The sequence below is a fragment of the Eulemur rufifrons genome, chromosome 8 (assembly GCF_041146395.1).
Source record: "Eulemur rufifrons isolate Redbay chromosome 8, OSU_ERuf_1, whole genome shotgun sequence".
Classification (NCBI taxonomy): domain Eukaryota; kingdom Metazoa; phylum Chordata; class Mammalia; order Primates; family Lemuridae; genus Eulemur; species Eulemur rufifrons.
Genome location: NC_090990.1, coordinates 15,501,790 through 15,573,154, shown reverse-complemented (window position 1 = coordinate 15,573,154; position 71,365 = coordinate 15,501,790). Strand labels below are relative to the sequence as shown.

The following is a 71,365-nucleotide window of genomic DNA, read 5'->3' as shown; positions in this document are numbered from 1 at the left end:
CTTCTCCAAGCCTAGTTCTTCATACATTTTAGGGATGTCTCGAAAAAAAGAAGAGAAACCTGACAAATAAACCCCTGAATCAGAGTTTACTCAGTACCTTTAAAGTGAATAATCCCCACATTCCCCTTCTCTTTTCCTCCAGCAGAAAACAGGGCTCAAGCCACAGAATGAAACCTCTTGAATTTAGGCCTACCACAGAACACCAAAAATATACTCAATTAACAAATATGTACAATACTTTAAACAGCTCCTACTATGTGCCAAGTGATTTACATATACTACCTTTAATTCTTGAAAACAACCCAGTAAAGTAGGTGTTGAACCTATTTTACACGAGACCCAAGGCCAGAGAGGTTGGCTGACTTGTCCGAGGACTCACCCAGGTAGTAAGTGGCAGTGTTGCTGCCTGTGCCCAACCTGGGCAACAAGCTGGTCTCAAGGGTTAGACACTAGGAACGTGAGAGTGAGACATGGTCCTGTGACTGAGCTTACAGAGTGTCTGCTACAAAGTATACACACCTCTCATTCTGAACAACGTTCTTCCTTTAATTATATAATTCAGGGGCTGCCTGGGTGTTTGTCCCTATAAACTCAATTGTTGACAAGTTAAGGCCAGCTCCATTTCTATGATTCCAGGCCCTCCTGGGGGGTTTGGGAGACTGTAGCCTAGAAGGATAAACAGTATTTTGCAGGTGGTAACTTAATTTTGGGAAAAGCTCATGCAAGGGTGTTTCAAAGGGCATAAATGTCATGTAGCCTTGGTTTAAAGGTGGTTCCACAACCACCACTTTTGACTTTGGGCAATTTGTTTCCTTCTGTATGCACCACGTTCTCCTCATTCTAACACTATCTAAGAGGGTTGTGACAACTGAATGAAATTTATGCAGGTCAGGAAAGAATCCCAATCAGCATCAACCAAAGTACACCCTCCCCTGGAGTCTGCCTGGATGAGATGTCCTGCCAGTAACAATCACTGTGCAACTGTTTCCTCACAACAGGGCTGGAAGGGGGGCCTCGTAACAGCTAGTGGGCTCTGCACAGAAAACATACCACCTGTCAGGGGCCACTCTGAGCATTTTATCTCCCACTCCTACCAGGGATTTAAGAGGCTTACATTCCAACTTTAATATTTTTTATTGATACAAAATAGGTACACACATTTTGGGGCACATGTGATATTAATACTTTGATACATTCATATAATTAGGATATTTATCACATTAAACATTTGTTTTTTTCTTTATGCTGGGAACATTTGTTCTCTTCTACCTATTTTGAAATATTCAACAGATTACTAACTGTAATCACCTTACTGATATATTGAACATTAGGTCTTCTTTATTCTAACTGTATTTTTGTACCCATTAATCAACCTCTCTTCACCCACCCCCTTAAATTCCAAATTTTGTGTTCTTAACCACTATGATATGCCATGTCATTCTTAAGCAGAACCAATGTTCCGCAAAAAATAGAAAAAAAAAAAAAATAGAAAACACCAGCCAGGTGCAGTGGCTCATGGCTATTAATCCTAGCACTTTGGGAGGCCGAGGTGGGAGGATCTGTTGAGCCCAGGAGTTTGAGGTTGCATATTGAGCTTTGTTGATGCCACTGCACTCTAGCCCGGGTGACAAAGCAAGACCCTATCTCAAAACAACAACAACAACAAAAAAAAAAAAAACAGGCCGGGCGAGGTGGCTCACGCCTGTAATCCTAGCACTCTGGGAGGCCGAGGTGGGCGGATCGTTTGAGCTCAGGAGTTCGAGACCAGCCTGAGCAAGAGCGAGACCCCATCTCTAAGAAAAATAGAAAGAAATTATATGGACAGCTAAAAAATATATATAGAAAAAATTAGCCGGGCATGGTGGTGCATGCCTGTAGTCCCAGCTACTTGGGAGGCTGAGACAGGAGGATCGCTTGAGCTCAGGAGTTTGAGGTTGCTGTGAGCTAGGCTGACGCCACGGCACTCACTCTAGCCTGGGCAACAGAGTGAGACTGTCTCAAAAAAAAAAAAAAAAAACCCAACAAAAAAACACCACAACTTGTTCCAGAGGCATAGCTGAATACCACAGTGTTCAAAGTGGTAAGTCTTGCCATCAAAGCAATATATTCAGCTGGGTACTGAGGAGGTCTAGAACTTCATTGGTGCTTACATCGTTGAACACCTTTGCCTTTCAAGCTCCTTTCAGCCTCCAGGAAAAAGTGACATTATTTATCACATAAAACATTACATCAGTAGTGATGAATATAATTGCATAACATTCTAAAATCAAGTTACATAAAGGTCCTCAATTGGTACAATCACAACTCATCATTTTTGTTCACTCATCTGTGGAAACACAAACCATCTGCACTTGTAACAGAGTCACATTCAGGCCTCTGGGTGCCCCCAGGAGCCTTAAGCTGGATTCCTCTCTGACAACCACACTGTGGTTTCCATAACAAGCTGCTCTGAAAGTGGTTCTGCACCCCCAGGCACTAGCCTGGTCCCCAGTGGCTGGCAGCTTAAACTATTTGTGGGTGGTTTCTGGGCCCTGACCTCGCCACTCACCTAGAAGGCCGGCCATTAACCCTTTAGACTCAGGTCCCTCTGGCAGCCAACTCATTCTGGTCTTCAGCCACCAGCTGGCTGGAGTACCTCAGCATTCACATTAAGTTTAACAGGTTAGGAACAGTGGGTGGTTAAGCTGCAGGAGAAAGAAGCTTAAGGCAAAAAGCATGAAATTCAGAAGATAAAGGGTTATACACAAAGTCCAACAGGCTCTTTTAGAGGGCCAGAAAGGCTGCAACTAGCCATGTTACTTACCCATGGTCATAATGCTAGCAGGGGAAACAGAACAAAAATTAGAACATGGATAACTTTTCTTCTGCTTTGTGTTCCTTCCACTATACCACATCATTAACAGCTGTAAGATACCTTGCAAGGGCCTTCCAGGTACTCCCTGGACAGTGGGCCAAAACAGGGTAAGGGCCTCTACTGGAACAGTAGACATTTAGCACCTGCTGCACAAAGCAATGGGTTCTGTACATTCCCCAAATGGAGTATTATATAGCCACAGTAATGACATGAGAACACAATTATTAAAAGGAAAAGAATAGGCCGGGCACGGTGGCTCACGCCTGTAATCCTAGCACTCTGGGAGGCCGAGGCGGGTGGATTGCTCAAGGTCAGGAGTTCGAGACCAGCCTGAGCGAGACCCCGTCTCTACTAAAAATAAAAAGACATTATATGGACAACTAAAAATCTATATAGAAAAAATTAGCCGGGCATAGTGGCGCATGCCTGTAGTCCCAGCTACTCGGGAGGCTGAGGCAGTAGGATTGCTTAAGCCGAGGAGTCTGAGGTTGCTGTGAGCTAAGCTGACGCCACGGCACTCACTCTAGCCTGGGCAACAAAGTGAGACTCTGTCTCAACAAAACAAAACAAAACAAAACAAAAAAAAAAAAAGGAAAAGAACAGAATTAAAACTACAGCAGGCTGGGCACGGTGGCTCACGCCTGTATTCCCAGCACTCTGGGAGGCCAAGGCAGGAGGATCGCTCGAGGTCAGGAGTTCGAGACCAGCCTGAGCAAGAGCAAGACCCCATCTCTACTAAAAATAGAAAGAAATGATCTGGACAGCTAAAAATATATACAGCAAAAATTAGCCAGGCATGGTGGCACATGCCTGTAGTCCCAGCTACTCGGGAGGCTGAGGCAGAAGGATTGCTTAAGCCCAGGAGTTTGAGGTTGCTGTGAGCTAGGCTGACGCACGGCACTCTAGCCCGGGCAACAGAGCGAGACTCAAATAAAACTACAGCTGATTTCTTCTCAACTATGTTAAAAAGAAAAATGCTTAGAAGATACATTAGCTGTGTCTGCTATTTAGTATTTCCAATGTGGAAAGAGAACTACTGTCCTTAGTGCTATGATCATCATGTATAATTTTTTACTAGTTATTTGGCATCAAAACAATCCTTGTGGACTGATTATTTTCCAATAGCTCAAAACAGTTAACATACATGTAGGTACACACATGCACTTAAGTTTTGATCACACCCTTAAAAAGATCCCTAGATTGCTTTTACCTGAATTTTGATCTTCCCCCTTTGGTCCTTTGGCCATCCTACATGGATGAAGACACCAGCACAGTGGTACAATAACCTAACTGGTTTCTCAACTTCTGGTCCAATCTCCCTTTCCACAGCAGCCAGTGCCTCCAAAGGTTAAGCTCCTTGTGCACTCACTGTGATCTGGCCCCATTAGCCTGATCTGATCTCCTACTTCACTCAGTTACATGGTGTCTCCGTTGTTTCTCAACCAAACAGACTGGGACCTCCCAGCATGCATAAATGGCTGGCCCCATTGTGTAATATCAGTGACCACCCTTTATCAATCCCCCTTAGCACTTAACCTATCTATTGATTTGTGTGGGAACATCCTTGACCTCCAGGCACTAAAGCCAGCAGCAGCCAGTAGTGTCACTGTGATAATAAAAAACCCACCCCTACAAATTTTGAAATACCCCAGGGATGGGGGTTGGACAGTATTGCCCCAGCTTGAGAACTCTGCCCTAGAGGGTAGCTGCAGGAATAGAATGTTCATTTAGCAAAGTAGCACAGTGTTTCTGGGATAGACAGATGCCTGCTAGGGATACTACCTTATTCCAAAGACAACTAAAATTGTGACACTGGAACAGAGGGTCACCTAACAATGACCCACTCCCAAATTTTCATGGGTAGCAGCTGAAGAAATGAGAAAATAACCACACAGAAGAACTTCATACAACTAAATTTATTAAAGCCATCTTGTTGGATATCACGTCCTCCCCCTTGTTTTGACATCAGGATGTGGGCGGTGCCTCTACACTTTAGAATGCACACAAACCACCTGCAGCTCTCCTTAAGTCAGATTCCAATTCAGTAGGTGGGGGGCTCCCAAGAGTTTTAACAAACTCTCAGGTGATCCTATCTATCCACTTGCTCAACCACAAACACCAAGGCTTAAGCCCCCAGTGGGACATTTGCTTGGAAGTCAGGTTTCTAGCCAGAATAGGAACAAGCTGTTCTGAACCAGTTAGAAGTGTCCCCACTTGCTTCAGTCCCACAGATGGTTCATGACTTACCCAAAATCTCAATGCTAGTTACAGCCAGGGCTCAAATCCAGTTAGTTCTCTCAACTCCCAACAGAGCTTTTTCTACTGGGCCAAGAGACCAGGCAGCTTTATTTTTTTAAAACGGAAGTCAACTCAACTGAGTACACAAATACAGGACCAAGTGAAAGTTCAGCAGGATTATATTACTAAAAATTAAAGAGCAACACAAACCAAAAAACAGATATACAGCAAAAGCCTTAACAATAGTGTAAGGTTGGTAGTAGCATCAGAGGGACTTTCTACATTTTGTATTTCTGAAATGCTGTGTTCAGATGAAAATAACATAAATGCTCCATCGGCTCTGTAAAATGCAATACCCGCTTCCTACTGCAGTTGGCACCCCGCTCTCGTTAGCTATCTGTTCACCAAGAATTTGTTCTCAAACGTGTTTATCCCAGTGGTAGTTGTTATTTAATTCAGAAGTTAAAAAACAAGTTTCCCCCTGTAAAACTGAAGCTGAATCAAACTCCTTCACTCTGTTTATGAGCTGGTACCCTGGCCCTAGATTAGATGATTGAGAAGTCAATACATGTTTATGTAATATTTTAAGTGAAATAAAAAGCACATAGCAACACACTCCATGATTCTTCCCTTTAACCAACTAGATCTGATCTCACTGATTAAGATGACTTTATTACTGGGACGACAAAAGTCATATTTTCATAAAAGATCAGGCACACTATATAACCTCCAGATTTTAAAACACCTATAGCAAACAAATTAGAGAACCTGATAACAGCAATGAAAAGGTGGCCCAAGGACAATTGAACTCAGTCACAATGAGTAAATTATTAAACTGAATTAACATGTGCTCAAAATTAAAAACCAAAATTGAAAATGAACAATGGCCAAGTTTTGTGTCTAATGGTCACAGAAATGATGGCTTCTAAATGTCAGCTTCAGTGAGACCTAGAAAATCACTACAGGCAATAAATTTCACTTTCACATCAAAGGGGAGCAAACCTGTAAAAGTTAACATTTCTCATATACCCAAACATAAACTAAATTAACCCCTTTGGCCAGGCATAGTGGTTCATGCCTGTAATCCTACCACTCTGGGAGGCCGAGGCAGAATTGCTGGAGCTCAGGAGTTCAAGACCAGCCTGAACAAGAGTGAGACCTTGTCTCTACTAAATATAGAAAAATTAGCCAGGTGTGGTAGCATGCGCCTGTCGTCCCAGCTACTTCAGAGGCTGAAGCAGGAGGACTGCAGGAGCCCAGAAGTTTGAGGCTGCAGTGAGCTATGATGATGCCACTGCACTCTACCCAGGGCAAGAGTGACACAGTATCAAAAAAAAAAAAGAAGAAACTGAACCCTCCTCCACACTCCCCCCTTCAAAAATAATTATTTTGTAACTCACTCAATGTAACATCGCCAATAAAGGGCAGGGCTGGGAATTGAATCCAGACAATTTGCCTCAAAGACTGCCCTCTTATCTATACACACTGCCTCTCAAAAACCCTATAGATTCTCTTCATTTTAAAAGAAATCTGAGTCTCAACAGTGAAGACAAAATTTAATCTCAAGCATCAAACTAAAGCCTGCCGTTTCCTTCACTACACATCGGTACTAATAAAATTTCTAATACAGAACAGAATCACTGAATAGAGGGGACCATCCTGGTACATAGGAGCACTGCATCCTGCCTTTAACCAAGGCTGTAAATTCAAACCCCAACCCCAACCATATCCTCCCCTCTAAAATCTAGCCCCTTACATGGGCTATGATGCCACATAACGCCAACAAGGGTATGTTAGGCAATGCTACAAAGCTCAAACTTGGATCTGCCAGGAAACACTGCATCCAATCAGAGGATGACAAGGTTGTTACCAGCTATTCCCATCGAAGCTTTAAGAGGCTCGAGGTCCAAGGACTTGAATATGGCCAGGCTCCTTTCACAGAACACACAACAGTAATGTACACTTCATTGAAAACTTTTTTATTGGCCTTTTGAATAGAAACGGGGATTATTTGCCAGGAAGGATGATCCCATCATACTGAAAGAGAAGAGATTTTATTTTTTCAGAACAGGAGGCAACAACAAAGATTGCAGCAATGGTTAACATTTGAGAATTCAAATCTGATACATGAACTTGAACTCTGAATCCCATATCCTTTCTGGACTAAACAGGAAGCTGGCTGGTTTTAACAACTGTAACCCTGTGCTCAACTCCACTATAACCTGAGAAAAGGGGACTCCTTTTAAAGCCCTAGTTCTGGATGTTCTTTTAAACCACCAACCCTGGAAGCCCCCACTTGCCGGGTTGCCCAGTTATTCTAAACAAGCTACCCATCAAACAGTACTGTATTGTGCACCCCCAAACCCCAACTCCATTCACAACACCGCACACCACCACCTCACTTGAGATAAATCAATCAGCTTTACCTTCTGCTGGAACCAGCGCATGGCCTCCTCTTTGCTGATTCTGTGTTTGGCCCCAATGCAGCCTGTCCTGCGCTTCTTGTCTGCAATGCTGAAACCTGGCCTACCCAGCACCTGTCCCAGGAATAACCAACAGTCACCTAGCCAGCTCAGAGTCAAGAGCAGATAGACAAACTCATACATTAGAAATTGATCTTCAAGAGTCACCTGGCAGCCCACAGAATCTGGAGAAAGACCCATGATCTCAGTCTCTGACAAAACTGTCATCAGCATTCTAGTCACATGGCCATACTATAGATTTGTTCCAGAGGCTGGAACGTTCAGCACCTTCCTCCCTCCTTCCCATTGGTGCTGAGGATCCTCCACTACTGCTCCCCAATCTCCAAAGCACGTTTGTTTTTAAAATTAACATTTAAAAATCTAAGAAATATTGGCTGGGCATGGTGGCTCACATCTGTAATCCTAGCACTCTGGGAGGCGAAGGCAGGAAGAGGCCAGGAGTTGGAGACCAGCCTGGGCAAGACCGAGACCCCGTCTCTACTAAAAAGAGAAAAATTAGCCAGGCCTCATGGCACTCGCCTGTAGTCCCAGCTACTCAGAAGGCTAAGGCAGGAGGACCCCTTGAGCCCTGGAGGATGAGGACACTGCACTCTACCCAGGGAAACAAAGTGAAACTCTGTCTTTAAAAAAAGAAAAAGAAGGCCGGGCGAGGTGGCTCACGCCTGTAATCCTAGCACTCTGGGAGGCCGAGGCGGGTGGATCGCTCGAGGTCAGGAGTTCGAGACCAGCCTGAGCAAGAGCGAGACCCCGTCTCTACTAAAAATAGAAAGAAATTATATGGACAACTAAAATATATATATATACACAAAAAAAAAAAAAATTAGCCGGGCATGGTGGTGCATGCCTGTAGTCCCAGCTACTCGGGAGGCTGAGGCAGTAGGATCGCTTAAGTCCAGGAGTTTGAGGTTGCTGTGAGCTAGACTGACGCCACGGCACTCACTCTAGCCCGGGCAACAGAGCGAGACTCTGTCTCAAAAAAAAAAAAAAAAGAAAAAGAAAAGGAAATTGAACCCTCCCCTCCTCACTCCCGCTTCATAGTAAAAATAAATAAAATAAAAACAAATCTACTGCAACATGTGCATTATACAAAATTTAAAACTGAGAAGCACACATGTGCACACATACACACAAAGATGTCCCCAAATGCCCTGTGAGTACCCAATTCTCATCACAGTTTGGATATTCAAATCTAATGAGGATGCCACCATCTTTCAGGGTCCATACTAGTCAAGACTTCTGGTTTTGGCCATTTAGCTTTATGGTTGGACCAAGACATTGCAGCAACACAAATGATCACTTCTACATTAAAAATCCCCATCTCGAGCAAACCACTGCATCACCCAAAACTGTTTCTATGTCCTCTGGCTAAATGCCACAGCCCTAGGGTCTAAGGGAAGGAGGGATGAAGGAAGAGCAGCCTTATTGCAGCCAACCCACGGGCCAAACGGAACACCAATACTACCTCGCCCAAAACTTTCAAATCACCAGCTGGATGAACAGTTTCCTTCATCCACCTTTAAGCCATGCTGGTGCTTTACAGATACGGGACGGTTAGCTTCACAATAACAAGGTCTTGTCCCTCTTGTTCAGTGCTATACCCTTGTGCTTGCCACATACACGGCACATCTTGGGGGAGAACACACAGGCACACAATACTCAAAGCTTCAACCCAGCATTTAAACATCAAGATAGCACATAGAAAACAAAGGAATAGAGATTTCCCTCTCCTCATAGAGCAGGAGTGTGAAAAGGTTAAATATCCATACCACATAGAAGTCCAGGCCGTAGATACCAATGCTTGGATCATATTTGATACCCAGATCGATGTGTTCCTGGATCCCAAATCCAAAGTTGCCAGTATCTGAGAAGTTATTTTTTCTTAATTCATATTCTCGCACCTGAGGAGAAAAATGCAGCAGTAATACTCCTTGTCACATTTAATTCCCCCCAAAATAACTTACTCAACTGGCAACATTCAGCACCCCAGAGCAAAAACAGTGTAGCTTGGCTGGGCTCTGATTTCCTCACTACACCAAATCACATCCCAACTATGGATTTTAAGGAACTATCCCAACTTCCAAAGGGCAAAAAAAAACCCAGAGAAAGCAAAGGCATTAAAATGACTTCCAGACATCTTTTAAACCACCAAAGAAAAGAATATAGTTTCACTATGAGTACAGAAAAGCCTTTTAAAAGCTTAAATACACATACCAGGGCACCAATATCACCCCATGAAGGGAAGAGCCTCACCTTTAGACCTTTCTCCAGGATTTCTTCTGCCTTGGCCCCTCTGACTGTGCAGTGGACGGCAATCTTCTCATTTCTCCTGATGCCAAAGGATCTGACAGTGTATCTAGCTGCAGACAGGGGAAGTACAAGGAGTCAGGAGTTGTCAAACTCCCACTGTACTCACCTCTTCCCCAGAATACCATCTCCAGACTGAAAGCGACATTAAGTATCCACCCACACTCACAAAGTGGTGATGTTCTAACCAGTGTCACCTATGCTGATTAATCAATTTCATCTACAGCTGCAGTCCCCAATCCCTGGTACCGGTCCATGGCCTGTTAGGGACTGGGTTGCAGAGCTCCACTGCCCACCTCCACACTTCCCATGGAAAAATTGTCTTCCATGAAACTTAGGAAGGGGGGACACACAGCAGGTGAGTGAAGCTTCATCTGTATTTACAGCCGCTCCCCATCACCGCCTAAGTTCTGCCTGTCCCCCCAGCCTCCCCAACCCCAGCTGTGGAAAAACTGTCTTCCATGAAACCAGTCCCTGGTGCCAAAAAGGTTGGGTACCGCTGATCTACAGCACAGAAAACACTTCCCAATTTCCAGTTATCCAACCATACTTCAGCAATTAAGAACTCTAAGTCACAGTGCTAAGTCTCAGGAAGGGCAAGTTCACAACCAGGGTAGGCCAAAGAGGCCACTAATAAAATTATCACTGTGTTCCAAACAAAACAAAACATTATTGATAACAGCTAACATTTGCTGAAACCTTATACATACTGCTATCCCTATATATTTTTTTTTGGAGACAGAGTCTCACTGTGTTGCCCTCAGTAGAGTGCCGTGGCGTCAGCCTAGCTCACAGCAACCTCAAACTCCTGGGCTCAAGCGATCCTCCTGCCTTAGTTTCCCAAGGAGCTGGGACTACAGGTGCACATCACAACGCCTGGCTAATTTTTCTATTTTTAGTGGGGGCGGAATCTCGCTCCTGCTCAGGCTGATCTCGAACTTCTGAGCTCAAGTGACCCTCCCGGCTCCGCCTCCCAGAGTGCTGGGATTACAGGCGTGAGCCACCGCACCAGGCCTGCTATTCCTATTTTACAGGTTAGGTTCTGAGGGATTAACTAACTTGGCAAGATCACAGTTGTTAACATCCTAGTTGAAAAATCTTTACTTTAAGCTAGTCTTAAAGACTGCTCACATACAATCTGGTATTCCAACCCCACGTTCCAATCTCAAAGGGTTGGCTCATGAGTTTAAAGGAATGCCAACTGTCACCTAAACAGGCTTGACGGCAGGTGAATTAAGAAACGACCGCGCAGAGTGGCCATCCCTGCCACTACTCACCTTTGGAAAACACAGGAGTCTGGCCTGTGAGCTGCTCCAACACCTTGGCTGCCCGGGTCAGTCTGTCTCCACTCTCCCCAACACAGATGTTGAGGCAGAGCTTGCGGATGCGAAGTTCCCGCATGGGGTTCTCCTTTTCACCTTGATCCTGCTGCAACAAGGAAGCGCAGCAGTCAAGACACTCAAGAAGCCGTCACAGCTGAGAACCCAGGGTTTTTATTACTTTCCATTTCCACAGCATATTTATTTCTGCTCATTTCAAATCGTAAAGGAAGCCCTAAGGGTGTAGTCAGTCCCACCGTGTTTCTCTGGGAGGGATCAAGGAAAAAGTCAGCTCGGGCTCTTCCTCCGCGCACGGGTGAAGAGAAACTCAGGACAAGTATTGAGTGTTAAAGTTACGCACACTGAGGATGAACCCCCAGGGGCTCAATGTGTAGGTAACGAAGAGCGCCCCCATTGTAAGACAGACTAAGGGGGGAAGGGAGAGGATAGAATTGAATTGCTGAGGGCACACGTGCTTATGCAACGTCCTGCACCCCGTTCGGAAGCTGTCTGCGGGCTGGCGCCTTCCTTAAGCAGAGTAACCGGCTGAGGTTCCCTAGCACTGGGCAAGCCTCAAGCTCTAGGGACCGGGAAAAGGCCCGGAGCCTGTGTCCCCGAACCTTCCGTTCGCTCCATTTCCCCTCGCCGCGGCCCGCGGGCCAAGCCTCTAAGCCGTCTGGGCAGCTGACCCGAGCCCGCTCCTAGGAGGACGGGAGGAGATGACAGGGTCCGGCCCTGTGCCCTCAACCCGCACGGCTCTGCCAGTTTTGGTCCGGCTGGCATTACGGGCTCCATCCTCTCGGGCCGCGGACGAGGCAGCCACAGCAGGCTCGGTAGGCCGTGGATGGCGACGGATAAAAGAAAGCGAACCTAAACGATAGTTACTCACCGCCATGATGGGAAACAGGAAGAGGGAATGGAACTTCCGACCCAGGGCCTTATGGGTCAAGAGGCGGGCTCTTTTCCCAGGCTCACCAGCGAGGTGAGAGCGAGAAAGAGAGGCGCGTCTGGCCCGGCGCAGTGCAGCGTTGGCTTCCCCCTTGTGGATCGTGCTAGCAACTGCAGGCGACGCGGCTGACGACCCGGACTTAGGTTTCCAAAAATAGTTTTTGACAGCTCGCTGAACTGGCACGTCCGAGTTTCCCGATCCCATTGACATTCTCCTTTCCTACACAGTATCAGGACCTAGTGGTTCTCGCGTGATGAGACTGCCAAAACGACATTAAATCAATTATGCAAGTTATCATGCAAATTTATTCTGTAACAATGTAAACAAATAGAATTTATACAAGTCCAACAGAGTGGTGGCTTGAGTGCTGAGCTGTGAAGACAGGTGGATGTTGGTCTTGTGTTGGCCAGCTAATAGCTAAATGCCCTTGGGCAAGTTACTACAGGTTGAGTATCCCTAATCTGAAATGCTTGGGACCACAGGTGTTTTGGATTTCGGATTTTGGAATATTTGCATATACATAATGAGGTGTCTTGGGGATGGGACGCAAGTCTAAACACAAAATTCATTTATGTTTCATATACTCCTTGTACACATTGTATACAAGGTAATTGTATACAATATTTTTAATAATTTTGTGCATGAAACAAAGCCTGTGTACATTGAACCAGAGCAAACATGTCACTCTCTCAGCCACCCATGTGGACAATCTGTGGTTGTTTGGCATCACCATCATTCCTGAGTCTAAATTTATATGCTACTGATAAACAATCATTTTCTTACACTTACTCACACTTAAGTACTTAGTAGTAAAACATATGATGTACCATTAATACAGTGAAAAAATGTGTTCAGGGTAACTAAGCAACACAGTAGCATCACCAGAATCCCTGCCTCAGCTGTTAAACAACAGCAACAGCCAACAACAGGGGGCTTTCAGTCTCCACCTACGACACTATGTTTTGATTAAAAGGTTACTGGACACTGTATTTAATCTTTTTAGGTAAGAAGAAACATCAGGAGCAGTTGCGTGACCAGGAGGTGGGCCCTTTAGGGATGAAGATGCATTCTGCCAGTGGCTTTTAAAAATGTTTCTTCCAGAGTCATCTGCTTCTTTAGCAATGGTTTTTGTCTTAGAAGTCTCTCTGGATTTACAAACCCACATAATTTCTTGTCGTGTGATGAATGCACGCTGCTCCAGTCCTTTAATAAGCCCATCACGCATTTTGACCATGTTGTCTATAGGCACTTTCTGCAACATTAGCAACATCTTCATTGTCGCTGTTATTACCATCACCTTGATTCAGAACCATTTTGGCTATTTCACCATCGGTCAATGAATGAACAACTGAAGCCTTACCATCTATGTTAAAAACTTCTTCAATAACCACGTTTTGCAGCTTACTGATGGACGCTGAAGGAATTTTTTTTTTTTTTTGCATATGTAAGTCCAGACAATTTTTTTCTTGCCTAACATACAAAATCCTTCAAGGTGACCACCTAGTTCATCATCATCACTGAACATAGTCGCAGGCCAGAGTTTGTACCAGCCATGCATGATTGTGTCTTTAGTCACTGCATTCCCAGCGTTGGCAACAGCATATATGGCATCCTTCATGCTAAACTTCTGAAAATCTTCCACACCCACACCTCTGTTCACTGCTGTTAGCATGCTGTTCAAAAAAGTGCTTTTATATTTACTCTTCATTGCTCTAAGGATACTCTGGTCACATGGCTGAATTAATGAAGTCACATTTGGAGGAAAGTACATGGCATAAACAGGTTTTTCGGTTTTTTTTTTTTTTTTTTTTTTTTGAGATAGGATCTCCTCTGTCATGCAGTGATGTCATCATAGCTCACTGCAGCCTCAAACTCCTGGGCTCAAGCAAGCCTCCTGAGTGGCTAGAACTAAAAGCACGTGCCATCATGCGCAGCTAACTTTTTATTTTATAAACATTATTTTTGATGGGAATTTCAGCTGGAGGATGATCAGAACAGTTGTCAAGGAATAACAATCTTGCAGTTGTCCCCAGTTTCCCTGAAGTTAGCAGGAGCCAAAAGTACAAAATAGCTGTGAAACCAATCAGTTAAGATATCCCTGGTGATCCTCGCCTTTTTGTTAGCATAATAATGGACTGGAAAGAAATTCACTCCGAGGTGGCTCACGCCTATAATCCTAGCACTCTGGGAGGCCGAGGCAGGAGGGTTGCTTGAGCTCAGGAGTTTGAGACCAGCCTGAGCAAGAGTGAGACCCCATCTCTACTAAAAATAGAAAGAAATTAGCCAAACAACTAAAAATAGAAAAAATTAGCTGGACATGATGGTATGTGCCTGTAGTCCCAGCTACCTGGGAGGCTGAGGCAGGAGGATCGCTTGAGCCCAGGAGTTTGAGGTTGCTGTGAGCTAGGCTGACGCCATGGCACTCTAGCCCAGGCAAAAGAGTGAGACTCTGTCTCAAAAAAAAAAAAAGAAAGAAAGAAAAGAAATTCACTCCTTGAAAACAGTGAAGACACAAACTTTTGCCTATCACAACAAGCTTACACTTATGCGTGCCTGCTGCATTAGCACATCTCAGCACAGTTATTCTGTCCTTGGCATTTTTAATTCCTGTAGGGGCTGTGGCATCAGCTGTCATCAGTGTCTTTCTGGGGCAGTAATGCCAAAACAGTGATGTTTCATCAGCATTAACTTGTCCTGGCATCAGATTTTGATCAGCAATGACCTTGGCAAACTCATTAGTGAATTTCTCTGCTGCTTTAAGATCAGAAGATGCTTTATCACAAGTCTTTAAAAATTTAATGCCATGTCTTTTCTTAAATTTCTGCAATCAGGCAATCAGCTTGTTGAATATTCACAGTCCCTTTCGATTTTCAGTTCATAGTGATAGCTCTTGTTTCATGATTGACACCATTAAGAGGCACGTGATCATTGTTATGCCAATGGATCCACTCATTCGATATGCAATTGAGATCTTCATTTTTAGCTTTATGCATTTTCTGTTTTTCATTAACTCCTGTTCAGCACTTAAAGCACAGAACTTCAGCACTATCATTCGGGTTCTTCTGGTCACTGTACTCTTCTGTAAGACATTTCACATGCTGCTGCCCACTTTCTCCAATGGCTTGATTTTCCGTGTGATAAACATAAATGCTTCCTCTTTTTCTTATCACTGTTACCCACAGGGTTATCTGCCGGCCTTTTTTTTTTTTTTTTTTTTTTTTTTTTTGAGACAGAGTCTTGCTCTGTCAGCCCTGCTAGAGTGCAGTGGTGTGATCATAGCTCACAGCAACCTCAAACTCCTGAGCTCAAGGGATCCTCCTGCCTCCACCTCCTCAGTAGCTGGGACTACAGGTGCGCACCACCACACCTGGCTAATTTTTCTATTTTTAGTAGAGACGGGGTCTCGCTCTTACTCAGGCTGGTCTTGATCTCCTGACCTCAAGCAGTCCTCCCAGAGTGCTAGGGTTACAGGCGTGAGCGCCTGGCCTTGCAGGCCTTTTTGACATTTTCTACAATATCTTTGCACCATAGCAGAGAATAAGCAAAAAACCACAGCGAGTAATGGACATAGGTCTTGGCCCCACGTGGGGCACCCCAGGGAACTTGCCATTGGTGCATCTGGCCTGCACACATGCCATTTTCTTACCCTTTGTGTGTGGGCTTTTGTGGCCGAGTCTCAGTATGATTGGAAAAGTTATACCACAGCTGAATGGGAATTGCAGGGTCTTTTTTCCCTTGGGGATGTTGAATAAACTGTAGTGTGACTGCGTTTGGATTGTGACCTGTCACATGAGGTCAAGTGTGGAATTTTCTACTTGTGACTTCATGTGGATGCTCAAAAAGTTTGATTTTGGAGGATTTCAGATTTTGGATTTTCAGATTAGGGATGCTCGACCTATAATTAGAGCTCTTTCGGCCTCAGTTTTCCTGATCTGTAAAATGGGTAACAGTATTTCATAAGATTGTGAAAATTAAATGAGGTAATTGTGTTAAGCGCATGGTAAGCCTGAAATAAATGTTACTCTTGTTATTAATATAAATACACTATATCCAAGCAACACCCCCCACCCATAGAGTTAGAGATGGTATATAATCAAGAGAGGGCCATCCTGCAGGAACAAAGATGGCTTGCAGATTAGTCTGAGAAAAAAGGACTTCAGTGACCCCAGACAATCATAGGGCCTCCTGGGTCACACTGAGTCCTCAGCAGCAGGACCCAAGAATGGGGAACCAGGACCTACATGCCAGGCAGTAGCTGGCCTTGAGTCAGCCAGTTTCTTTAACAGAAACAAATGGAAAAAGGAGACCACACTGGGCTTTGGTAGAGAAGTAGCCAAACCTCTTCTGCTGCCGCCATAATTCTCTCCTCTAACCCCCAGGAGGGAGGTAGAAGCCCCAGCACTCCTCGTTTCATCAAGAGAAGCAAGAGGGCCCTTCTAGGAAGCTGTGCTGATGGAGGTGGAAGGAAAAGGTCCCTCCTTTGAACGTCCTCATCCAGCAGCCATTGGGCAGCACAGAGCTGCTTCAAAACTCGGATAAAGGCCAGGCGCGGTGGCTCATGCCTGTAATCCTAGCACTCTGGGAGGCCGAGGTGGGCGGATCGTTTGAGCTCAGGAGTTCAAGACCAGCTTGAGCAAGAGCGAGACCCCATCTCTACTAAAAATAGAAAGAAATTATATAGACAGCTAAATATATATATAGAAAAAATTAGCCGGGCCTGGTGGCGCATGCCTGTAGTCCCAGCTACTCAGGAGGCTGAGGCAGGAGGATCGCTTGAGCCCAGGAGTTTGAGGTTGCTGTGAGCTAGGCTGACGCCACGGCACTCACGCTAGCCTGGGCAACAAAGTGAGACTCTGTCTCAAAAAAAAAAAAAAAAAAAAAAAAAAACTCGGATAAAGAAACAACTGAATGCAACACATAGTGCTGGATTTTCTTTTGCTATAAAGCATGTTATTGGGACAATTGGCAAAATCTGACTACGGTCCATAGGTTTCAGAAATGTATGGTTTTTTGTTTGTTTGTTTGTTTGTTGTTTTTTTGAGACAGAGTCTGGCTCTGTTACCCGGGCTAGAGTGCCGTGGCGTCACCCTAGCTCACAGCAACCTCAAACACCTGGGTTCAAGCGATCCTCCTGCCTCAGCCTCTGGAGTAGCTGGGACTACAGGCATGCACCACCATGCCTGGCTCACTTTTTCTATATATATTTTTAGTTGTCCATATAATTTCTTTCTATTTTTGGTAGAGACGGAGATCTTGCTCTTGTTCAGGCTGGTCTTAAACTCCTGACCTTGAGGGATCCTCCCCCCTCGGCCTCCCAGAGTGCTAGGATTACAGGTGTGAGCCACCGTGCCTGGCCCAGATATGTATGTTAACACTCTGATTCTGCTTACTGGATCTTGGTTAAATAAGAGAATGTTCTTGTGTTTAAGGAATACACATACAGGCCGGGCGCGGTGGCTCACACCTGTAATCTCAGCATTCTAGGAGACTGAGGCGGGAGGATCACTTGAGGTCAGGAGTTCAAGACCAGTTGGAGCAAGAGCAAGACCCCATCTCTACTAAAAATAGAAAAATTACCCAGGCATGGTGACATGTGCCTATAGTCCCAGCTACTCAGGAGACTGAAAAGGGAGGATGGCTTAAGCCCAGGAGTTTGAGGTTGCAGTGAGCTATGATGATGCCACAGCACTCTAGCCCAGATGACAGAGCAAGACTCTGTCTCAGAAAAAAAAAAAAAAAGAAAGAAAGAAAGGAAATACACATTCAGTCAGTGTTTGGGGTCAAAGGACATCACATTTGCAGCTAACTCTCAAAGGATCCAGAACAAAACATATTTAGAGGGGAAAGGATAAAACAAAAGTGGTAAATTTAACATTTGGGGACTCTGGGTGAACAGCATGTGGGACTTCTTGTAACTTCTCTGTAACTCTGAAATTGTCAAATAATGTTAAAATAACTTGGGGGAAACACTTACCTGGAAGATGTAAAACTGAGCTCATTCTCCAAAGCTCAGGCTCATTCCCCACCCTCAGCTTTTCTTCAGACAGACTTCCCCATAATAGCTCTTCCTTGGCTCCCATACCCACACTGTGTTAATGAGAGTAGCTAATTAACAGCTAATTTTCTGTGTCCACCAGGTACCAACTCACTCAACCTTCAACATCCCTGCAGAGGCATCTGCAATATACTATTGCTACCCCATTTTACAGATGGGCAGACAGGCATAAAAGTTTAGTAACTTTTTTTTTTTGAGATAAATTCTTGCTCTGTTGCCTGGGCTAGAGTGCGTGATATCAGCCTAGCTCACAGCAACCTCAAACTCCTGGGCTCAAGCAATCCTCCCGTCTCAGCCTCCCAAGTAGCTAGGATTATAGGTGCTCACCACCATGCCTGGCTAATTTTTTCTATTTTTAGTTGCCTGGCTAATGTTTTGCTATTTTTAGTAGAGACAGGGTCTTGCTCTTGCTCAGGCTGATCTTGAACTCCTGAGCTCAAGTGATCCTCCCACCTCAGCCTCCCAGAATGCTAGGATTATAGGCATGAGCCACCATGCCCAGCCAGAAGTCTAGTAAATTTTTTTTTTTTTGAGACAGAGTCTCACTCTGTTGCCCAAGCTAGAGTGCTGTGGCATCAGCCTAGCTCACAGCAACCTCAAACTCCTGGGCTCAAGTGATCCTCCTGCCTCAGCCTCCTGAGTAGCTGGGACTACAGGTATGTGCCACCATGCCTGGCTAATTTTATATATATATATTTTTAGTTGTCCATATAATTTCTTTCTATTTTTGGTAGAGATGGGGTCTCGCTCTTGCTCAGGCTGGTCTCGAACTCCTGACCTAGAGCAATCCTCCTGCCTCGGCCTCCCAGAGTGCTAGGATTACAAGCGTGAGCCACCACGCCCAGCCTCATTTGAATGTTTATAGGGAATGCCAAGTTCTGTGCAAGTGAGTCTCATGCATTCCAATTTAATTTTCAGAGCAGCCCTATGTGGCACACATTATGATTATGGCCAGAAAGAAAACAAAACACACAAAAAGCCAGGCAGACTGAGGAGCAAGGAGACTGAGTAACTTACCCAGGATTTCACAGCTAGGATGGGGCAGAGCGGGCATGAGCAATGACCAAACCTACACACAGATGTTATTATGCATACCCCTCTCCTGCTTATAGAAAGGGATTATTGACAACAGCAGCTCCCTAGCTTGTTAGGTGGCCCCAAGTCAGTTGTTTTCCACATCATCACCTCATTTAATCATCCCAAGATTGCTGCAGGGGATGCCAGCATCCACTGGGATGTCAAGCACGTGCCAGCTGCTGCCTTGAGAAAGGGCTTTACGTGCTGACTCTGTGGGCCAAGGAAGCACCTGAGAGCTTCAAACATGCGGATTCCCAGGTTCTACCCAGACCTGCTGAACCAGAACTACTGGGGAGAGTCCTAGGAATCTGCATATTTTGAAACACTTTCCAGGAGATTGTAAATCACGTGGTTTGAGAAGTGCTTTAAGGTATGAAGACTGTACTGTGGAAACTAACAGATTCAGTGAAGCACATTGTCTTGTCCAAGGGCACACGGCCGACAAGTGGCAGAATCAGAATTCTTCCCAGGCAGTCTGGCTCCACCTCCACTGTGTAGAGAGACGTGAAACACATGCTCCATGAGCACTCTGTGTGACTCAGGGGCCCTGGAAGCGTGGGGAACATGCCCCTTTATGGGCCGAGGGCGGGTCATTCTTGCTGTCCCCCACTACATTACCCAGTCTGATGTCCTTCACTAACATGGTCTTCATGTTGAAGCCCACGTTGTCACCAGGCAGGGCCTTGGGCAGGGCCTTGTGGTGCATCTTCTGGACTTGACCTCTGTGGTGATGTTGCGTGGGGCAAAGGTCACCACCACACCCCGTTTGAGGAAGCCTGTTTCCACCCAGCCCATGGGCACGGCGCCAGTGCCTAGAGGGACAGAGCACCCAGGGCTGTCAGCAGCCAGACCCCGGTGGGCCCTCAACCCCAAGCACGCCCACACGGCCTGGACTCACCCCCAATCTTGTACACGTCTTGCAGGGGCTTGTCTGTAAGGCAGGCAGGGGGAATGATTGAGTCCAGTGCTTCTAGCGGCATCACACCTGCCACACTCCCTTCCTTCCTGGTCACCTTCCAGCCTTTGAACCAGGGGATCTGCAGAAGCCACCAGACATGCAGCTCACTCAGCCCAGAGAGGGCCTGGCTCTGTTCCAGGTGCCAGCCTGCACTTAACACAGGGCTCAGGGGATTTACACATGCTAAGCCTTGGCTTCCTCATCTACGAAACAGCGATATCACCATCTACCTTACAGGCCATTGTAAAGACAAGTTCCACACGTGAGCCATCCCATGACACCTACTGTGCACCCACCAGATAGTGACGATTACTGTAAATCTCACAGGCATTGCAAGATTGGTTCCCAGTGTTGAGCCAATACATTTCAGGAAGCAAAGGGTCCTTGAACCTGAATAACCCTTAGGTCCCATCCTATCTGCTCATTACACAGATGGAAAAACTGAGGTCCAGAGAAGGGAAGGACTTGTTAACACACAGCAATTATGTTGGCATACTTAACATAACATAACAAAAACATGACTCATTAGGTGTCATGGCATTCCAATCCTAGCACTTTGGGAGAATGAGCACCAAGTTTTTGAAGATCACGCCCCCCCACCCCCAATCATTGTGCATTCAAGATCTGAGTTTGAATAACCTCATCAAAACTTAGATCATCTAAAAAGCTTCAAGTCTCATCTGCTTTATAGCTCTCCATTGAACCCTCTCACGAAAGTGAAAGCTTAAAAGGACTAACATCCATTAATACATTCCATTTTATGTCCCTTCCTCTGTTCTCTTCAATTTCCTCAACCACTGGAGTCTTTCCTGTTGCTTATGTTCCTTTAGACTGGAGCCAAAGACACAGTGCTTTCCAAAGACTAAACGTTCTGTGGCCATCAGTTTTCATTGGTAGAGAAGCATAGACTTGGCATGATAAATTTAGAATGAGGTCTTCTTTTATATCCTATAAAAAGTTAAACTAACAATAAGAAAATGAGGATGAAGTAGTAAAAATATTTGAAGTTAGATTTATACTATCGTACCGCATGTGGTTTGGAGAAAAGAGCCCTCAACCTGAAGATTTGAAGATTCTTATTCTATATGCCTCTTACTAGGTGATAACTGGGAAAGTCACCTAACCTCTCTGAACCTTAACTTCAGTATCTACAAAGTGACTCTGATAATATTTTTCCCCACCTACCTCACAGGGTTGTTGTGAAGATCAAATGAATCATGTACATAAAAAAGACTTTGATATAAAATGTATCATACAGACATAGGATCCTGTTGCATAGTTGCAAGTCATTCCTTCGGCTCTGGGGCCTGGGAGCGTGGGTGACTTAAGCATACTGAAAGCTGTACCGTGTCAAAGCTGGATACATGCTAACAAGGCTATGTTAACTTTTTTTTTTTCTCTAAGTACGTAGAATACTACCATGAGCTAATTCTAAGGAGCAAGACTATAAATTTCTCTAAAATTATCACTTAGATTGATAATGCTCTAGAGAGCAGTTATGGTTATAACATACTAGTGGTCTGCAAAAATAACATACTAGCGGTTTGCAAAATTGGTCTACTAAGTTGTGACCAGCATTTTTTAAAAATAAAAGAACATGGAGCAGAATATTGCACAATGTATCTGATATGGTTGAGAGTAAATCTGGTTTTAGTTATATATATCTATAAATGTCTATACTTGGTTCTTAAATAAAATGCATTTTTTTCCTGTGGGGGGAAAAAAAGAATGTGCTTCAGGGTCTCAAGACTGTTCTCGGCCGGGCACGGTGGCTCACGCCTGTAATCCTAGCACTCTGGGAGGCCGAGGCGGGTGGATGGTTTGAGCTCAGGAGTTCGAGACCAGCCTGAGCAAGGGCAAGACCCCGTCTATACTAAAAAATAGAAAGAAATTAGATGGACAACTAAAAATATATAAAAAATTAGCCGGGCATGGTGGCACATGCCTGTAGTCCCAGCTACTCGGGAGGCTGAGGCAGGAGGATCGCTTGAGCCCAGGAGTTTGAGGTTGCTGTGAGCTAGGCTGATGCCACAGCACTCTAGCCCGGGCAACAAAGTGAGACTCTGTCTCAAAAAAAAAAAAAAAAAAAGACTGTTCTCAAGGAAGCCAACTTGTAAGCAAGGGCAGCATTGTCTCGGTGTAAGACCTTCTGAGGGTCGACTTTCAGTATACCAGTGCAACATGTGCGTACCTTTTAAGCAGATATAACATCTACTTCTCTAAAAATCCTGGCCACAGCTCAGAGATATCATCTTTGCCCTCAAAGACTTATCGGTTAACTGGAAACACAGGACAGAAAAGGTACAGGAAGAAGCAAGGTGGTTGATGTTAAGGGCCAAGCGGGCAAGCAGACCATCCCAGCAGCAGAGCGGGTCAGCACGTGGGCTTAGGTCAGACACACCGTCAGAATCCCAATATAAAGTTTCTGCCTCCCAGCCACAGGTCCTTGAGTCAATCTCTAGGCTTTAAATTTTCAGTGTCCCATCAGCATCAAGGAAGGTGCCAGCACTATAGATGAAAGTCTCTCTGTCTCTGTCCTTGGCAGGACTCTAAACCTGGGAGGACGCAGTAACTGCATCAGGGAAGGCTTTGGCAGGATGGGGCAGAGGGCGCCAGACATGGGAAACCTTCCATGGAAGAGAACAAGAGCCACGCAGAGCACATCTTGCCTCGTGAACTCAAAAACTGCTGGCCCAAGGAAGAAAGTTACTGTGTCTGTCAATGCTCCACTCTTGTTGGAGCGGAGGGGTAGCAGGTAGGTGGCTTTGAAAAATTGAGTGAGCATTTTTATATAAATAATTCTAGCTTGTGAGAGAAAGAATATCCCCTTTTTCAGAAGGGCTAATTGAGGGTCTGAAGTAGGTTGCCCAGGGCCCGATGACTGGCGAATGGCCAGGGCAGAGGTTGATAATGAGACCAGCTCCGCACACCGAAACACCAGCCTCTTCCCAACGAGCCCGCCGTGTGGGTGAGGTGGGGGTAAACTCTGCCATCTGTCTGATAAACGTGCCAGCTCACTCGGCCCTGCGCCCACCCACAGTGCCTCCACCACAAGCCCATGAGGCCAGCAAACCCTGAGTCCAATATCTAGTCCACTGGCTGCAGGCTAACACGCTTTGTTCTTTTAGCATTTAGGACATAGTACGTGCCTAATAAGTGCTCAGAAGGACATGGAAACGAAACCCTCTTATCTCCTGGCTGAAATGGGCGACAACATTCGGTCATAGGGAAACAGACACTAAAGCTTCAGGTTTCTGTTCTGACATCATCTTAGAAGACCCTCCCTGAACTACCGGAGATAAAGTAACTCTCCCACACTGTGTCCCTTCACCCTTTTTTAGAATTTCCTTCTCAGCACTTGTCCCCATCTTCGGTGTTTTCCTTCCCCACGGACCGTGAGCGCCAGGAGCAGACTCGCTTCTCAGTGGCCGCGGCACCCTCAGCACCAAGGACAGGGCCCACTGCCCCCGGCTCCCGCAGCGCGGAACGAACACACTGCCCGGCCCGGCTCATCTTTCTGCAGGGCGTTTGGGTGGTGTGTGTCAGAAGAGTCCAAAATAATGCCCACCCTTTGTTTCACTAGGAATTTATTCTAATTAAAGTATTGAGGATATAGGCAAAGATTTATTTACCCAGATGTTTATGGCAGTTTTTTAATAAAATTAGAAACAATATACTTAGAAGCTGGTGACCTCAGGCCATCCCTTAACTGCACTGGGTCCCCGTTTTCTGATTTTGTATGGGAATAAAATGCCTTCTTCGTGGGGCTGTGTATGTGTGAAGCTCTCAGTCCGGTGTCTGGCGTAGAGTCATTTCTCATTAATCACTATTTTCAGTGAATAATGGATATGTCTAAACTAACTACCGTACCTCCATGAGATGTGATATGAAACTCTCATTAACTATTCAACATGTTTAAATAGCAACGAAAGTTTAAAAATGTGTTATAGACCATTATGTATAGTTTGAGTCCAGCTATGAATATCTAGAAAGAGCTACATGAAAACCAGGTTATCTATAAGTGATGGGATTGCAGTTTCTGCTTCATATCTGCATGAAATGTTCATTTGTAAAGATGTTATAGGCATCACTTTTCTAATCAGAAAAAGATAGCTATCTACTTAGAAGGAAAGGCTAAGAATTCTTAAGTCAGTTATAGAAAAGCTAAGCTTTAGGCAAATGTAATAAATAATAGCAGTTAGCATATGAGCACACTGTGTGCATGAATGGATGCCCATGTGAAGTCTTTAATTCTCAAACCCGCATAAAGTGAGTCCTAAGGCCCAGAGTGTTAATACCTCACTCACCCCTTTACTGTGGGCAAAGGATAGAGTTGAGACTGGAACCCAGGTCTGAGAACTATATTTTTTAATCTTTTTTTTTTTTTTCCTTTTTTCTTCTGGAGCCTTGAGTAATGTCTGAGAACTAGACTCATCTGTTAGGGAGACACTTGTCTAAGAATATCAAACCCTCCAGATTGTGGGATCCCTGATCACAATGACTATATCTTATACACATTTATCTTGTCCCCACCCTGCTTGAGGTGGGATAGCTTAGATGCTAGAAGCACGGGCTAGAATTGTGAACCCTCCAGCACTGCCCCACAGAACTTTCTACAATGATGCAAATATTCTCTTTCTGCACTAACTGTCCAATTCAATAGCCACATACAGTTGCTGGACACCTGAAATGTAGCTAATACAACTAAGGAATTGGATGTATTTCATTTGATTTCACTTTAATAATTTAAATAGCCACACACAACTAGTGACTATGACATTGGTCAGCGCAGTTCTATGCTTACTAGTTGTATAGTGTTAAGTAACCTCTGTTTGCTCATCTGTTAAATGGGTATCAAAGCATGCATTGCGAGGGGATGGAGATCATTCACAGTGACTGACCCATGAGTATGCTGTAAATCCTGGGCATTATATTCTAGAAGAAGCTCAAATATTTGAGTGGGAAAGTCTCATTTAGTTGGCCCTACCGGTCAGCCCTCACCTTGCTGCTGGGTTCCTGCATGTTGTCCCCATGCCAGCCAGAGATGGGCACGCATGGCACAGTCTCAGAGTTGTAACCAATCTTTTCACTCCCTGCTGGTCTTCTCAAGGTGCGCACCACTGCAAAGTGGTGCCGTGATGTCTGTCTTGTTGACTGCCATGAGAAGCTGCTTCACGCCCAGCATACAGGTCCTCAGTGCGTGTCCTGGGTCTGCCCATTCTTGGGGAAGCCAGCCTCAAACTCGCCTACACCACTTGCGATAATCAGCGCAGCACAGTCTGCCTGGCCCAAGGGAGGAAGGCCCAGCCCAGACCTGGCCTGGGACCCGCTGCCCAGCCCCACAGCAGGGCGAGGCAACCCTGGTGGTACCCGCAAGGTGCCCATGATCATGTTCTTGATGAAGTCACAGTAACCTGGGGTGTCTGATGGTGACAGAGTATTTCTTGGTCTTGAACTTCCACAGAGAGATGTCGATGGGGATATCAAATTCCCGCTCTGCCTGTAGCTTGTCCAGCACTTGGGCGAATTCGAAGGGGCCTTTGCTCATCTAGATGGGAAGTGGGAGGGAGAGGTAGGGTCACCCCTACTTCCAGAGCTGCCCATCAACCAACAACAGAGTTCCCAATTAAGTAACATGGCAGTATAAAAAGAAGTCTCTGAATTTTTAAAGTAGAATGTATCACTTGTATAAGTTTTTCTTTAAGAGCAAGTTCTGGAGTCAAAGTGACCCAGAGCCATTCATAAAGTGTCTGGTTCCTGGGCCTGGCACACGGTCAGCCAGTCCTCAATTAGTATTAATAGTAGCAGCGAACACTCAATAATGCTGACCACGTACGTGGTGCTGTTTACTCGGGTCATCTCATTTAATCCTCACACTGCCTCAGTGAGGTTTCATCCCCACTTTACAGATGAAGTAACAGAAATGAACTAGCTCCAGATCACACAGTTAATAAGCAGCAGAGCCAGGACTTGAACCCAGGGTGTCAGACTCTTTCATCAAGCTCTTGACCACTACCCTCTGGTAAAGGGTAGCGGTGACTCGTAATTACCCTGGAACCCTGGTAAAAACGAGACCACTAAAAGAGTCAATAGGCTACCATATCGGTCCAGGGTACGTTCTACGCCACACCAGCCGAGAGATCCTGGGGTTTGTTCATTTCAGCTGTGATTAGCACGCTGTGCTGGGCATAGTGGAGGACAAGAAAGGACAGAGACCAGGTGGCTTCTTCAGAAAAGACTAATTAGGTCATTCAGAGATAGGACTAGAGCCTAGGTGTCCTGCCTTTTGCTACTGTAGGAACTTTTATAAAGTCCACTCTAGCTTAGAACATGTGTTAGATAAGCAGTTCTCAAAGGGCAGTCCAAGGCTCCCTGGGGACCCTAGCGTCAAGGTCAAAACTATTTTCATAACAATACTAAGACATTTCCCTCTCATTCTCTCATGAGTATACAGTGGTGTTTTCTAAGGGCGACACGACATGTGAAATTGCAACAGATTGAAGGAAGAAGCAGATGAGAGTCCAGCCGCCTTCTATGAAGTCAGACATTAGAGAGATCTGCAAAAATCTAAAACAATGTCACCCTTCTCATTAAGATTTTCTGTTTTGGAAATAGTTGTTTCTTCACACATTAAATATATGATATTTATGTTAATATGTCAGGCGGATATTATTATTTTAAGATGAAATATTTTTAAAACTTCATTTTAATTTTAAATATGGTAAATTTTTAAATTTTAACTTGTTGCTGACTTGAAGCTCATGAATATAGTAATACAGATAGCTCTAACTCATAAACAAAAGCTTCTTGGGGTCCCTTTAAGAGTGTGAAGGGTGGGCCAGGTGCGGTGGCTCACGCCTGTAATCCTAGCACTTTAGAAGGCTGGGGCAGGAGGATCACTTGACCTAGGAGTTGGAGACTAGCCTGAGCAACATAGTGAGACCCCATCTTTACAAAAAATAGAAAAATTAGCCAGGAGGGGCGGTGCATACCTGTAGTCCCGGCTACTCGGGAGGCTGAGGCAGGAAGATCACTTAAGCCCAGGAGTTTGAGGTTGCTGTTAGCTATGATCATGCCACTGCACTCCAGCTGGGGTGACAGAGAAGACCTTGTTTCAAAAAAAAAAAAAAAAAAAAAAAAGTGCATGAAGGGTTCCCAAGACCAGAAATTTTGAGAATCACTATATCAGATCATTCATTGTTCCATAACATTCTTAGTTTTGAGTCTATCCAACTGGCTATGGACCAGTCAGTCTTTTCTCAGGGTTCTAACACTTTCCTTAACAGCCCCTAACTCGTAAGCAGCCCCATAGCAATTCAGACTGCACCGCAGGAAGCCAGGACTAGGAAAACCGGGATCCACGTAGCCAGTGACACTGATCACAACCTGTCGCATCTCTCGTCAACCCTCCCCACTTTTCCCTCCGCGGCAGCCCAGCTTGGTCTCCATGGTTTCCCACCCTCTTCCCTGGCTCTCTCTTCTCCACCCATCCCAGGGCTTTGCCCTCACACCCTTCCCCATGCCGTGCACGCCACTCACTCCCGAGGCCTAGTCTCCAACCCCAGCTCCTGTCCTGACCTTCAGACTTCAAGGTTCACCTGTCCCCTGGACATCAGCACAGAAGGCTCAGCTTTCCCACATCTAGAGCAGACTTGTTCAGTCCCCAGGCCAGCTCTGCTTCTGGTATCAAATATCCAATTTCCAAAGACAGAGCCTCAAGAGGTCACCTTCAAGTCTTCTTCCTCCTTTCCCTCTTCCCTAGAGCTGGCCCCTAACTTCTGCAGATTCCCACCTTCATGTCCCTGGGCTCTCTCTGTTATTCTCTGTCTCCATTGCTGCTGCCTGGGCATGCGCCACCAACCTTGCTCACCTGGTGAGCCGCAGCCACCTCTAACTGGCCTCCCAGCCCCAGCGCTGGGCCCTCGGGGCTCTTCTCCCTACGCTGCAGCCAGAGTGCTCTTTCTAAAAAACATGTCTGATCCCATCACGCCTGTGCTTGAAATCCTTCAGTGGCCGCAGGGAAAGTGGCCAGGCTTAGCAGGCCACTCGCCACCCACTGTCCATCCCAGGAGCTCTGCACCTGCTGTTCCACCCCCCTCAGAGGAGGTCCCTTTCGCTGGGAAAGCTTCAGGGCCTCCCAAGCCTCCCCACTGTCCCTGCCCTGGGCTCCTACAGCACCCACACTGTTGCTGAGCTTGTTGTGACATGAGGCTGTGTGACCACGAGTTCCTGGGGGACAAGGCCTGTTACATTCACAACTGTATCCCCAGGGGCTACCCCAAGAACTGTGGCAGATGCAAATAAATGCTTTTAACTGGAGGTGTTGGCAGCTTTACCTCCTGAGACACAGTGTGGCATCTGTGTCACTCTAGAATTTAAATCTTGGTGCCACCTTCTTTATGCACCTTGGGCAAGCTTCTGTACCTTCTGAGCCTCATTTGCCCTACCTGGGAAGTGGTGGCCACACCACCTGTCATGATTGAGGTGGAAAGAACCTGCCAGCCCAGCTGGTGCTCAGCAGGGGTGTGCTGGCCCCTACCCGACCACAAGGGCTCCCTCATGGTTGGAAGTATCCCTGGGGGTTTGGGGGACTCAGGCAGAGCAGCCTTACCTCTGCTGCCTCCTTCTCAAACCTACCCATGATAATCCTAGCACTCTGGGAGGCCGAGGCGGGAGGATCACTTGGGCCCAGGAGTTTGAGGTTGCTGTGAGCTACAATGATGCCACTGCACTCTACCCAGGGCGACAGAGTGTGACTTTGTCTCAAAAACAACAACAACAACAACAAACCTACCCACGGCCCTCTCGTCAATGCCCCCAGATTTGAAGATGAGAAGATGAGGTGCCCGGTGATTGTGGACTTGCCCAAGTCCACATGGTCAATTACCAGGATGTGGATGTGGGTCTTCTCTTTGCCCATGGTGGGGGCTGCTTGGAGAGAGGAGGACGGGCATGCTCAGGGTGGGCATCGATGACCCCCTACCCCCAGCTCATCCTCTCTGGGACGGGGCCGGCTCAGCCAATGGAGGGTGAGACAGGAGAGGAAAAGAGTTCACTAGGAAGGCAGGGGAGGGGGCCGCCCTCCTGCCTCATGCTGGTGGGGTGCTCTAGTCTCTGCCCCAGCTCCAAGGAGGACGTGCCCACCTCCGGAGCCAGGAGTCTCGCCAAGCACCTAGATGCAGACAGCGGGTTTCCTGGTCCCACTTTTACAGCTGACATCCAGGCTGCCCCTCCCATCCCAGGGTCCTCATTGGCTCCTGCTGGCCCCCAGGACCCGTGTGGGAAAAATACAACAGCTGGAAGGACTCAGGGAGTGGCTGTCATGTTTCAGGTGGGGAGCCGGCAGCCAACCAGGAGGCGTTTCTGCACTTTGAGGTGCTGATTGATGACCCCCTCCCCTCCACCCCAGCCTGGGCACTAGGAGGTGGCCCAAGCGTCAAAGGCAGGCCAGGGATGGGGGTGAAAGCAGACACTTGGGATTAGGAGGATGGCCCCACACTTACTGCCCCTGTGCATTTGCAGCTGCTCAGGAGTGTGTGTACACAGGGTGGGGGAGAAGCAGGGAGGGGCGGGAGGTCTAGCTGCTCAGGCATCCACCTCCTGAGTTGTCCTGGTCCATCACCAGCAAGATGGATTCATCTGTCTCCAGCGGCCAGCGCAGAGCCAGACCCGTGGGAAACCGTGTGGAGTTTGCTGCATGAATGCATGGTGGCCAACAGAAGGACAGCTCACCACCTGCTAGGCCTGAGCACAGAGCACTGTATTCTTCCGTTCCTCTGTGCTACTACTAACTCCATCTGAAAAAGGAGAAAATGAGGCTCAGGAGTGGGACCACCTGTTAGAAAGCAGCAGAACTAGGATGCAAACTCCAGCTGATCCCAGAATTTGAGTCAGAGCCTCACTCTGCCTCTTCAGGGAATTAAAGTCTGAAGAAATGAAGGAAGGAATGGACAGGACTACAGCCCAAGCCCAGTGTGTTCATCGCTGTGGTCCCTGCATCCAGCACTGGGTTGTGGAGTGAATATTTAGGGTAGGACATGGGGAAGGGTAGGAGCAAGATAAGCTTGAGGATCTGTCTCCCCTCCCTGGGGGAAGGGTTGCCACTGGGATTAAGGGTCAGAGCCACTGCACTGGAGCCTGAAGTTGTTCTCTGTAGTTCTGGAAAAATCCACACATCAGTTCCTGAGCACCAGGTTATGTGCCTGGAAACCAGCCCAAGGCAGGGGAAAGTGGCAGAAAGTACAGGCTTCTGAGACAAGCAGGACTGGATTAGAATCCTGCTCTGACACTTTCCTTCCATGAGTCCCTTAACGCTTCTGAGCCTGCCTCTCAGTGTTGCCAAGGTTCGAGGAGATAACCGCTCCCCTCCCCCATTACAAAGCCTGATGACGCTGATAAATGGGTCTGAGAGCAGGGGCGCAATCGTAGCTCACTGCAGCCTCAAACTCCTGGGCTCAAGCGATCCTCCCAGCTCAGCCTCCCGAGTAGCTGTGACTGCAGGCACATGCCACCACTCCCAGCTAATATTTTGTAGGATGGGGTCTCTATATTGCCCAGGCTGGCCTTGAACTCCTGGCCTCAAGAAGTGCTCCTACCTCAGCTTCCCAAAGTGCTAGGATTACAGGTGGGAGCCTCTGCGCCCGGCCTGATATTATGACTTTAAAAAACTTGAGACAAAGTGGAAACACACGGGGGCGCTCTCACCACAAACCGCCGAGAAAAATGTTCCTAGGAACTTGGAGGGGCAGGAGGACGCCTGGGGAACTGTTATTAGAACACTTTTCTTACCATGCTGACCAATTCTGCTCTTTCCCCTTAGAATATAGGTAGTGGTAGAGAAATGATCAGTGAGTGGGTGGTTGAATAATGGAGCTAATTTCACCTTTGTGTAAGCTTTGTTTTTCACTAATTATTTTTCATCCTGGTGTATTCACAGAGTGTCTTGGCTGTAACACCCAAAAGTTCATAACAGGTAAAGTGAGGCCCTTTTGACACCCATCCCTGGCCTTTCAGCTGATGCTTCTGAGAGCAGCTGTGGAGTGTTGGGGTGGAAACTGGCTTGGGCATCCAAAGCCCAGGCAGCAAGTCCCAGCTTCCCCACCTCCTGGCTGTGTGGCCTTGGGCAGCTTACTTCACCTCTCTGAGCCTCGTGATCTCTCCATTAAGAGAAAGATGATAGCTGCCCTCACAGTATTGTTGTGAAGGTCAGATGAGCTGTTAAAGGGCTTTGTAAACTGTAAAGTGCTGTGACAATGTCTATAGTTATTATGGAACTGGCCCATGGAAATATGTAAATAAATAAGTGCCTAATACATAGTTTTTTTGTTTTGTTTTGTTTTGTCTTGAGGCAGAGTCTTGCTTTGTTGCCTGGGCTAGAGTGAGTGCCATGGCGTCAGCCTAGCTCACAGCAACCTCAAACTCCTGGGCTCAAGCAATCCTACTGCCTCAGCCTCCCGAGTAGCTGGGACTACAGGCATGTGCCACCATGCCCGGCTAATTTTTTCTATATATTTTTAGCTGTCCATATAATTTCTTTCTATTTTTAGTAGAGACAGGGTCTCGCTCTTGCTCAGGCTGGTCTCAAACTCCTGACCTCAAACGATCCACCCGCCTCGGCCTCCCAGAGTGCTAGGATTACAGGCATGAGCCACCGCGCCCGGCCCTAATATGTAGTTTTTGAAGATGCCGATTATTTGCTGACCCACCTTCTTATTGGGTGAGAAATTTCATTTTACCTCTCAAGAGGTTCTTCCTGGTATCTAGGATTTTTAAAACACGGGGCTGAGCTTTTTGCCAAGGTGAAGTGGGTAGTGACCTCATTGTCTGGAAAGTCCTGCGCACCAGCCTGTCATCGTGCCAGAAATCCCACCATTAGCAATTTGCTACTTTGGATTCCGCGAATAGAACATCACCAACGCCTCCGCTTTTCTTCCCTCCCTCCTTCCAGAGGGCTTTTCCCACTAGCTTGCTGATTCCTTAAATTCCACCTTGGGACACTTTGATTTGGAAAAGTCTTCAGGCCCTAGCTAAAACTGCTTCCAGCCCTAAGAAAAGCCAATACGGACACTTCAATAGATTAGGGGTCTTACGGGGCAAGGACCGCGGCCCAGTTACCTCTGCATTGCTCAGGGCCTAGCAAAAGGTCTGGCGCACAGTAGGTCTTTGGTGAATGTTCATGGAACTGTCGAATTTTGTCCAGAACCAGCCTAAAGCATCTTTCCATCTTCCTTGCAGCTGGGAATGAGCTAGGAGTGTATAAAACAGTAAACTGAGCTCATTCTTTCCATTAAGGTTGACTCAGTATTGGATTTTCATAGGTCTGTCTTTTTTCCCCCAACAATAAAATTTAAGTTTGAAAACAATTAATTATTAAAGCAAAACATGCTCAATATAGAGGTAACATAAAGAAGAAAACCAAATTATTCATGATCCTACGGCCACTGCAGATTATTGCAGTTAAGGTAGTATATTCTCTTCAGATTTTTTTTTTCTTTCTTTAAAGAAAATCTTATTTTCTCTTATGATTGTAAAAGTAATATATGTGGGATTGTGACATGGCACAGCCACTCTGGAAATTGTTTGGCAGTTTCTTATAAGACTAAACATACATTTATTATACAATCCAGCAATTGTACTCTTCGGTATTTATCCAAAGCAATTAAAATTTAAGTTCACACAAAAACCCATACACAAAAGTTCATACCAGCTTTATTTGCAACAACAAAATACTGGAAACAACCCTTCAATGGGTAGATGGTTGGACAAATTCTGGTCCATCCATACCATGGAATATTCCTCGGCAATAGCAAGAAATGAACTATTGATGCATGCAACACCCTGGGCATTATACTTAGTAAAAGAAGTCAATGTTAAAAGATTACAGACTGTGTGATTCTGTTTATATTACATTCTCAAAATGACAAAACTATAGAGATGGAGAACAGATTAGTGGTTGGGTGGGGGCAGGGGGAGGGTGGCTGAGGATACAGAGGTAGCATGCGCCATGCTTTTGTGGTGATGGGATGGTTCTGTATCTTGATTGTGGTGGGGATTACATACATCTATACATGGGATAAAACTAGAACCACACACACACACAAACGAATGCAGTTTTTAGGTGAAAACTGCATAAGGTCCATAGACTAGTTAACAGTAATGCACCAAAAACAATGTCAATTTTCTGGTTTTGATATAATACTATGGCTGTATGTCACCATTGGGGGAAGCTGGGTGACAGGTCCATGAATGTCTATGTGCAATTTTTACACCTTCCTTTGAATGTATTATTTCAAAATACAAAGCTTAAACATTCGTTGGGGAGAAAAAGTGACTATGAGAAACCGCTCCGTCATCTCCCAACGTATTTATTGCAAGATTCCCCTTTCCAGGGTGGGATGCCAAGGCTCCAGCATCCCACCTCCTGTGGCTGGAGGAAGGGGTTGGTGTACACGTGGACTGCTCAGGTGCCTACGGAGGGGGCAGGGAGCAGGAACACCTTACGAGTGGATGGAAGGAGAGAGGAAAGACACAGCAATGGTAGGCAGATGAGTCAGGTATGACAGCAAGGACCAGCTCACATGCCAACCTGAACAGGAGTGACATGGTGCTCTGACTCCTAAAACAAAAAAGACCTTTCCTTTTATTGAGTAATGTCATCTTCCAAGCCTTTCTGTGATTATTCTTAGAGAATATTTTTAAAAACTGCTTAGTCCAAGGACCCTTTTCTTTAGCTGATCCTTGCTATGTATGCACTGAATGTTAGCGTCCCCCTCAAAATTCACGTGTTGAAATCCTTACCCCTTGGGTGATGGTGTCAGGAGGTGTGGTCTTTGAGAGGTGATTAGGGCGTGGGGCAGAGCCCTCATCAATAGGACTAGTGCTCTTATAAATACGAACCCGGAGAGCTGCCTTGCCCCTTCCACTATGGTGAGAACACAATGAGAAGGAGCAATCTATGAACCAGGAACGGACCCCCACCCGAGATTGAATCTGCTGGCTCCTTGATCTTAGACTTCCCAGCCTCCAGCACTGTGAGAAATAAATTCCTGTTGTTTATAAGCCACCCAGTTCATGTCATTTTGTTATAGCAGCCCAAACAGACTAAGATAGTCCTAAAAAACAAACTTTAAAATAGTCCATTAAAAAATCCAGGCCAGGTGCAGTGGCTCATGCCTGTAATCCCAGCACTTTGTGAGAACAAGGTGGGAGGATCACTTGAGGACAGGAGTTCCAGACAAGCACCAGCCTGAACAACATAGCAGAACCCCTGTCTTTACAAAAACTAGAAAAATTAGCTGGGCATGGTAGTGTTCACTACCACTACTCAATAGTTCCAGCTACTCAGGAGGCTGAGGCAGGAGGATTGCTTGAGCCCAGGAGTTTGAGGTTGCAGTGAACTAGGCTGACGCCACGGCACTCTAGCCTGGGCAACAGAGTGAGATTCTGTCTTAAAAAAATAAAAAAAATCATAATACTTCTGCTTCTGGATAAGATGGGGTAACAGAGACCAGATATACTCTCCCTACCGAAACAACTAAAAAACTGGACAAAATAGATGAAACAATGGTTTTCCGATATTGGACCTCAAGTAGTACAAGACAGTGATTCCTGAGAGAGGGGAAACAAACAAGGTGAGCCCTGTGATTGCCCCCACCTTGCTGCGTGGGGAGAGTTTCCAAGCTGCAGCATGCAGGAGGGGGCCCAGGCAGAGCCTGACCGGCTCCTGGAGGTGAGGAGCTGGAGCTGAGTCCAGAGAGGCCAAGGTGGCAGAGTCGCAGGGCAGAGTGCTAGAGGGCGGAGAGCCACAGAGACCTGTGCCCAGGGCTCCCTCTTCAGCTGGGCACCGATCAGCACATGTGTGTAAGGAAACTGCCTAAGCCTGGGGAAAGAACCATAGGAAAGGAACAGAGAGAATAACACTGGAATTCACATGGCACCAGGAATACTTTGTGTTCCCACCAAGGAAAACCATAATTTATGGAAAATCTCATAATTCCAGGAGGATTAGGTCAAGTACTCAGAAGTGTATTGTCTCAGTAGTGGGACAAAATGAGCCCTAGAATAAAGGCTGCTCTGGTCCCAACTAGCAAAGCCTCAAAGTAAACCTCAAAAGGATCAAACTATGTCCAAGTAACTTAAATATCCCAGAACGAATTTCAAGAATATTCACAGGAATACAAAAATATCCAGCACCCAAAAAGGTAAAATTCACAGTGCCTGGCATCCAATAAAAAATTACTAGGCATGCAAAGAGGAAAGTAAATAAGACCCAAAATGAAGAGAAAAATCAATCAATCGAAACAGATTGAGAAACGACACAGATGACAGAATAGAAAAAAGAATTAAAAGTTACTATAACTATACAGTTTTCCACGTGTTCGAGCAGATAGAAGAAAGATTAAGCATGATAAGTAGAGATATGGGAAATTTTTAAAAGACTTAAATTCTAGAGATTAAAACGACACTATCTAAAAACGAGAAATGCCCCAGAGAGGACTAACAACAGATTAGACACTGCCAACGAAAAGACTGGTGAACTGGAAGACACAACAGTAGTATCCAAAATGAAACAGAGATGTTTTTAAAGGTAGTCACAGAGCATCAATGAGCTGTGGAACAATTTCAAGCAGTCTGATACATTTGTAAATGAAGTTCTTGAAAGGGGCATTGGAGGGGGGCACAAAAAAATATTTAAAGAAATAAGGGCCAAAACTTTTTCAAGTTTGATGAAAACTATACACCCACAAATCCAAAAAAAACTTAACAGACCCCAAGCACTAAAATCCATTAATTTAACTTTGAAATCACACTTGGAAAAAAAGAAAAAAGAGTCTACCCCAGAGCTAGAGCCTGTGTGGTCAACTTTCCTCTATAAAAAGTTGTCTGTGCGTGTCTGGAACAACCCAGAGGAAAAGAGGTGATGGAGCTGCATGGTCCAATGGAAAGAGCTCTAGGGAGCTGGATTTTTAGTTCCCACTCTACGCCTCAGTTAGCACTTGTGGAATATTAAGAGGGTTGGAGTAGTCAGAGATTTTCAAACTTTTTTTTAGCCACAGATCCATTCTTCAAATAAGACTATATACAAAGTCTAATATATAAAAAGGCCACCAGGCACAGTGGCTCACACCTGTAATCCTAGCACTTTGGGAAGCTGAGGCAGGAGGATCACTGAGGTGAGGAATTTTAGACCAGCCTGGGCAACATAGTGAGACCCCATCTCTACAAAAAATTTTTAAAAATTAGGCCGGGCTTTGTGGGAGGCTGAGGCAGGAGGATTGCTTGAACTCAGGAGTTCAAGACTAGCCTGAGCAAGAGTGAGGCCCTGTCTCTACCAAAAAGACAAGAAAAAAACCCCAGCTGGGCGTTGCAGTGCACACCTGTAGTCCTAGCTACCCGGGAGGCTGAGGCAGAAGGTTCGCTTAGAGCCCAGGAGTCTGAGGTTTCTGTGACCTAGGCTGATGCCACCACACTCTAGCCTGGGCAACAGAGCAAGACTCTGTCTCAAAAAAAAAATCCTAGCTACAATATATTGACTACTACCATGTGCCAAGCATCGTGCTAAGCCATTTACACGTATTATTCCATTCGCCCCTCAGAAACAGCCTATGAGGTAGGTAGAAATATTAGTCTCACTTAACAGATAAAGAAACTGAGGCACACAGAATTTATTTGTCCAGGCACATACAGATCATAAGGGGTGGAGCCAGGATTTAGACCCAGACAGTCTGAGAACACTCTAAATGATCTGTTTCACAAGATTGTTGGGAGATTAAATAGTGTGATTTACATCTTTTAGTTATTTTCACCAATTTCATAGGCAAAAGAAGAGAGCTTAAAGTCATTTTGTTTTACATTTCCACAATTATCATCAAAACTGAATGCTTTTACGAAGTAGTAATTTTCTGTATCTGTCCTCTTGCACGAACCACCTGTTCTTGTGGTTCTTTACCTGGGGGGAATTCAATGTCTGCTCCTTTTTTAAGACAACCGAAGGTTTCAAGCTCTTAGGCCTGTCCTGTCCAATATGATAGCTACTAAACACATCTGGCTACTTAATTAAAATAAAATAAAATGAAGTAAAAAATTCAGTCCATCAGCTACAATAGCTACATTTCAAGTGCCCAAGAGCCATATGTGGCTATACCCACCACATTGGACAGCACAGATATAGGACATCTCCATCATCACAGAAAGTTCTAGACAGTGCTGCTCTTGAAGAAGCCAAGTCTGACTGTTCGTCAGAAAACTTGAGAACAGGGTGCTCAGAGCCCCGAGTTCTGGTCCAGCCCTGTCACTGATTGGCTAGCGGCCTTGGACAAACCATGTACCTCTGGCCCGAATTCCTCTCTGTGAAATGTCAGCAAAGGCTGGACCAGGTTATATGTGAGTCTCCTTCAAGCTCCGGCCTTCTGGGGTCAGTTCTGTGAGCTCTGAGTGACTTCAGTTTCTAGTTACCTCCACCCCAATCCCTTAGGAGAACTCCAGCTTCTCAGCCGCCCCAGGCTTTCCCTGCCTGTGAGAAGGAGACGCCATGAACTCATTTGCCCTCGGGCAGTGACGTACAGTGTGTTTCTCAAGGGACCACATCTGATTGGACCTGGCCCAGTCTGAGCCGATCAGAATCTCTCTAACTGGAACCTGGTTTTGGGATTTAGGGTCAGTTAGTGAATCTCTGCAGGTGGCTACACCCACGAGGCCGCATGTGGACTGAATGCAGGAGACAGTCGGTGTGGAGGAGGGAAGGAGGGAAGAGAGAGAGAGAGAACAGACCTAAAGGGAGAAGCAGAGAGAAGAACCCCCATTTTGGGCTCCTGCAATCCATGAGACAACCTGGAGTCTTTGTAACCAGTTCTCCCCATTCCCACTGCCTTTTTTTCTACACGCTCCAGTTTATTTCTGTTTCTTTCTTTCTTTTTTTTTTTTTTTTTTTTTATTTTTTGAGACAGAGTCTCACTTTGTTGCCCGGGCTAGAGTGAGTGCCGTGGCGTCAGCCTAGCTCACAGCAACCTCAAACTCCTGGGCTTCAGCGATCCTACCGCCTCAGCCTCCCGAGTAGCTGGGACTGCAGGCATGCGCCACCATGCCCGGCTAATTTTTTCTATATATTTTTAGTTGTCCAGATAATTTCTTTCTATTTTTTAGTAGAGACGGGGAGGGGGGAGGGGGGCGGGGGGTCTCAATTTTGCTCAGGCTGGTCTCGAACTCCTGACCTCGAGCGATCCACCCGCCTCGGCCTCCTAGAGTGCTAGGATTACAGGTGTGAGCCACCGCGCCCCCAATTTCTGTTTCTTGACATGAAAAATTCCTAAGCTGCATGGGCTGAAGTGAAGGAGTTTGGTTGGCTATTTTTCTGAGAAGTTGAGTAAGTTTTCAGTTGGGGGAAAAAATGAAAGCTAAATGAGGACACGCCAATGTGTGCACGTAAAAGCAACAAAAAGGAAAACAACCCTCAGTTACTAATCTGGCAAATGTTCCTTGAGCATCTACACCATGTCAGGTGCTGTGTCTGGTGCCTTCTACACGTTGCCTTGTTCAGTCTTCACAACAAGCTTTGAGACAGAGGTGTTTCCCCATTTCAGAGACGAGGGAGTCGAGGCACCAAGGGGTTAGAGGACCTGAGCAAGGACACGCAGCTGGTGAGCGGCAGGGACAACTTGAGTCAGGGCTTGGCACGGTGATAAGAAGCGGGTCTTACGGCATCAGCACAGCTCTTAAGGGAGGAGATTTCTTGGGTGGGGACCCACTTGACCCGGGGAGGGTACCAAGCCAGAAAGATGTCATGAGGGCGTGACCTGGTTACTCTGGCTACAACAGAACACAGTAATCTTTCCACAGTTTGCAGCAGGAAGAGTAGATTGAAGAAAAAAAATCCTCCAAAATAAAATGCACTTGGAATATCTCAATATCTCTTGTTTGCCATCTTCTCCAGATCTCTCCTATAAAAGGCCTTTCTGGAATGAGTAAAAGTCATTCCTCTCCTAGCACCATGGAGTAGGGGGAAGAGGAAATACTCAAATTGCTTCTGGAACCAAGAGCTTACTTTGTAGTTACTCATCTTAATATACAAAGATCTCTTTCAAATCAACAAGAGGCCCTGACAATACACAAACAGGCAAAGAGCCAATAAACCAAGAGAAAATACTTAGCATTTCTAGGAATCAAGGAAATGCAAATTAAAAGAGTGTGCCATTTTTTTTAAATATTCCAGGTGTTCAAGCAATAGAAAAATTACAAAAACCATTGTTGATGAAGATGTGGGAAAATGGACACTCTCATACTTTGTTGGTGGAAGTTTCCAATGACATAAACTCTCTGCAAGGCATTTGGAAACATGAATCTAAAGCCTAAAGTGTGCATCATTTTGACACAGTAATTCAATTCTAGGCACTTAGCAAAAGGAAATGTGTAGTTACAGGGGTATTCTTTCTAGAATTATTTACAACAATGGAGGGGTTTCTGAGGTGCACTGCTCTGAACAACTCCAGGAGGTGCCATCACATAGGTGACCACATATGGCCTGCTGGCTCCCTGCCACTGCCCCATGCCAGCCCTGCCTGGGTCCCTTCCCCTCACCACCCCACTCACAAACCTGCCCACCCCAACCCAGCACCCAAACCCACACTTCAGCCATTCATTCTTTCCTTCAACACGTGTTTGTTAAGTGCCAGAACAAAGTGCGCAGCTTTGTGTTAAGTTCTGGGGACACAGCATGGGTCAAGACTGTCATCTCAGCCTTTGCCATCTGGCAGATAGGTCGGAAAGATGGATATTAGGCAGACACACTGACAGCTGGCTTGATACAACGCCAATTAACCCCCTCGGGGATTAACCGTCACTCTCCAATTCTCAGTAAGACCCAGAGCTCAGGAGACACTGACTGTTCAAGGCCAGTGGGTCCCTTTGCAATCTGCCCCTGCACCTCTGGTTTCGTCTGGTGTCCTGGTACCTGCCTACTACCAGCTCCAGTTGGGTCGGAACACAGGGCTTCTACAGAGCACACACAAAGATTTAACCATGGGGGCCAGGCATGGTGGCTCACGCCTGTAAACTCAGCACTTTGGGAGGCCGAGGCAGGAGGATTGCTTGAGGCCAGGAGTTCAAGACCAGCCTAGGGAACATAGTGCAACCGCATCTCTACAGAAAAATAGAAAAAAAACAAATTAGCCAGGAGTGGTGCACACACCTGTAGTCCCAGCTACTTGGAAAGCTGAGGCTGGAGGATCGCTTGAGCCCAGAAGTTCAAGGCTGCAGTGAGCTACGATTGTATCACTCCACTACAGCCTGGTTGACAGAGTGAGACCCTGTATCAAAAATAATAATAATAATAATTTAACCACTTACACATAGGATGAGTACTTGAAAGGAAGAAGGATTGCAAGTACGTAACATGGAAATTTGACCCCATTTTAGCAATCCAGGAGGGCTTCCCTGGGGAGGTAACTTTTACGCTGCATTGGGAAGGATGACTAGGAGTCGATCCAGACTCCTGTGGGAGACAAGAAGCCTTCCAGGCACCTCACCAACCCCAGCTTTCTCAGCCGCAGTCAGACAGCTCATGCCACAGGCCGTCACCTCCAGATGTGGTGACCGAGACGCTCACTCTCCCCCCTGCCACACAAACACACTCATACCCACAGTGACAGACACAGGACTGCCCAGCAGCTGGACCCCTTTGCTCCCTCCACCCCCAGCCCGGTGTCTGCCCCGACAGCCCTTTGTTCCTCTGCCTCCCGTCAAGCCCTTCCTCTGGGAGTCACACTTCTGGGCTCGGATCCCAGCTTCGTACTCACTCCCTGTGTGACCTTGGACACATTACTCAAGCTCCTGGCTACTGCTCCTCAACTGTAAGTGTGGGTCCTAATCCTCCCGGTTCTCAGGGTCATGGAGAAGGTTAAAGGTGACAATCCCTGTAGAGCACCTTTTCAGCACCTGTTTAGGGTTGTTGCTGTTTTTGTCGGTCACCTTGGCCTTGGTCTGGCCCACTCCCATGCCTCTCCTCCTAGCCCACTGCCCCCAGGTCTGCCTGGGCCTCCTTTCTTTCTTTCCCCTCCCTTCCTCCCTCCTGAGCCCCAGAACACGTGAGGGGTTGGGGAAAGGGAAGGAACAGCCATCTCCCCAAACAAAAGTGTCCCTCTCTGGGATTCCCCAGTTGAGGGTCGGGTAGGGCCTCCTGCTCAGCCTTGAGAACCCAGCCCAACCCCCACAGATCCTGCAGTCTCCCCAGCTGCAAACCAGCGAGAGAGGGGACTGGCCTGGACGTCCTCAGGGTCCCCTTCAGCGCCCACACTCTGGGGTCCAGGTCCACAGCGGGGGCAGGAGGGATGTGGAGAGCGCCTCACAGAGGTGAATTTGAACCCTGGGTCCTCCTCTGCTTCTTAGGGTCATCTTTGAGAAGTCGCTTCTCCTCTCCAAGCCTTGGTCTCCTCATCGGTAGGATGAGGCTGGGCAATTCCTGCCTGCTGCTCGCTCAGGGCTGTTGGGAGGAAGCTGTTGAGAAGAGGGCAGAGGAAGGGAATTGTGCCAAGCCGGGGACCGAGCACCTCCCGGTCGCAGGCCGACTTCCACGTTTCGGCCAGCAGATGGCGCCATCGCAGCGCCAGTGCTTCGGCTCCAGGCCCAGCCCCACTGCCAGCCTCTCAGCTTGGACTCAGACATTTGTCACATGTGGCAAAACTCAGTCTAGAGTGTTACTTAAGAGCCAACAGACCCAGGCTGGACCCCAGGTTCTATCCCCTTAATGGCAGTATGACTGGATAACCTCAGTTTCCCGCCTGTAAAACGAGGTGGCATCAGTCCTCCTGGGGTCGCCAGAGGATTGATTTGCTCCGGGGTGCAGAGGCCCCTGCAGCACCTGGCACAGCGGCGCCAACGCTCAGAGAGGTGACTAGCACAACGGCCCGAGAGCGAGGCCCCGCTCCAGCCACACCAAGTTACCCACGTCCACTCACGCCCTCTGCCCTCTGCCCCCTGCCCTCTGCCTGGAGTGTTCTCTCCCTCCTTTTTTCATGCCTTCCTAGGAAATTTGAGACTTGGGTTTTTTTCCTAATTGTATTTTTTAAACCTTACCAAGATATAATTTATAGATCATAAAATTCACTCACTTTAAGTGTACAATTCAATGATTTTCAGCAAGTTTACCAAGTTGTTGTGCTTAAGATTTTATTTTCAAAATCCTGCACCTCCAATTCTACCTCTCTCTTGAGTCCCTGACCATGCGTGGAGCCACCCTGAGCAGCCCCCAAACTCAATACTCCCCCCAACCAGACTCCTCAGTGTCCTCCCTTCCCTTCTCCTCTCCCAGGGTCCCCAGGTCCCCTCTTGGCTTCTCCAGGCCAGTGATCCTATCCTTTTTCTCTATGTTCTTAGCACTTTGCTGAGGACCTGGCACACAGGAGATGTTCGAGAGAGGTTTGCTGAATGAATGAATAAAAACCCAGTGTCATCCAGTTAGCCAAGTTCGATTGCTCACCCCTCCCATCCCACCTGCCACCCGCCCATTGGATCTACCTTGGGACCATCTCCTGGAGCCCACCCTGCCCAGAGCCCTGCTGCTCCGAAGCTGATGCAGTGGCCTCTCCCTGCGCTCCCCGCCCCCGGCCCCGCTGCTGCAGTTTTGTCCTCCCTGGTCCGTCCAGAGTGACTTCTCAAGAAAGCACATGGGATCCCATCACCCTCTCGGCTGCAATAAGGGTCCACGTCCCCGGATCTGACGAGCAGTCCTTAGGATTTGGTCCCAGCCCACTTCTCAGCCACAGCCTTGTCCCTCTCCCCTCCCCTCTCCCACTCTCCCAGGCTTTCGTCACCACAGACCCCAAGAGCAGGATGACACCATGGTTAAAAGGCAAGTCTGGAGTCAGCCTGGCTGGAGTTCACATCCCAGTGACAGCGCCTCTGGGCGCCTCAGTTTCCTCATCTGTAAAACGGCAGTGATAATAGCACCAACCTTGTAGGGTTGTTGTGAAGATGCTGGCAGGACTCAACAAATGTTAGTTTCATTTCTCTGACAGCTCCCAGCTGAACTTTTGCTCCCCAGGGTTCTTCCGGCAGACTGTCTTTCCCTGTCCCTCCACCAGGGGCGCTGCAGCCCACTGCGAGAAGACGAGGAGAACCCCCCCCCCCCCCCCCCGCCACCCACGACCCCACCCCACCCCCGCCGCGGGCTCCGGGGGTCCTTCTCCAGGCCGCTCAAGTCAGCTTTGCTCAGACTTCCTCCTCCGCAGAGCTTACCCACCAGAACCCTCCTGCCATCTCTCCCAGGGCCAGTCCAACACCGAGACTTACCCCATTTACCTCCCAAAAAGCTCTCACATCTCGCCGCCTCCACCCCACTGCTGCCTCCCTGACGCCGGATGCTATTGTGCCCACTCTGTTCCACTCTGCCCCTCCAGCATTCTCTGCACAATGAACAGCTGTTCTCACTGCCCCTCCCCTGCACCCCTCGCTGGCTCCCAAACATGGTCCACTAGGGCCTGCGGGCTCACCCCTCCTCAGGTTCCCAGTGTACTCATCCCTCCTGCCTGCTGGCCTCACCAGCACCCTGCCCCTCCCCCCTGGGGGCCTTCGCACTTGCAGCCTCTGCCGCCTGGACCCTCCTTCCCCATCCTGTGCTCCTTATTAAACTCCTTCCGGTCTCTGACCCTCCCACCACCACCAAATCAAGATCCCCATGATAAGCCTTACTAGCTCTGTACTTCCTCATCTCATCCCTTATCGCAGTTTATAATTATATGTTTGAGTGGCTATTTGATGAATATCTGCCTCCCACTCCTTTGAAAGCGTCCCTAGAGTGAGCCTGTGGATGTCTTCCGTTATGTCCCCAGAGGCCTGGCATATACCAGTGCAACGGCTGGATGGAGTTTGGCTGTTTCCTTATGTGTCTTTCTCACCCTTCTTCTCCCTCCTCAGGTCCCCAAGGGCAAGGCCATGATCCAGGCCTGCATTCTCAGACTGATCCCCGACCCCACGTTGGCCTGGAACGTCACAGGGATCAACAAATGCTGTATAGATGAATGATGACATGTTTTTCCAGGCTTTCCTAAGGTTGATATCTTAACTATTCTTAAAGAAACTATGATGTGTTGTGATAAAAGATTAATAATAATGTCCATGGCAGGCATTGACGATAGCTGTTGCTACCCAATTATTTCCCCAGGAGAGCATGTTCTTTGACCACAGTCCTTTGTAATTCACTTTCTCAGCCCTGATAGATCAGCAAGGCAGTGTCACTATGTTCCCATTTTTACAGAAAATAAAGGTTTAGGAACATTAAGTGGCACGTCCACCAGCAGCTGAGCTGGGGCTCAGACCCAGGCCTTCTGTGTCCTGGCCCTGGGACTCACCACTCCACATCTCCTGAGCCTGGATTTTAAGTTCCACAAAGGCAAAAACCACACATGCTGCTCTCTACTGTACCTGGTGCCTAGCGCAGTGCCTGGTGAGGAGGGAAGGGCCAGTGATATCTATTGAATGAATGCATGAGTGAATACATGTCTCCTGGAAAGTCTTTTTAGGAGGGGGCTTTAGCGGCAGAGGCCAGACCCTAGGATGCCCTCTTCCCCCTTGAAGAGACCTCCCAAAGATGCTCTCCAGTCAGGGCTCTATCTTAGCGGGGAGCCCACAAGGAGAGGAGGAAAAAGGTCCCAGGTAGGAGGAAAAAGAGTCACATACAGCAGCACCTCCTGAGTACAGCACTTTACAGTTTGCAAACTTCTTGCATTCACTGCTTCTCACTGGGCTCTCAAAGGAGCTCTGCAAACAGGCAGGGCAGAACAAATAAACAAAAAAGAAAAAAAGGGAAAAAAGCTCTTTTTCCCTCTTTGCAAAACCAATATGTATGTTTTTTGTAAACAATTTAGAACTGTGCTGTCCAATATAGTAGCCACTAGCTACGTATGGCTATTAAATAATTAGAATTAAATAAAATAAAAACTTCAATTCCCCAGTCTCGCTAGCCACATTTAAAGTGCTCAACGGCCACATGCAGTTAGTGACTACCATATTGGACAGGGCGGATAGAGAACATTTCCATCATCACAGAAAGTTCTGTTGGACACAACTGATTTATGACATGCAAATAAGCAAAAGGAAAGGGGGGAAAACACCTCACCTGTAATTCCATTTCCCAAAGAAAACTACAGCTAACATTCTGGCGTGGATCTTTCCAGTTTTTTCTATGGGTGGGCAATATATATTGTTTTGTTTGAAAATGGGTTAATACTGTACAATCTGTTTTAGGGCCTGTTTTTTCACTTATCAAAGTACTATAAATATCTCTTCTGTAACATCTTTTAAAACAGTAGGATAGTGAATATCATAACTTATTTGCCCAATTCTCTATTCACAAGTATTTGTGTTATCTTCATTTTTTAAAAAATTTATCAGGGCACCTAGCCTTTTCTTTTTTTATTTAAACATTTTGTGTGACAAGTGCTATATTTTATTTTGACATCACTTTATTATTTTTGTAAAAGGGGTAGATGCTCACTATAGGAAAGTAAATAAAATACATGAAATACAAAGAAGAAAAAAAAAAAACAAACCTCCCCAAATTTCTCTACTTGAAAATAAGCACATTTTCTTTCAACTTTTTATTGTAAGATTTTTTTCAGACATACATACAGTTTGAAAAACTAGCACAATGAACAGCCATACACTCACCACCTCTATTTAACAATGGAAACCACCACATTTTAAACAATTTGGTGCCCTCTTTATAAACATCTTCCTAGGCTGGGTATGGTGGCTCATGCCTGTAATCCCAGCACTTTGGGGGGCCAAGGTGGGAGGATCCCTTGAGGGCAGGAGTTCGAGGTTGCAGTGAGCTACGATGACGCCACTGCACTCTAGCCCAGGCAACAGAGCAAGACCCTGTCTCCAAAAAAAAAAAAAACTTTCCTAGGTCTAAACACATACAAATATGCATATATAAGAATGACATCACACTTCATATGTTGTTCTGTAATCTGTTGGTTTCTTTTTAAATTTCCACTTAATAATATATTATGAATATCTTCTCAAGTTTCACTAAATGTTCTTCCACGACATCACATTTTGATGGCTCCTTAGTATCTGTTGTATGGATCCATCATAATTTTACCAACCAACCCTGTATGGCTGGACATTGGTTTTATTTCCAATTTTTCACTATTATGGAAAAAAAGTTCAATGAACATCCTTGTGTCTTTTTGCCCTTGGGTGAGAATCTCCGGAGAGTAAATTCCTAGACTAGGGGTTCAGGACTCAAAGGACATACCTCCCACCAAGGTTGTGCCCAGCCACACTTCCACTGGTAACGCACGAGACTCTCCACTCACACCCCCACCAACATCTTTAATCTCAGGGCAGTTGTGTTTTGAGATTATTTCCTTTCCTCTCTGCCTCTCTCACCAGAGATGATCTTCTGATCTTGACAGCCCCTTTTTAAATTTCAGACCCTTGCACCGTAGTGGCCTGTGGTAGATGTTCAACAAACATATGTCGAGTGTACAGTTGCTCCATCTCGCAGACCGAGCCCAGGGAGGAGGGCGACACAGAGAAAACCGTGGAGAGTCATCTTACCACGGGGTTAGGTTTTAAAGTTGGCACATACTAAAATAGCTCATAAAATATTGGATGAATTAGCAAATCTTTGACAGTCCTTTAGGAAGATGCCACAGTGGATACCAACAAATAGCTCAGTCACTCGAACACTTTCATCCATTTAACGCATATCTACCAGCACATACTGTTCTGCATCAAACAGCAGAGGAGGAAACAAAGTCTCTGCCCTTGTGGAGCTAACATTCTCATGGGGAAGACATGTGATAAGCAAATGAACAAGGAAATGAACAAGTATGTCTGTTCCATGGTGATGAGTGCTATGAAGAAAAGTGCAGCAGGAGAGGGGGCTAGAAAGTGGCAGAGGTGAGGAAGATGGGGTGCTATTCTATATAGCACGACCAGGGAAAGCTTCTCTAAGCACCGTGGGTTGCATAAGCGGGCAGGGGTAGTCATCTACTCTAGGCAGAGGAACAGCAAGTGCAAAGGCCCTGTGGTATGATTGTGCTGGTCAAAGAACAGCAGGAGACCAGTGTGGCTGGGGCCTGAGAGGGGAAAGCAAGAGGAGATGCGGTGGTGAGGGGTGCACACAGCTCATGCAGGACCTTCTAGGCCACAGAACAGTGTTAGGATTTTCTCTGAGTGAGAAGGGAGCCCCTGGGGGTTTGAACAGAGGAATGAAGTGATTTGACTCATGGTTTTAAAGGCTCACGCTGGCTACTATATGGGCAATAAACATGGCCCCACTGGAAGGCCTTTACACAACACCAGGCAAGAAATGATGGTGCCTGGGACACAGGTAGGGGCAGTGGAGATGGGGAGGGTCAGGGTGTGGACAGCTCTGGAAAGAGCTCATGTCGTGGTATTTGTGATGGGTCAGATGTGGTGTAGGGGAGAGGAGTCAAGGGCGACCCACACTGTGGCCTGAAGGATGGGAAGGATGGGAAGGATGGAGTTGCCTTTTGCTGATAGGGGAAGACCCAGGCGAGATCAGGTTAGCCCAGTTGTGGATCTATCCAGTTTGGGTTTCCTATTAGATATCTGAGTGGAGGTGTGTGAGCCTGGAGTTGAGGGGGAAGGTCTGGGCTGGAGAGACGAACCTGCAGTCATTAGTAGATAGAATGTATTTAAAGCTTCGGGCTGGAGGTGAGCTAGAGAGCGCCGAGGGCTGACTTCCGGGGCACTGCAGCATGCAGAAGTTGGGAAGAGGGGGGAGAACCAGCGAAGGAGGCGAACAGGGGTTCTGTGAGGTGGGAGGATGGAGAGAGTGGGGCCCCGGGAGCGTGGGGCGGGATGTGCAGCAGGGAGGGGGCACGGTCTCCCCGCCAAATGCTGATGATAAGGACTGAGAAGTGCCCATTGGGTGTGGCAGCGGGAGGTCACTGATGACCTTGACAAGGGCAGTTTCACTGGGGGTGAAAGCCCCACGGAGTGAGCTGGAGCGAGAACGGAAAGGAGGAGTGAAGACGGTCAATCCAGAAAACTTTGTGAGTTTTCCTGGGAGGTGGAGCTAAGAAAAGTGGCTGCACGTGCGCATGTGTGAGCGTGTGCGTGTGTTTAGGACAGGGAGACTTGCAGCACGATTGTGCGCGGATGCCAAGGAACCTGCAGAAGGCAGGGACACCCCACCCCGCTAGCCCCCGCTGCTGCGGGAGAGACAGGGTGTCCCGGAGGAGGCAAGAGGGGAGGAAGGGCAGTGGCCAGGTGGAGGGCGTGGTCTTGCAAGTACACACAAGGCGTCTGCACAGCAGGGCACAGGTGACAGGTGAGTGGAGGCGGAGAGGGATTCTGGGGAGGTTTCTTTCTGATTGCTTCTGTTTTCCCAGTGAAACGGGAAGCAGAATTATCCACCATCTGACAGCTACTACAGCAGGTTCTTTTTGCTCCGGTGTCGTTACAGATCGCTGTGTCTTCTGCTGACCACCAGATGAAATGGCTGACTAGTATCTAGGGCCGCACCATATAAAAACGCTTTGAACACAAGATCCCACTCGGCATGGCGAGAGCCCACACTCTGCTGCGTGTGCGGGAACCTGGATTGGCTCGAGGACCTCGGCAGGTCATGTCCCCCGTCAAGGAGTGGGTGCTCACGGAGTGGAATGGGAGTGTAACTCCGAGGCAGTGATTCGTGCATATCCTGCTCTCTCTCTCCCCGGCCACTATGCGCGCGTTTAAACATATATAAGTTCAATGTCAGCGACAAGGACTCCACTGTAAGTGGTGCAGATGGAACCTCAGGCCTCCTGACTCCGAGTCGGTTTTCTCTCTACCACGATACTCCATCTCTCATCACATGTCAGGAGGGAGCGACGAAATTGCAGGGAAGAGAGTAACCCAGACTGAAAGGAAGAAGAGAATTCTGGGACATCAGACCTGGGTGGGCCCCCACAGATCATCTGGTCCGAAACCCTTGTTTTACAGACATGTAAAGTGTGGTTCCCTGGCTCACCCAGTATCACACTGCAGAATCCCTGTCATCACCCTCTGCATGGCAGCTGGCCTATGCTGACCAGTCCCTGCTGCCAAGCTGTGTCCCACCTCATCCTCACAGCCTCTCTGAGGTGGCCATGCTCGTTATTTTCATTTTACAAGTGGGGAAGCATCACAGAGCAGGTGAGGAGCAACGTGGGAGACCCTCCTCTCGCCCCCACGGTAAACATCCTGGCTGGAGAGCTCACGCTGGGCTGCCAACCCTCAGATACGGGGCGGAAGGGGGCTTCCCTTGAAACCCGAAAGCAGTAAATTTAAGACCAATAAAGGGAAGTTTTGCTTCACACAGAGGGGGTACTGGCTAAAAATACTAGTGGCTTCAAGAAGCATTTAGATGAATTCATAGATAGTTGATCTTCACACAGCAGTCAGAGTGATCTTTTGAAGACATAAATCAGATCATGACGCTGCTGTCCAAAACCGCCCACTGCACTGGGAATGAAAATGAAACCCTTTAGCCAGGCGCTTCCCCACCCTCCTCCTGCTCTCACCTCCTTGCTCACTTTGCGGTGGCCATGCTGCTCTCCTTGCAGTTCCTTGGAATGCCCAGCTCTTCCTGCCTCCTGGCCTTTGCACGGGCCCTGCCTGCTGCTGGGCCGCTCCCTTCTGCTCTTGGCCTGGGGGCTCTTTCTCATCCTCCATGCTTCAGCCTAAATGTCACCTCCTCCAGGGGGCTTTCCCTGAATGACCAGTCGTCTGAGTCAGTGCCTTGGGGGTTTCTTCCTTGGCCTTTCCACAGGCCACATTATTTTGTTTATTTACTGTTTTGTGTTTGTCTCCTTCCATCGCAGAGCAAGCTGCATGTGCTCAGTGTCCTTGCCTGTCTTTTCATCTCTGTGTCCTCGGAACAGTGCGCTGCTGGCCCAGGGCCCGGCATGTGCTAGTTATTTATTCAGCACTGACTGTGCACTGGACATTGTCCTCTGTGAACTTGGATCTCAGATTCTAATTCTATTAAAAAATAAAAACAAAAAACTTCTCTGAGAACGCCTCAAACCAACAAGAAAAAGCTAAACAACCTAATAGAAAGTGGGCAAAGGGTTGAACAGGCAATTCACAGGAAAAGAAACCAGAGTGCACAATAAACATATGGACAGATGCTTCATCTTATTCAGGAGCTACAAATGAAGCCCGACATGTAAGGAACAATGAAGTCTGATAATACTAAGTGTTGGGGAGGATGTGGAGCAACTGGAACTCTCATCTACTGTGGAAGAGGAAGGGGAGAATGTTAATTGATGCCAGTACTTCAGAAAACAGTTTAGCAGCATCTTCTAGAGCTAATTATGTGCATGCCCAAATTCTCACAATTCCAGCCTTAGGTATGTAGCTCCTGCATGTGTGCACCAAGGCACATGTATGAGAATGATCATGGCAGCCTTATTAGTGATAGCAAAAAACTGGAAACAACCTCCATGCTCAGTGACTAGCAAAAGCATAAATTCACCAAGGTCTATTTAGACAATGGAGTACTAGAAATCAGAGAAAATGAATGCCAGCTAGAAATGCAAAATCATATATGTATTTTGGAAACAGCAATGCATGAAAAAAAAATCAAGCCAAATAAGAATGCATACACACTGTGCTATTGATATAAAGGTCAAAAAGCAAACAGAACACTGTGTTGCATAGGATCCATCCCCATATGGTGAAACTATTTTTTTTCAAAGCAAGAGAATAATGATCACAAAATTGAGTATAGTGTTTACTTCTGGAGGAAGGCAGGGAGTAGGATTGGGGAGGCACACACAGGTGTCTTCAACGGTGCTGGTGAAGGTCTAGTTCCTAAATTGGGGCTGTGGGTGCACAGGTGTTTGTATTCATAAACCAACTATTCATTATACTTTTTTGTAGTCATCACATATTACACAATAATTTTTTTTAAAAACTGTTACAGTTCTCAGGGTTGTTGTAAAAATCAGACGGGAGTGCAGATAGATTTGCTCATTCATTCAACATACATCTATCATATGACAGGCATCCTCTTAGACACCAGGGAAGATACAAAAAGAGAACACGACCCAATTGGGAGGAGGTGGCTCAAGATTAGAATGGCTAAGAGTACCAGCTTTGGATTTGGGGAGATCTGGGTACAAATCCCAACTCTGCTACTTATTAGCTGTGTGATCTTGGACAAGTTCCCTAACCTCCCTGTTCCTCAGTTTCTTCAAGTCAGGAATAATAATCGCAGGAATGCTATGAGGCCGAGACAGCGCTACAAAGATAACTGGCTGGCCACGGCACTGAGCGGTGAGTAAAAGCTCAGTGCATGTCGCTGTTTGTGCCAAGTGCTGCAGGCGCAGGGTAGAGTCTCACTTTGTGCAGGTGAGATTTGAAGGGGAGGAGAAGAAGTTTGGATTGTACAAAGGAGCCACCGGTGGTTTGAAGCAAGGTGAGGACAGGATTTGTGTCTCAGAAAGAGGCCCCTGATGAACCTGAGGGTAAGACTGGAGCCAGGAAGGCCGTTTAAGAGGCTGTTAAAACAATCCAGGTGAGAGATTAGGGAGTCCTGAACTAAGGGGCCTAGAGTGCATGGGGGCAGGAGGACTGGAAAGAAAGGGACAGATTCTAGGGCTACTGGGGAGATAAAATGGATCAGAAGACTATATGTAGGGGCTGAGCAGAAGTCACTTGGGATAACACCCAGGTGTGATGCCCTGAGGCCGAGAACCCAGAAGGAGATGCAGGTTTGGGGGGGGGGCAGGGAGAGTGAGATGGTGAGTTTGGAGCTGGTCAAGTTGAGTTGAGTGGCTGGGAGTCACCAGGAAGAGATGTCTAGAAGGTGCTACATTTATGCGTGGGGAGCTCAGGGTAGAGGTAACTGAGAGTAGGTGAGGTTGTCCAGGGAAGATATAAAGGGTGTACAGTCGGCCAAGGTGCTCGTGATCGCAGAGGCCAGAGGAGGAAGGCCAGGGGCCCTGCAAGGAGTTGCCGGGGAGGGAGGAGGGAAACAGGGACAGGAAGCCACCCTGCAGCCCAGGGAGATGAGAGGTTGGAGAAGAAAGGTGTGGCCTGCCCCAGAGTCAGATGTCACAGAGGGGCTCAGAAGAGGCCACTAGATCTGGCCATCATGGTTGTCGATGCCCTGGGCAGGAACATTTTCCTGGTGTGGTAAGGATGGAACTTTGGAGAAGCTCCGAGGTGAAGGGTCTTTCTCAGTGCACCCAGGGTGAATCACGGCCCTGCCACAGCTGTGGTTCATGCTGCCCAGCCCTTTGGTCCAGCCCATCATACTCCATGTGTCATATTCCGTGTCTAGTCCTGGTTGGTCTGTAAACTCCAGGAGCAACCGCCAGGAATCATGTTAGGTGTATTATCTCATTTGAGCCTGTTTTAGTTCTAAGAAGTCTCTATTATTTTCATCCCCATTTTACAAAGGAGCAAACTGAGGCTCTGAGGTCAGGAACTGGCCCAAGACTGGAGATAGGCTCCATCTCTAACTTGTGGGCCCAGTTAGGAAAAACAAACCCACATGCTCTGAACCTACAACATCTGAACTTGGTGGTTGTCAAACGTTAGCCTGCATACAAAGCACCTGAGACTCCTATGAATCAGTACTCTTGGGCCCCAAACTGCAGAAATTCCGATTCAGCAGGTGTGAAGCCTGTTTGGGGCTCTGGATCCTTAAGCAGCACCCCAGGTGACTCCCGTGCAGGTGAGAGAAGGCAACCACCCTCGAGGCAACATGAACCCAACCTTGTGCTGCACAGATGGGGAATTTCGGGCATTGGAGAGGTCTGGACCCCTGAGCAACTGGTTTCTGGCGATCAGTTGGGGCTCTGGCTGCAGCTGGGAGCCGACTGGGGCTAGGCGAGGCAGAGGGCGGTAATAAAGAAACAACAGGAAGCTCTGCTTTTATTAGCCCTGGGTAGTCGCAGCTGCAGGTGAGTAATCTGATTTCTGCGGCGTCCTGTTTTCTCTGCTGCCTGGCGGTTCCTCGACACCCACTCACCTGCCACCAGCCACGGGAGAAAGGGCGGGCGGGAGGATGGGCGTGGGGCCCCGCCCGCCTGGGTCCCTCGCCCACGCCGGCACACCCGCCGCGCCACCGGCTGCGCACCTGCCCGTGCTCCTGCGGGGAAGCTGGGCTCGTGCTGCGGCGGGCTGGCGGGCGAGGAGATGACGCGGACGCCCACTCGCGGCCCTGCCGCCCCCCACCCGACTGCGCCCCCAGCCTCCGGGCGCGCTCCCCCGGATCAAGAGGCGGCGTGCCATCTCCCACCTCCACCCTTGACTTCTGAGCCTCAGTGGCTGCCTCTGTAAAATGGGAGAATGTCCACCTGCCAGTGACAGGATGGTGAGAGGGGAGGGATGCTAAAGTTGCAAACTATACAGTGCTGTACCAATAAGCAAGGCCTCGGGAGGAGCCTGGCCAAGAGAGGCAAGTCCCTGAACTGTTCTGTGCCTCAGTTTCCTCATTTGTACAATGGGGATGAGTAACCCCTCTGCATAAGCACACAATGTTCATGAAGTCAGTGAAAGGAGGGACACCACAGGGCAGTGGCTACCACGGGGGGTTATTGTAGTTGCTGTTGGCCCAGCCAGAACCAGCGCTCCCTCTTCTCACCCCCACCCCCGTAGGCTGGTGCTGCTTGGTTCTCAGCTCTGTCTAGGACACGGGGAGCTTGGATCAGGAAAGGCCTGAGGGTCGGGGGTTGACTGCAGACTGGGGATTGGTTCCCTCCCTAACTTTCTGATCCAAACTTTCCATTAGTGAAAAGGGGATGATAACACCTTCCCTGACAGTCCACGGAGATGTAGAGGCCAGACAAGAAAATGAACCCAGACCCGCTTTGTGAACTATGAACTACTGCGGGCATGCAAAGAACCTCTGTTATTCCTTCCAGGTGCGTCTTTGTCCTGCAGGGTCAAGGACTGGTCAAGAACCAAACTACCTGTAGACTTAGCCGGTGAGCTTCCAAGGATCCCGTGAGACGGGCCGCTTAGTTTCACCTTCACTCATGGGGCGCGCCACCCATGCGGCGATAGCCCAAGGTGGAGAGGGAGACCAGGGGGTTCGTGTCCCAGTTCGTGTCCCAGTTAGCCCAAGAGGCAAAGGCACAGGTGAGGTGAGAGCACAGAGGAGGGAGAAAGCCGACTCTCAGCGGGGAGCAGGGCTGGGTTAAAGGGAGGACTTCCCAGAGGAGTCAGCCTCGGGGACTCTGAAGAGTGGTTGGAGTTCAGGCAGACAGAGGGCAGAGGCAAATTCCTGCAGGAAAGCTCAGGGACAAGAAAGGGTGTAGCGTGTTCGGGGAAAGGGCACGAAACGCGACTGAAACACAGGGTGGGAAGGAGAAACGGGTTCAAGATGAAGCCAGATTGACAAGGGCCTCCAGCGCCACCCTAAGGAGCTCAGACTCTGTCCTGAGGGTGATGGGGAGCCACGCGGGGTTCAAAGCAGAGGAGTGACGTGGTCAGTTGTGGGTTCTAGAAAGACCACGGTGGCAGTAGGAGGATGGATAAAGGGAAGGAAGAGGACAGGGAGGACAGATTGAAGGGGTTGCAGCGAGTTGAAGGAGGCTTGAACCAAGGTAATGGCAAAACGGGCAGGGAGAAGGGAACGGCGGGGGGGGGGGCACTTTCTGAAAGACAGCAAAAGTAGGTACAGAACAACTGGAAGGAGAGAAGATAAAGGTGACCAAATTTCGTGTCTCTGGAGCCTGAGGGTGGTGGTGAGTGACAGCATTAACCCAGGAAGGGAGCAGAGTGAGGTCACCTTTGAGGTACCTGTCACACCTCCATTTCTTCAAGAACTGACTGCACTGGATACGCAGATGCGGCAGAAGTTAAGACCCAAAATCATCCCGGGAGAGGCCAGGGAGAGAGGAGAGAATATTCGTCAGGAATCTTTTGGTTCTAAGTGACAGAAAGTCAATTCAAACTGTTACAGCAAGTGTCACAGCGAGTGGTCCCGAGGGCAAACCGAGCGGCACAAGGAGAGTCGGAGAATTAAGGTTTATTCACCGGAGGGCTCAGAGGGGTCTTATTAAATTTTGAACCCCATCTATCCAATTTTTCCCACTTTTATTAAGTTGGAGTGATCCAAGGAGTGGGGTCTGAGGTGACTAATGCCCCCCAGGTAATAGGTTAGTTGATGTGTCAGGTAATACGTCAGTATTATGTTGATGCACCAGGTAATAGGGTAGTTGTTGTACCAGGTGATAGGTTTAGTGTTATGCTGATGTGCCAGGTAATAGGTTAGTGTTATGCTGATGTGCCAGGTAATAGGTTAGTGTTATGCTGATGTGCCAGGTAATAGGTTAGTGTTATGCTGATGTGCCAGGTAATAGGTTAGTTGATGGGCCAGGTGTTAGGTTAGTATTATGTTGATGTGGGTCTTTTGTGAGGGGTGAGGGTCTCAGGTGGCTGTTGTGTTAGTAATAGATGGGGGTTTTCCTTATCATTCTCCCCTTTGGTGTCCTTATATGTCTATCATAGGGCATCATTTTTTCAGTGGGTGATAGCCTTGAAAGGCCATTATGTGAGTTGTTGTTTTTCGGGTTATAGTTGTTTTTATAAATTTTATAATCATGTTGGGTATGTAGGGGCCTACAGTGACAAGGAGAAGAATAGTTGTTAGTGGCCCAGCCAGAGGTAGTAGTCATGAAGTCCATGGTCCCAAGTTGAAACCCCAGGTTTGTTTTAATTTTTTGGTTTTTGGATTTTTTTTTTTTTAGCTTCCTGACTTTTGTGGTTATTACTTCTGTCTGGTTTATATAGTAGTAGTGTTTTTTTTTCTAGGAATATATAGGTCCCCCCATTTTTAATAGTGAGCAGGTCTAAGGCCCGTCTGTTTTGTAAGGTTACTGCTGTTAGTGAATTTAGTTGACTCTGGAGGGACAGTAGGGAATTTGTTATTTGTTTTATGTTTTTATTTAGTTTTTGGGATAACTTGTGGTAGATGTTTAGGGATGTTTTTATGTTTTTTTACTCCTGCTCCTATCCCAGCAGCCATTTTTCCCACTATGAGGACTGATGTTAGTAAGGCTTGCCTTTTTTGGGTTTTGGGTGGGGGCTTAGTGTAGTTTTTAGTTGTTGGGTTTTAAAGATAGAAACATCTGGGGTGAGGAGGACCTGGGTGTAGGTCCCAGTCTAGTTTTTTGGGAGGTGGAGGTAGGTAATGTTTTTACAAAGAAAGAATAAATATGTCATCCCGGGAGTAGGTGGCAGTAGTAGCTGGCATTACTGGGTAAGGTTTGGTTATTTGTGTAGAGTTTACCTGGTATAAATTTTAATATTTTATTTTTTCCTGTGTTAGTAATGTAAGTGATATGTATGTGGGAAGTTATGGTTAAACAGACGTTGTATGTTACTGGGCCCACCAGGGATGTTTTGTTTGGGCCTGGGTTTAACATACTGGAGTTTTAGTCTGGAGGCACAGGGACCCCAATATAGATTTGTTTTTGGAGGGGTAAATAGACCCGACATGAAGTATGGTTGGGTAGGGCCTAGAGGGTCATATTGAGGAACCGGGTTATTAGGGGAGAGGTTTCCAGGGGGTTAGTGATTTTTTGTATGTCAGTAAGATTTGGCCTTTTATAAGTTGACTTTGTTATTGAGGTTATTTTAATTAGTTGAGTTTTTGTGTTTTTGACTTGTTGGATTTTAGTCTGGTCTTGGACTTTTCCCCCATCGGACATTCCCCAGTGGGTGTTCTCTCCCCAACACCCTCCTCAGTCAGTTCCCTTTGTCTCTGCCTTTCTGTAAGGGTGGTCCTTCTCTCCCATGGTGGACAGGCCCTGTCCAGTCCGAAGAAAGATGCTCACATGTTCACATCCTACCAGCTCCCACTTTGGAAGGAGAGAGCCAATCTTCTCCACCAGTGCCATCAAAAGCCCCAGGGAGGGGTCTGATTGGCTCAGCTTGTAGTACTTGCCCAGGTCCAAACCAATCATTGTATCAAAGAGAATGGGGCACTGTGATTGGCCTATTGCCCTCTCCAGTGGGCAGGGCCCTGTGATGGACACTCCACCAGCCCACGTGACAAGAGATAATAGGGATGAAAAAGTATGGCAGGCAGACAAAATGAAATACAGCCTGCCTCCATTCACTTTGACACTTGAGGGCAGAACCCTGGGGAACACCAACATTTAAGGGTTGGATGGAACTTGGGAAGGAAACCGAGGAGTATGAGAGTTCCTAAGAGAAGCAGAGTCTTCAAGGGAGGAGAGAAGTTCTACAAGGAGGGAGTGGCCAAAGGCAAATTGGGGGAGGGGTCACTCATTCCCACTGTTCTGGGACCCACCCAGCCACCCTCACCTGGCATCAAGGCTCTGGCTCCTGGCATTGCCAGTACAGATTCTACCACTTCCCCCTGCAGAGCCTGCTTATCTGTGAAATGAGGGTAAGAACAGAACACCCACCCCCTGGAGTGACTGAGAGGTCAATGAGATGGCAGTGGGAAAGGCTTACTCCAATGCCAGGCACGTAGTAAATGCTCAGTAAATGGGAGCTACCGACAGTGCTGGCGGGAGACATAGTAGTGGTGGTGGTCGTGGCTCCCAGAATCCTTCCCTCTGACAAGGCAGAAAGGATAACTATAAATTCAGCACCACTGAGGCATCATTCGTTCACTCACACAACAATCTTTATGGAGTACCTTCTGTGTACCGGGCCCCCCGCCAGACCCAGCAGATGTGAAGACTAGAACACAGGCATCTGAGGTCTTGTGGGGTCCAGACCTGACGGTGGGTGGTTACGACACAGGGCGGTAAGTGGCATAGGGACTGGGCTGTGGAACCCCAGAGAAACTTGGTCCACGTGGAGGTACGAGGGCAGCCCCCAGGGAGACAACATTTGAGGAGGGTTTAAAGGGCTCTGGTGAGACAAAAACAGCTGACATGTCGTGTGCCTGCACAATGGTTAGAGTGGATTTGCCAAGTATTTGCACATTGTTCCGGTGACACAGATGAGGGAATGGGGCCCGGAGAGGGTGGGCAACTTGCTCGGGATCACCGTGCTCGTGAGTGGGGACAGCAGGGCTGGCCCAGGGCCCAACTCCACTGGATGAGTGTGCCAGATGGAGGAGAGAGGAGAGACAGGATGCCAGGCAGAGGGCAAAGGACAATGTGATCCAATCCTGTGGGAGGGGCAGAGGGAGCCAGGATTCCCACAGGGAAAGCCCACACCTGTGGGAGGCTGGAGCAGGGACAATAGGACAAGGGCAAGGTGGGAGCCATGACCTTCAGCAAGTCCTGTGCCTCCTGGAACCTCAGTCTCCTCATCTGTAAAATGGGGACAAGGACATCTACTATCTTCAACCCCATTTCATAGACTAGGAAACAGATTAATTAGGTCATCTGGCTGCAGAGCCCTTGAGCTGAGCCATGCATTGTGGTTCTGCTGGAGCAAACAAGATGTGAGAGTTTGCTGCAAACCCTCCGCTCTGTCTCAAGTTGGGGCCATGAATAGCACCCCAAGGAAAGGGGGGAGGCCCTATCTAGAATTCAGTTTCTTAAGGACCTTAGAGAGAACTTCATTCATGCATTGGTGGAGGGCAACGCATGCAACTTGTAAATGCAGAAACTGAGCCCAGAAAGAGGGGAGTAACTTGTCCAAGGTCACACCACAAACTGGTAGTAGACATCCATCTAGAATGCAGGCCACCTGACACCTGGTTCTGTTTCTCTGTTCCGAACATCTGCTCCTCACAAACGACCTGTCCCTTTGCCTCCATGAAAGCAATTTGCAATTTCTCCCTGTCCTGAGCATTTACTATGGGCCAGACACGTCACCTTCCTTTAGCTCTGATCCTCCAAACCACCCTATGAAGTGTCACCCAGGGCGGCCGTAAGGTCTAGAAACAGAGAACTATACAAACAATAATAATTGATGTCTCTAGAGTCTATGACCACCCTATAAATTCTACAAACCCTATTTTACAGATGAGAACATTGAGGTTCAGAGATGTGACAAGACTGTCTCAGGGACACACAGCTAAGAAGCAGCAGGCTGAGCATGAGTATCTAGGCCTCTGACTCCAAAGCAGGGGTGTCTTGTCCCCACCCCAAGCTGCTGTCAGGGAAGAGATGGGAGGGCCTGCAAGGGGAAGGGAGGGGTGACGGTAGAAGGGGTGATGGCAGAAGGGGTGACACTGAGCCCCAGTCATGAGAGAGATGACAGTTATTGTAGTGGCTAAATACATGGCCCCTGGGGTCAGGCTGCCTGGGCTGGAATCCTGCTCTGCCACTTCTTAGCTCTGTGCCCTCAGGCAAGTCACTGGTCCTCTTTGGGCCTCAACTTCCCCATCTGTAAAATGGGGGTGGCAATAACATGCCCCCCACACTGGGTGGTTGGGAGGCTAAATGAGCGTGTGGCCCATGGTAAGTGCCGTGGGAAAGCCTCTTGTGGGACATTTTGCAGTGTGTCCCTCAGTGCTGCTTACGACTCTTGTGGGTTCTGGAGCTCTGCCACTTGCCAGCAAGGCGGTCTAGAGTTCAGAGGGGCTTTAAGATGAGGGTTGTGAAGTTTAAGCTTTAGGTCCTTTCCTTGTATCACCTTATACCTCATTTTGTGTTTATAATTTTGAATTGTTTTCAAGAGGCCCCCCAATATGATATAAGTGCTCCTGACGTCCTGCCAAGCCTAGACCTGCTCTGCGTGAGCGTCTCCATGTGCCTCAGTTTTCTCACATGTTAGGGGGGGGGTGTTCATTGCGCTGATCAAATGAATTAATATGTGTTGAATGCTTTAAAAATGCCAGGCACCGGCCGGGCGTGGTGGCTCACGCCTGTAATCCTAGCACTCTGGGAGGCCGAGGCAGGTGGATCGCTCAAGGTCAGGAGTTCGAGACCAGCCTGAGCAAGAGCGAGACCCCGTCTCTACTAAAAATAGAAAGAAATTATATGGACAACTAAAATATATATATAGAAAAAATTAGCCGGGTATGGTGGCGCATGCCTGTAGTCCCAGCTACTCAGGAGGCTGAGACAGGAGGATCGCTTGAGCTCAGGAGTTTGAGGTTGCTGTGAGCTAGGCTGACGCCATGGCACTCACTCTAGCCCGGGCAACAAAGCGACACTCTGTCTCAAAAAAAAAAAAAAAAATGCCGGGCACAGAGTAAATGCCCAATAACTATTGCCTTCTTAAGTGAATCCCCAGCTGGGAAATGTGCTAATTGCTTGACACTCGTCATGTTATTTGATGATGTTTAATCTTCACAGCCTGCCCATTTCACAGGTGGAAAAAATAGAGGCTCAGCGAGGTAAAGTAATTTGCCCAAGGTGACAGACCTTGGAAGACAAATGGGTCTGACTCCAGAGCCAGCCCCGAACCACTGCCCTGCCCACTTCCTTGTGTATGAGGGGCCCCCGCCCTGGCCCCTGGCAGCTGAACCTGGAGGACTCAGGTCACACCTCAGGCAGGTACTATCTGCGGGGCTCAGGTCACCTGAGGGTGGCCCATGAGGCCCCTGCCAGGAAGGAAGCCCCGCAGCCCAGCTGGGCCCGGGCCCTGCCACACCTAGCACCCTCATCCCTCCTGCCCACTAGAGCTTCCTCTCGAGCCCCCGTCACTAGAGGCCTGGCCCAGGTGGGGCGGGGGCCAACGGGTGACAATGACCGATTTAGAAAGTAAAGTTGCTTCTCAAACAAATAAGAAAGAAGAGGAAAGAAAGAAATGGCCTGCCCGCTTCCTGCCCCACTCTCTCTCCCAGCACCTGGGCCCAGCTGCGAGGTTTTCACTGCTTGTTTGTTCTTCCGGCCTCGAGGAGCCTCTTCTCGAAGCCCCAGGCCCCCTCCCCCTGGGATGATTGTGGAGCCAATGGGAATAAGCACCCCCCATAATTGTTGTATTGCTATTGTCTCCAGTATTGTTTTGGACAACAATACCGAAAATCATAACAGTCTGGGTTCCCTGCCGTTGGGGGAGGGGGGATTACCAGCTTCCAACTCGGGAGTAGCCCCCTGGCTCTGCAGTTTCTGAGGTGTGGAGGCTGGGCAGGTCATGACTCCTCTCTGGGCCTCAGTTTCCTCTTCTGCAAAATGGGGATGGGGCAAGAGTGAGGGCGGATGAGGCAGGCGTGGCATGTAAAGCACAGTGAGCAGCCCTGGTGGCAGCTACTAATCCGTGAAAGCCAGGGCCACACCGGAACACAGTCGGTTACTGTGAAAGCCAGGGCCACACGGCCACAGCGGAACACAGCTTTAAAGGCCTCTTCAGATGTGGTTGAAAGCTCAGTGGACTTGGGGTAGAATAATCATGAAGCCCTTAGTATGTTTCTAATTGCTGTTTTAAGTGCTTTATGTACAATAATGACTCATTTTATCCTTATCACAACCCAATAAAGCAGATACTGTTGTCATCCCTATTTTATAGACAAGGAAACTAAGATGCCGAAAAGTGACTTGTCCAAGGTCAACACAGCTGGCAGGTGCGAGGTAGGATGTGGATCCCGCCTTTCTGTGTCCAGATTCACTAAGCTGCATCCACTGCACTGCGGTCAGGCTCTGGCTCTGTCCGGTCTGATGTGCTTTGTGATCACGGACCAGTCATTTGCCTTCTAAGCCTCAGTTCTTCCTCTACAAAATGAGCAGCCCATAATACCTGCCTACAGATATCATACAATCCTAGGGGAGAGTTGTGGTCAGATTGGTGACGATACAGAGAAAGACGATGCATGACTATCCCAGGGGCTCAGGAAGCCATGGCTGACTGCTAGAATTATTATGAAAGTCGCAGAGAGAACCAGCCTAGAGGGTGCTGAGGGCCCTGCCCAGCTCTGAAGATCTAAATCCTGTGGTTGCAGCTGGGCAGTGACTCCAGGAGGCACCTGGTGAGAGGTGGCTCCACCCATTGGGGCTAAAAAAATCCCTGAGGCTGCCACCATGCAATCTGCCAGTCACCTGCTCCAACTAATGGCAAACTCTCCAACCCTGCTTCCCTGCCCCCACCCTCCCCCTCCCCCATGAGCTCTGTGTCCCTGGAGAAACCACTTGACCTCTCTGAGACTCAGGAAAAGGACGCTGACCTTGCAGAGTTTTGTCACATTAGAAAGAGTGCCTAGCAACAGGTAAGTTGCTAAGAGGTTTGGGGCCCACCTGCGTTCCAGTCCTGGCTATGCCACTTGCTGTTGTGTGACCTTGGGCAGGTTACTTAGGCTCTCTGAGCCTCGGTTTCCACAACTGGAAAATGGATTAGCATGGCACCTGACACACAGTGGGTGCTTCAGGACTAATGACTGTGGCTGGCTGTGGCCATGCGTTGTGTTTTATGAGCGTATCACGAGGTCCCCAAGGATCCTGGGGGTATTGTGTTCTCTCTCATGCTGGATCTCCGTCTGCAGCTCCAGAACGCCTCTCTGCCCTTCTCCAACCTGCTCTGTGCCCTGATGAGTGGCCTTTGTGGGCGCCATCCATGGCCCCCTGTGTCCTCCGGCTTCTGGTTGGGTGGGGCAGGAGGGCAGAGGACAGGTGGCGAGAGGGGGCTGGTATTTATTTCCCCAGCCCCTGCCCGCAGGGTTGCCGCAGGCTGACTGTGTCCCTCACCCGGAGGCTGCAGCTCCCATCAGGCGACCCTGTGTGTCCATGTCTGGCCGGGGGTCCGTGTAACCTCGCCCTCCCCACCCCTCAGGCCACAGGTGGTAACAGCTCTCCAGCTTGCCACCCTGGGCTTCTGCCCCATCCCTCCTGATTTCCCTAAACTCTGCCCACGCCTTTGTGAATAGTCCCTCCATTAAACTCTCTTCTCATTACCCAGTGTGAGTGCACCATCGGCTATAAGTGCATCATCTGTTTCCTCCCAGGACCCTGACTGTGGTTTTAGTGTGAAATGTATCCTTTTGCATTCACCTAGAGCTCCAGGTACGGCAGAATAGTAAAATTCACACTCTTGCACATACCTATATCTGTCCACTTTCTTACCTTCTGCTGAGTATCTGCTGTGTGCCGGGCTCTGTGCAGGGAGCCAGGCGTGGCGATGACCAAGATACAGGCCCTGCCCTCGGGGAGCTCCTGGGCTAGTCGGGGAAACAGACGACTCCAGTAGGACTTGCTAAAAGCCATGTAGAGGCGTGTGCAAGCCCTGCTGCAAGGCCAGAGAGAAACCACCAAACTCTGGGAGAGGCCAGGACGGCTGCACATCGAAAAGACTTTTGAACAGCATCTTTTTTTCTACTTTAATAATGTTTTATTTAACTCAATGTTTCAAAATATTATCAGTCTGTAATATTATCAGTTATAATCCATATAAAAATTCTTGGCGGGGCGTGGTGGCTCATGCCTCCAATCCCAGCACTTGAGGAGGCAGAGGCAGGAGGACCGCTTGAAGCCAAGAGTTCGAGACCAGCCTGGACAACATAGCGGGACCTCATCTCTGCAAAAAAAATTTAAAAATTAGCTGGTCATGGTGGTATGGTAGTCCAGTCCCAACTGCTTGGAAGGCTGAGGCAAGAGGACCACTTGAGTCCAGGCATTGGAGGCTGCAGTGAGCTATGATGACGCCACTGCACTGTAGCCTGGGCAACAGAGCAAGACCCTGTCTCAAAAAAACAAAACAACAACAACAACAAAAACCCAAAATTCTTGAGATTTTGAGGACTTAGGAAAAATGTCCAGGAAGCCTCCTCTGGCTCTCTCGGGCAGAATTCGGCATTTCTGTAGTCACGTGTGGCCAGTGGGTGAGCAGGACCTCACTTGCTCCTCACAACGGCTCTCGTCTCCTGTCTGACAGATGAGGAAGCAGAGACCCAGAGGAGCTAAGTCACTCGCCTGAGGTCACAGTAACCCCCTGGTGGGGCAGGACTGGAGCCTGCATCTGTGTCACTCCAAAGCCTGTCTCTTCCTGCTGCCCTGCCGTCTCTGGGCCAGCCCCTCCTCCCGGAGTGAAGCCGTTGACAAGGGCTGAAAAGTCAAACTTGAACTCCTCTGAGGTCCTCTGACCCCAGATTCTATAACATTCCCACTCTCCACTGACTGTATGGGACAAATTGGGGGAAGGCAACAGTCCTCCAAACTGGGTTCTGACCACATCTAGGGCCCCCGGGATGGCACGGAGCCGGGTGGCAGAGTGGGGGAGGGGCTTGCTAATGTGTGGAAGGCACAGGCTGCACCCGATGGGGAGGGTGATAGTGGCAACTAGAGCAGGCACAGGAAAAGCAGTCGGCAGGGCATCTGGGCATCTTTGCCAACATCGTAATCAGCAATTCCTTCCTGGCCAGAACATCCGGAAATGCCCCCTCCCTGAGCCTCGTGGCACACAGAGAGCTCACGGTGAATTAGTCACCTCACTTTCACACGGATGCTTGGGAAAAGTAAGACATCCCCACGGGCAGCTCACCCAGGTGCTCACGTGGAGAGAGTCGTGGGAGGATTCTCAGACCGGCATCCGTGCTTTGGAGGGGACACCAGAGCCATGGAGCGACGGAGGCAAGGGGAAGTCCCTGGCGAGTCCAGGTGTGTGTTTGGTGACTCCAGTGATGTTGTGTGGTGTTAAAAATACCGATCAGTAGCTGATTGTTCCCTGACCTGTTCACTATTCATCAGTTATCCATCCACCCCATAAAGCCATCCATCCATACCCTGGCATGCCCGTCCCTTTCTCAATTCCTTCATTCCTTCATGAGCACCATTCATGTTCCCTGCATCCGTCCGCCCATCTAACACCGTCAACCTGTGCTGGACACTCAACTTGCAACTGTGAGGAAGGCTCAGATCTTGTCTCCAAACCTGGGGACACGTTCACTTAGGCTAAGCAAGGGAGTAAGCGTGGTGATGGAGGGTTCTCGGAGGTGCAGTGCGAGCTCCGAGGAGGAGATGCCTGATTCTGCCTGAGAGAGTCAGGGAAGGCTTCCTGGAGGAAGGAACACCGGAGCTGCTCTTGAACAAGGAGCAGAAGAAGCCAGAAGGGGACCTGGCTGGTGAGACAGGCAGTGATTCAGGCTGGCCGGGGACACAAAAGAATCTGTGACACGAGCTGATGGGAGGAAACCAAGAAGGACTGGCCTCCAGCCAAATTGCACCCCAGGTTCTCAGGAGTCTGCATCTGCCTCCCCTGGCCATGCCTTTGCTTAGCACAGCTCAGAGTCTAGGATGTCAGACCTGGACAGCATTGGGTTAGTCCCCTTATTGTAAGCCAGGGAAACTGAGGCCTAGAGAGGAGAAGGGACATGTCAAAGTCACACCAAGAGTTCGGGGGCCTAAGCCCAGCACACTAACTGCCAGGCTAGTGTTCTTTCCACTGGAGTCTCCGCCTCGTCTCCCCCACACGTAACACACAGGAGAGTCCAAACAGTGCCTGGCACAGAGCTGGGCCAGAGAAGGGGACCGTTCCTACTTCCACTGGGCTCCTGCCCCCTCCCCACAAACGATCAGATCAGTAGAACTCATTCCTGCTCCCTCCATTGTCCCATTTAAGCCCCACAACAATCCCAGGGGACTGGCGTCACTACCCCTTTTTACAGATGGGGAAAGAGAGGAAGGGGCCTGCCCAGAGCCACGCAGCTCAAATGCAGCAGACCCAGATGCGTCCTGTACCTGTCCCGAGACACTGGGTGACACCTCACGTAGCCTAGAATGTTCTGGCCCCCAACTGACCCTGTACCATTGAAGCCAGGGGCTGTGGACAGGTATGTTCTGCAGGGACAGGAACCGACCACAGTGGGGGGCTGGGAGGTAGGAAAAGGACCCTGGAAAGGAAACCTCGGAGACTGTTTTCACCTGTACCTGCTCTGTCCCGCCCAGCAGTGGAAAATGTGTGTCAGAGGAAGCTGCTGGCTGGGGACAGGGCAGGTGTGCGTGGGTGACAGTGTGTGGAGGGGTGCCACGGGAGGGCAGGATGTGCCGGGGCTGGGGGCAAGGTGAGCGGTGCTGGCGCAGGGTTCGGGGTTCTGCCGCCTGCGCGCTGCCTGTTCTCTGGTTCTCACTTTCCTTCTCACGCTCTCAGAACCTACAGTGAGACTTTCACTCCCAGAAGGATGGGCAGCCTGTCCTGTGTAAGCTGCCCAGACCTCTCGGCCACTGCCAATTCTCTGCTCAGCGTTTCATGCAACAAGCATGTACTGAGCACCTGCTGTGTGCTCGGACACGAGGACGCAGGACAGCCCCTTTGCTGCCCAGAGAGGTGCACAGTCTGGTGGGGACAGATGGAGACATGGCGAGACAGCTACAATCCCATGCGGGTGGCACCGTCTCTGGGCTGGGACGGGGGTCACGGACACATTCTGGAGGCCAGCACACCATGCGTAAGGAAGGTGATAACTGCTGCTCTCTTATGTGCTTCCTACAAGCTGGATTAAGGGGTTCAGTCCTTGCAAGGCTTTCTCACACCTTTCCATCTGCAAACAACCCTGTGAGGTAGGAACTTCTGGTATTCCCATTTTACAGGTGAGGAAACTGAGGCATTGAGGGGGTAAGAACTTGCCCAAGTTCTCACTGCTAGATGTTAGGAAATGGTAGAGCCGGGATTGGAAGCCAGGCAGTCTGCTCTTAACTACTCCACCGAGGAAGGAGAAGTGGGAACAGGTGTTGGGGGCCGGAGGGGACACGTGGAGGGAGCGACAAGAGGAAAGGTCCAGAGAGGAATGGCGTGTTGGAGCTGAGAGGGGAGGGGACGGAACTCAGTGGTGAGGCCAGGGAGCAGTAGGGCCCTGGGGAGCCATAGGCACGTTTGTTCTAGAGAGACGCCCTCCCTTAGAAGTGGTGATCTGTGGGGACCTAAATGGACAAAAATTAAATGCGATTTAATTCTGAGGCTGTGTTAGTTGCCTAGGGCTGCTGTAACAAAGGTCCACAAACTAGGTGACCTAAAACAACAGAAGTTTATCCCCTCCCAGAAATCAAGGGGTCACTAGGGCCATGTTCTCTCTCTGAGAAGCCCAATGGAGTCCTTCCGTGCCTCTTCCTAGCTTCTGGTGGTGGCCGTCGATCCTTGGTGTTCCTTGGCTGTGTCACTCCAGTCTCTGCCGCTGTCGTTACATGGCACCCTCCCCGTGTCATCTCCTCTTCGTGTAAGAACATCAGTCGTACTGGATGAAGGGCCCCCCCCCACTTCCCTATGACCTCATCTGAACTAACTATATCTGCAACAACCTTATTTCCATATAAGGTCACATACTGAGGAACTAGGGGCTAGGACTTCAGCACATCTTTTTAGGGGATACAACTCAACCCGTAACAGCCCATAAAGGGCTTTAAAATAAATAAACTTTGAATCTGAAAAAACCCTATGCTGTCCATGTGTTCCAGGTTGAATTCAGAAAATACGGCCTTGATATATTAATATCTGTCCCCTACACTAGTACTTTGCCTTAGTGGGTATTAAATAAATGTTTGAGAAATTCTTGACTTGTGGTCCCCTAAGGCCCTCAGGTCTTTCCTTAACAAGTCCAAAGAATAGGAGTCCCTGGAGAACAAAGTCAAGCTGCCCTCTTCCCGGATTCCCAGCAGACAGCTGCTCCACTGACCCCAGCTTCCCCTTCTACGTGGGCACCAGCTTAGGGAAATAGCCAGTCATGAGAAGGCTAGAGAGGAGAGGCCTCAGTTCCCTTCCTCGCTGGATTAAGCAGAACCCACGGTTCTCAGTCCTCTCTCTTGCTTCCCCATCCAACAGGCTCAGACCACTCCATTCAGACAAATGTACATATTCCTGCAACACAGACCTGGTTAAGGCCTCTGCCCCAGTCTTCAGACTGATTTCATTGCCACCAGCAGGCAATCTGGTAACCCTAAAGGTGAATCTGATCACTTCTGTCTTTGCCATAAAACCTTCAATGGCTCCATGTTGCTCTCAGAGTAAAATCCATCTTCCTAAGCTTGCCATTTCATGCTTTCTAAGTTGGTCCCCAGGTGTCTATCCAAACTTGTTTTTCAAGATTTCTCTCCATGTGCTCATCCTACGGGCAGTTTGAGTTTGCAGAATCTCCATTTAAAAGAGACTGGGGGTGGGGGCAGTGCATTCTGGTTGGAAGGGGACACAGTGGGAAGGCTTGTCTTGAAGTTGTCTTTATAAGCAACTTCTGAGCACGGCTGTGCTTTTTTTTCTGCATCTCAGCGTACGCTGTTCCCTCTGTTTCTCCCCGCAGCTCCATTTGTCACCGTCTGACTGAAAAGGACACCTTCCCCTGGATCACAAAGCCAGAAGGGCCTCTCCCTGCTCTAAATACAAACATTTCGGTTGAACTTCTTTACGAAACTTAGCCCTCTCCACACTGTGTCACCTAGAGGATGCGCTTCCCTTCCCTTAGCGCTAGGTTCTAGCCCACGCCTGCAGCTAAAGGGCAGGAAGATCAGGTGAGGAAAGTGCCAGAATGGAGAGCTGGCTGCTAACTGCACTTGTCAGTGTCTTGCCACATGACATTAGGCAAGTCACTTTCTCTGCATGGGCCTCAGTGTCCTCTCTGCAGAGTGGGCTGTGGGGAAAGATATCGAGCGGGGATGAAAGCGTGAGCTGAGTATCTCCTTCCACCCCGGTCTGGCCAGACTTGGGTCCTGTGCACAAGAGCTTCTGGGGCTCTTTATTTTGTGTTAATTTGCATTTATTTGCATAAGCACTATAAGGGACACCAACGACATTTCATTCATAGAAAGAACTGGGACTGTTATCTAATTGATGTCCAGGGATGGAAAAGACCCACTGACTCATGGTTCCATCCAAATCTCATTTGTCAGGGGCCTTTAGTAATTAACCCTCCAATGCCTCCCTTTACAGATGGGTAAGCAAGGCTCAGAGAGGGAAAGGGGTGAGCCCAAGGTGGCACAGCGAGTGAGGAGCACGAGGCTCCATCCCAGGCTTCCCATTGTGCACCAGGGCCTTGCACTGGGCGCCTCGTTTCTCTCTCCACGCAGAGTGGAAGAAGAGGGGGCTTGGTTTTCTTCTGAGGTTCTTCTCTGCACCCCAGAATAACAAAGCCGGCTGGCTTGGCAACCTCCGTAACCACCACAGGAAACCAAATTGTAGTAGAAAGGCAGATGGGAGTGGAAAATCCTCTGCGAGATGTTAGATCGTTGCTTTCACCTGTTCTAAAAATAACCTGGCTTATTAGAGATTGATAGATGTCACGACAGTGACACGATAACCCAGAGTTATTCCACTGAGGCCGGGGAGAGGAGGGTGTGATTCTGTTTGAAAGGGGAACTGGGAGACCCTGCAGGTGACGGAGCAGAGCTGGCCGGAGCCACCGGAACCCAGCATTCAGCCCGAGTTCACAGAGGGCTGGCTTGCGGCGGGCACCGGGCTGGGCTGTGGGAACTGCCGGAGCAACACTGCCTTTAGGAGCTCCTGGTCTCCGGAGCAGGGGAGGCAGACAACAAAATAATTGCAACGCGAGGACAATGCTACGAGGGAAACAAACAGTGCTGAGACTAACAGGGGACACCCACTTCAGCCAGGATGGGCAGGGCGGCCTCTGCAAGGAGGGGACATGTAAGCTGAGACCAGGAGAATGAGAAGGAGCAGCCCAGCAAAGGACAGCAGGAAGGACATCTCCGGGACACGGGTGGCGGGCCACGGCACGGTGGGGAAAAGCGGGTAGACTTGCAGGAGGACTTGGGAGGGGGCAGGGCCAGGCCGGTACTGGCTTTGAGGACCCGCTTAGGCCGCTGGGTTTGATCCCAGATCAGTGGGGAGCTCCCGAAGCAAGGTTTTCAGCAGCGGACTCGTGGGGCGTGGTTTGCCTTTGAAGAAGCTTGCTCTGGACTGAGATGGGGACTGCAGGGCCAGGCACCAGGGAGGCAGCGGACGCGTGTCCGGGTGGGAGTGACAGTGACGGCAGCCTGGACTGAGATGGGAAAACAGAGAGAACTGGATGGATTCCAAATACGTCCTGGAAGTAAAATTCACAGGAGCTGTAGATGGATGGGATGGGAGGTGGGGTGGAGGTTTCTGGCCTGAGCACCTGCTTGGGGGGGGTGCCATTTCCTGGGGGGGAACCTGCAGGCAGGAGGGGCAGGTTAGGTATGAGACTCTACAGACCACCAGGAATCTGCCCAGGGGCAGCTCCAGAGTCCCAGGCCCAATGGTGAGTTCCAGGGGCCCAGGGACCAGCTCTGCTTTGTCCTGTAGCCCCAGCACCTAGGCAGGTGCCTCGCACACAGCAGGTGCTCACCAAAGAGGTGGAGGATGAATGAAGCTGGACCACCAGCTGAATGAATGGGCTCACAACATGGTAATTAGGTGCTTAAATATTCACGGAATTCTTTGACTCCTCTCACCCCCACACCCAGTCAGTCCATGATTCCAGCAGATTTGACTTTCTCAGTGTTTCTCAAATCGGTCTCCTGCCCCATCCCTCTGTCCCTGCTCTAGTTCAGACCCCTGGCATTTACCCGTATTTACAGCTGCCTTTAGCTGTGCTGTGCCCTTCATGAGTTTACTGTTAACCCTCAAAACAACACAACGTGGTGGGGGGTAGGCAGGGAGTGCAACCCTCCCCCCCATCACTCCCCAGGACACTCCTGCCCCTGTGGGGTGGGGCTGCTTCAGCTCCCCCCTCCAAGCCACCCTCCACGCTGCAGCTGGGTGGTTTGAGAAAAGTCAAAATCTGATCTTTCCTCCCTCGCTTAAAATGCTCTCATTGTCTACAGGATCATGAGCCAACACCTCAGCACGGCATGCAAAGCCCCTGAGTTCCAGCCGTAGCCTTCTCCCCACTGCACCTCACTGCGGGCTCCCCTGCCACCGCCCTGGGGCACCGGGGGCTCTCTCCTCTCCTGCCTTCACCCGCACTGTCCCCTGGGCCGGGATCTTCGCTCACACTGTAACCCCGACCGGGATTGCCCCTCCTGATGCTGCTCCCACCACACTTACCACTAAGACCCAGCTCCTGGTAAAGCCCTCCTTGATCTGGATACCGCTGGCTTGGGGGCCCCTCAGAACCCCCTCCCCACTCTGTGTTGACCTCATCAGCACCTGTGAGAATACGGACTTTATTTATCGAGCACTTACTGTAGGACAGGTACCGTACCAAGTGCTTCGCAAGTATTAAATCATTTCATCTTCGTGACAATCTTACGAGGTGGGTAATTATTGCCCTCATTTTACAGACTTAGGAAACTGAGGCATGGAGAGGTTAAGTGCCGGGGGCCACACAGCCAGCAAGTGGCGGAGCTGGGATGGGAACCCAGGCGGGCTGGCTCCAGAGCCACATTCTTGGCTGATGTGTTCAACCAGTC

General features: G+C 48.5%; 1 protein-coding gene and 1 pseudogene across 1 annotated transcript; both read right to left on the bottom strand.

Annotated features, from left to right (window-relative positions):
- Positions 1-5,895: 5,895 nt before the first annotated feature.
- RPL11 (ribosomal protein L11) lies at positions 5,896-11,307 on the bottom strand. Its single transcript, XM_069477460.1, has 5 exons — positions 11,157-11,307; positions 9,826-9,932; positions 9,342-9,473; positions 7,519-7,629; positions 5,896-7,129 (listed from the first exon to the last, which is right to left on the bottom strand). The coding sequence occupies exons 1-5, from the start codon at positions 11,278-11,280 to the stop codon at positions 7,100-7,102; spliced, it is 504 nt and encodes a 167-aa protein (XP_069333561.1). The 5' UTR covers positions 11,281-11,307; the 3' UTR covers positions 5,896-7,099.
- An 8,510-nt stretch (positions 11,308-19,817) lies between these two features.
- On the bottom strand, positions 19,818-29,157 carry LOC138390254 (elongation factor 1-alpha 1-like; annotated as a pseudogene).
- Between the last annotated feature and the right edge of the window lie 42,208 nt (positions 29,158-71,365).

What these genes read in the sequence shown, in the direction of transcription:
- RPL11 (XM_069477460.1), bottom strand. Translation starts at nt 11,280, where the DNA reads ATGCGGGAACTTCGCATCCGCAAGCTCTGCCTCAACATCTGTGTTGGG. An exon ending in ACGGCCTGGACTTCTATGTG is followed by an intron (nt 7,630 to 9,341) that starts GTATGGATATTT and finishes TTCCTGGGACAG; the next exon opens with GTGCTGGGTAGGCCAGGTTT. An exon ending in TGCGCTGGTTCCAGCAGAAG is followed by an intron (nt 7,130 to 7,518) that starts GTAAAGCTGATT and finishes CTTCTCTTTCAG; the next exon opens with TATGATGGGATCATCCTTCC.